Source organism: Papaver somniferum, chromosome 2 (assembly GCF_003573695.1).
Source record: "Papaver somniferum cultivar HN1 chromosome 2, ASM357369v1, whole genome shotgun sequence".
Lineage (NCBI taxonomy): Eukaryota > Viridiplantae > Streptophyta > Magnoliopsida > Ranunculales > Papaveraceae > Papaver > Papaver somniferum.
The window spans coordinates 101111422-101183510 of record NC_039359.1 but is presented as its reverse complement, the minus strand read 5'-3'; the positions used below and the strand labels follow the sequence as shown (position 1 = coordinate 101183510).

Here is a 72089-nt window from a genome sequence, read left to right as displayed (position 1 = left end):
CATTACTAAACCCATGAATTTGGAAGTTTGGTTGAAACTTCTTCTCTTACCCGCCTGCACTCTGAACCTCTACATTCCTAAGTCCTCCGCGGAAGCTCGGTCTGGCACTCGCAAAAAGCTACAGACTGCAGCTATTAATCAAGTCCTTGTCAGATGGAATGATCCACAGGGCTGTCACCATTTAGTTCAATGTTTGCTTGATATTCCCAGACCATCAACAAGACGGCAAGGTACTACCAAGCAGTGGGAGAACGACGCAAACATAGAGGCTTGCAGGCGAAAAATAAGCCAGGGTCATTTCTCTGCAGCAAATCGTATTCTGCAATCCAATGGAGTTGCCCCTGATACCCCTGCCACATTACAGGATCTGCAGCTCAAACACCCATCTGCAAAACCCCCTGTGATCCCTACAGAAAGCATCTCTGCAGAAGCGCTAGCGGTGGATAACATAGCTGTTAAGTCAGCCATCAGAAGCTTCCCCAAGGGTACCTCTTGTGGAAGAGATGGCCTCAGGGCGCAACACCTTCTCGACGCTTTGAGTGGTCCTGCGGCAGCCATTGCTGATGACCTGCTACATTCTGTCGCTAATGTCATTAACCTTTGGATGGATGGCAAGTGTCCGACACCTCTTGGAGCGTATGTTGCGAATGCTCCTCTAACTCCACTGATTAAACCAGGGGGTGGCTTACGGCCTATAGCCGTAGGAAAAATCTGGCGTAGGCTTTGTTCAAAACTCGCAGCTGCTTCCGTTTGCAAGGATATGACCGCATATTTAGGCACTTTTCAGTTTGGTGTTGGCATTCCAAGCGGCAACGAAGGAATACTTCATGCAGCAAACAGATTACTGGAGTTGAAAGGACATGATACTAGCATGACGATGATGTTAATAGACTTCTCAAACGCCTTTAACTTGGTCGACAGATCTACATTGATTAGGGAAGTACGAGCTCACTGCCCCAGTATTTCGAAATGGGTCGAATTTTGTTGCTCACCACCGGAAAAACTATACTACAATGAAAATGTCCTTTCGTTGGCGCAGGGTGTTCAACAGGGTGATCCCCTTGGCCCCTTATTGTTTGCTCTAGCCCTACAACCTATAGCTGAGTTGATTGCTTCCGAATGTACTCTAGCTTTTCACGCCTGGTATTTAGATGACGGAACTATTGCAGGGGACACCCTGGAGGTTGGTAAAGCCCTGAAAATACTGCAGGAAGAGGGACCACGAAGAGGTTTACACTTGAATTTCTCCAAAACGAAATTGTACTGGCCAACGTATGACCCTCGGAGGGATGACGTTGAGGTCTTCCCAAAAGAGATCAGCAAGCAAACGTTAAGGGTAAACTGCTAGGGGGGCCTGTCATCCTTGACCTCCAGTTTTGTCGAAACATGGTCCAAGGAAGAGTTGATAAAACAGTGGATTTAATGCACAAAATCCAGCAATTGCAGGATCCGCAATCGGAGTTGCTACTTCTACGCAATTGTTGTGGTGTCTCGAAACTATACTTCACCTTACTCACCACATGTACTCCGGTCATTCATCCGACAACCTCCAACTTTGACATGCATCACTTACGCAGGTTGATTGTCGGCGACGGTTCAGGTTTTGGAGTTGTGCAACAGCGTATTGCAACCCTACCCATCAAACTTGGTGGCCTGGGCATTCTAACGATGAATGATGCTGGTGCTTATTGTTACCTCTCGTCAAGCCTCCAAACCCGGCATCTTCAGAACACCATCTTGTCATGCCCTGATGCCCTGGAACCGTGTACCAACTATCAGATTGCTTTGCAAGACTACGCAGAAGCTTGTAGGTTACCTTCTTCTGAATGAAACATCGACGACGCTGCCCCTAAGTTCATGAAAAAACTGGCAGCAAAGTACTTCGGAGTTGTGTCGGAAAACCTACCTACAGAATTTTCATTATCCGAGCGTGACTTGTTCTTATGGCACAGTAACCGGCTTCCTTATGCCATGGACTTCCTCAAAGCTATTCCTATTAGTGGGCTTGGCCAAGCCGTTGGGCCTCAGCAATTTCGAGTTTTCCTCCAATATCGCCTCGGGATACCGTTCTTCAATGACGATAGTCTCTGTTCCAGCTGCAACAAACCCATGGATGCTTTCGGCGATCACGCTCTACACTATGCCAAGGATATATGGATTAAATATCGACATGATATTGCGAGAGATGTCGTGTTTGATATATGCCACAAAGCCAATGTACCTGCCAGAAAAGAAGCCTCCTTAGGACTTCGATCTGACTCCGGCAAAGACTTAAAGCCAGCGGATATCCTTGTGCTCAATTGGGAAGGAGGGAAGGACGTTTGATTCGATATCACAGTAGTTTCTCCCTTTACCAGTGTTGGAACTCGACGCTTCACTCCTGGACACGCTATTTTCATGGCCATCAACCGCAAATGCAACAAATACCTCGAGAAGTGCTCCACACATGGTTACGGCTTCGGTGTGCTCGCATTTACTACTCTAGGGGAATTAGGTGAAGATACAATTGCCTTTCTGAAAAGATTAGGGAACTGACTCACCAGTCACAATGCGAATTAAAAAATAGGCGGTGCCTTTTTCCATAGATTAGGAATTATAATTCAAAAGGGGGTTGGCGCTCAGCTTGTGGCCAGGCTTCCTTCCACCGACTTGTAACTGTTTGTTATATGATATGATCAATATTAATGCACTAAAAAAAAGAACTTATTATCATTATTTTAAAAAAAAAATATATAGAATATTGGTAGCAAAACCAACATAAAATATTGGTGACGTGACTAATTAAAAAGTTGGTAGCAGGACCAATTGAGAAGAAATTAGGTAGCACGACCTAATTATCGTATCTTGATTCCTAGTCTACTAAGACAATTCTTGGATTAGGTTAGTATTTGGTAGTTGAGTATCAGATATCACCTTCGAAGACTGAAGACAGACGAAGACATTTGAAGAACTTCTGTATCAAGTACGTGAAGACTGAACCATTCCAGTCACTATTTCACCATTATATCTGTTGAGACTATGTCGTATAACTTCTAGTAGATTTATAAAGAAGAAGATTTGAGTCAAGCTTGTCTTGTTAAAAATCTCGAAATATGATTTTAGCAAAGATATTCGACGGTCCTTAACAATATTAGTTCAAAGTAATTTATTGTTTGAGAATTAATTTGTGGATCAACTGAAAATTGCTCATGAAAATGATTTTATCACTTGGGAATGTTTCAAACATCAAAAGAGAAAAATTCAGAATTTCTGATATTTCTACTCAGGGTAGGTTGGCGAATCAGTTCACAAACCATAGATATATGAGTTTCAGAAATACAGGGAAGGTTGGCGAACGAGTTCGCGAAATCGTAAGTTCAGTTGGGAACAATTCACGAACTGTGATGAACTGAATTTTGAAGTTGGTATAATAGGCTAGAAGTTGGCGAACCCGGTTCACGAACCGTAGTCAACTGAGTTCGATAGTCTAGTAAGGTTGGAGAAACTGGATCACGAACCATAGCACCCTGACTCGTGAACAATCCTTACGATTCACGAACCGTATTGCTAAATGCCCTAGCATATTTTAGCACACTTCTAAGACTTTACTGATCACTTAAACACTTGTGCATCTGTATAATTACTTTTTAAATAATTTTAGGTCTTAAGCCTTACGGTTCACTTAAGACTTTATATAATTATTTTTTTAAATATGTTTAGCATGTGTATCATGATTAAATCCTTAGGTGTTTAAATTAATATCAAATTGATTTTAGTTCTTTTGGCATACTTGCCAAACCGAACAATCATTATACACAGTTTTGTAACCGGACCATAGTGTATATTCTTTTACTGTATTTTCAAGAGCTAAAAGTGTTTCCTAGCTTCTCAAGTTATCTTAGCTTGAATTCTAAGAAATATATGGTCTTGGAAAACTATAAATAGAGATGCTCTTTCAACTAGGAAAATTAATCCCTGATACTTTGTGTCCTAGTTGATTCTAGAGTCGTCCTCTACAGACCTAGGTTTCCTCTGAGAAACATAATTAGATTTACGACTGAAAAACTTTGCTTTAGAGATTCGTGAAGCCAGGTCCGACTATCTTTACCGTGATAGTTCGTGTATTCTGATCTTGCTTTTATGCAAAGTTCTCTTCGTTTCATATTTCGTGATTCTCGAGATATATATCTGAAAACTGATCTTAATTGATCTTTTGAAGATTGTTCTTGAAAGGTGGTAAAATATCCAAGCTTCTCATATAAGTGAATGTAAGGGATTGTGAGGTTTGCTAGCTTTGTGTATTGCAAATATATTTACAAGCCTTGATCTTTGATCTAAATGGAAATCAAATATGCTTATATGTTAGAGGCAGATTGGTATCAAAAGTATTCACTTCAGCTAAAGAAACTCTTAGGATGTAAAGGATATCATCCAAGGGAATTGGTTGCGTAGAGCCTTGTGAGGTTCAAGAGACGTAAGGAGCACGAATATAACTGAATATGTTGGAGGGTGGATTCGATCTCAACTACATTGCAGTCTGATAGTATGCTAGTTTCTGTAGCGGCTTAACACAATTTCGTTTTCAAATCTGTACGAGATCCAAGTTTTTTTTGCTGTTGCGGTTTCTTCGTTAACAAAACTTCTGGTGTCTTGTTTTTTTCCTTTTCGCATTATATTGTTTATCTTTAAAATTGGATTTATGCAAGTTGTATGTCTTCGATCTTAGTAGATACGTCCGTCTAATTGTAATCGATTCCGAGACTCGTTTCTTGTATAATTCGGATCTTGAAAGATAGATATCAAGTTTAATTACTTTGAAGAATTCTGATTGAATTATTTGGATACGAATATATTGATCTGGATATTGATTTTTGAGATCGTCCAAGTACTCTTCTTAACAATCAGGTTCATGGACTCCCTGTCTATACACATATTGATTGAGAAGAGGTAGAGATATAAACTCTATATACATATTTTCAAGGATCATTCAGTTGGTCTACTTGCAATTGTATTAGGTTTTGTCTATAAAGTTTGCCAAACGAAAAAGTTGGTGGTGTACTTGGTACCCCTGCATTTTCATGAATCATCTTCTTCAAAAGAGGTATCTATCAATATAATCCAATCTAAACTAATAAACGACCAAGAAGGTTGAGAAATTTTCCTTAAACAATAATGAAGGGATTCAGATGTGGAATCATAGATAGGATAGAGTTCACAAATTCCTAATTTGTTCAACCAGAATGGTTGGGGTTGGAATGATTTTTTCAAAGATTACTGAGCATCTATACTTCCAAATAAACCAGAGTATAGTCGTAATTTTATTTGATTATATGAATAGAAGAGATTCAATCCTTTACCTAGTTGCTAACAGAGTCTGAAGAATATTGTATACTAACTGAGACAAGTGAACAGACAATCCATATAGTTCTTGCAAATGTGCATTGACATAAAAGATGTTGCTTTGTCTCTTGGGTTTGTAAATTTTACATTGGACAGTCCAGGGAGATTTCTGAGATATGAACAGCTAATCCACTGGATGTAAGGAGTGCTTTTTGAACTAGTTTCTATAAGAAAAGTCTTATCCTACGAATAACTGGAAGATTCCAAATTTTTTCCACAAAAACTCTGTTATGTTCTTATTCTATTGACAATTTACCAAGCAATTATATACCTCTTTGACCAAAAATATTCCCGTCGGATGGTGTTTCCATCTAATTTTACCTCGGAATTCCTCGTACATGATTTAACCAATTTTTCTCTTTAGTTTCCAAGGGGAAGAAGAGATCATCCGATTTTGTGGTATCACATTTTCCTTCTGGATCCATCAAATCTTTAAATATATATATATATATATATATATTACATGTGGCTTCCCCGTCGATTAAATTAAAATAAAATAGGCTTTACGCTCACTGCACAAGCCCAACCAAGTTGTTGACATATGCCAAGCCCCTTGGCCCTCTCCACAAATTCCAGTTCCTTATGAACCCTGATTTTGGGCATACTGAAATCTTTCTAGGCGTATTGAATAAAGACAAAAAAGGTTGTGAAATAGCAAATTCAGATAACCCCTTTGTTGTAGTATTTTTCGTGCGAGGTAAATAAGGATTCGTTGCTCGGACTTGTAAAGATTTAAAAATAAAGATATATACAGAAAATATGTCACAAGATCAAGAGGAACCAGGACTCAAGATTCCAATGTGTTTCATATTCAAGTGGCTCAGAAATTAATCCTAGGCGATTATAGCTCAAAATAAAACAAATATTAACTCTATCTTTGCCAAATTAGATTCCATAAAATATTACTTGTATATTATAAGCATGGCACATCAAGAATCCCTAGGACTAAGCATGTTCCATCAAACAAAATCACAAGTAATTAATTGAAATCATAAATCAATTAAAATCGGTGCAAAAAGTGAATTAAGAATTATTTAAATAACCACATGGCTGAAAAACAGCTTCCTCCATCATCCCAGTATTGGGGTTTAGCTACTCATAATAATCATGTTCTTAAAATACATACTTGATGCTCAAAATATGATTAAAAGAGTGATAAATATAAAATAGTGAAACTACGACCCACAAAAGGCGTCCAGAAATCAACGATAGAAGACGACTGTTGTAAAACAACGATACTTAGATGCTGCTGTTAACGCTGCGGAAAATAAGACTGCTCTGTGCATTCTGTTCTTCGTGTTCTTCAAGGTCCTCTAATGGCAGCAGCAGCAGCAGGTGGGAATTGTTGTTAATCCTTCTTCATCGCTCCTCTGCGTCCCAAACCTTCCCCAAACTCTTGATAAAGCTTCTCTGAACTCCCACAGGACTTTTTATACTCGACAGGCCCAAAAATCTCTTGGTTTAATTCCGAATATCTTCTATTATTCTTCACGGCCTCGTCCGTTATTTCTTTCCCTGTGGACTTTGATTTCTCGTTAATAGCAGATATTTGGTTTTTAATAACTTTCCAAACTTTGTTAAGATAGGATAGAAGCAAATCTTATGATATCTTCTGTTGATTAATCACCATATCTTCGAAATATGTTCACGCTCCTGCTGTTGACGCTGTCTTCCTCCAACAGATTATCCAGCCCATTTTGATTAGTTAAACTGCCCAAACTAACTTTGTTTGATCAATACAAGTCCATCCCAATCATTTCCAGCGATTGAATCTCGTTAAAACACGTCCAATAATCCAACCCTAAATCTGCCAGGCGTGAAAGCTAGTTTTCCCGCCAATTTTCTTCTTTTGAATTTGGGAAGGAAAGTGACCTCCCCTTTATCCAGTCCCGGTCTCCCTTTAGCACATGCCCGAAATGGGTTACCCCGTATCCAAAGTGAGGGTCCGTATAGTAATTTTCTCCCACGAGCGCAAAAACCACTTTTTTAGCCAATTTCGCCGCAAAAGCTTATTTCTCCAAAAATACCTACATGGACATAAAAAGCCATAATAAATATAAAATCTAGCACTAATAATATATACAGTTGAGATTGTATAAGACATATAAATGCGTCTATCAAATACCCCCAAACTTATTATTTGCTAGTCCTCGAGCAAATCAAATAAAAAATAAAATCCCAACTCACTGTCGCGGGCATCGTCGATTGCATTTAGCGTATGCAATAAGCCTTTAAACCCCTAGGTGTCCCTAGTGGCCGAGTTATAGTCTCGGGAGGGCTTACTAGAGATATACCCACAAAACCTTTATACTCCAGACCCTAGCTATCTACAACGAACCTTGGAAGGCACTAAAGAATCTCCTTGGTTGGCATACTTATTGACTACAAGAGGAAGTACCCTGATGCGAAATTCCAATTGATGTACACGAGTTTGCACTCAAGCATACTAAAATTCATATATAAGTGACAGAGCTCTACTCAGATAGTTGCACTATGGACATCATATTCGGAGTCAAACTAATCATATGGATAGATCAAGAAGATGGATATAGAAAAACATAGATGGTTTTGATGTTTACTAAGTGAACGGCGTTTCCCATATCTGTCTAAAGGCCTCCGCCAAAATGAACCTATCCTAATGGATCGAGATATTAGTCTGACTAATATCAACACACTGGCATATACAAGGGAACCAGTGATCGATAACCTAACTCTAGGTCAACACAACTGGCATATACAAGGGTACCAGTGATCGACTTTATTGAATTTATTCCTTTTGGTCAAATGGTCTGGTCTCATTTTTTTTTTTTTTCAACTTTTTGGTAACTACCATTTTTTTTTCATCTCTTTTTTTTTTTTCTTTTTCTTTTTCAACTTTTTTTTTTATGGTATCTCAATCACTCTAATTCACCCTAGCATAGGTAACAACTTGAATCGTGAGCCCCACCTAATCACTTAGAGAAACATAGTTTAAAAACAAAACAAAATAAAAATAGAAGTGAAAAGGACTCAACGAGGTATGGTGAAACTATCATGTTATTTCTAACACCTGAGCTCTGTGCTTTTATGAATAGACTCTTCTAGATGTTGTCATCTAATCAGATTGGTTCCTCAACTCCTACGATCAAAATGCTTCCATCCACTTAGATTAGTTAGTGCAATCCTCAATAGGCATAAATTTCTAGGTTCTGGAGTTTATTTATTCATACTGCAACTAAAAAGTTTCTCCCATACCCCCAAACTTAAATCTAACATTGTCCTCAATGTTCTAAAGATGAAATTAAAAGCATGAACAAGGAGAAACTGTTACCATTTGAAGCAAAAGAGATAAGGAAAGATATTACCGTGTTGCATGAGATTGGGATACCTCCCAAGAAGTGCTAAGTTTAAAGTCTTCATCCAGACATAGAAAAGGTTTAGTCAACTCGAACCGTATAACAGTATCCGGAATAACTATGGGTCTTTAAAACCAAAAAGAGCTGACAAAAGGAAACTGCAGTGAACCAAGAAAATGTACAAGACTAGCATGCCCTTACCTAGTTTCTGGATAACTATCGCTAATTTCGGTTCAGGTTCTATGAAGGGGTCTAAATAAACTATTTTCCTCGGATGCATTTCCTCATAGGTAGGATCCAAATTATTAGGTCCTAGAGTCTGGAAAAACTCAGATAAGAACCTGGAATCACAAAATAACCTAAATAATTTAGGATCCTCTAAGTCAATTAGGTATGACTTACATAGTTGACCACAGTCAGAGTAGTGGTCATTCTGAAGCAAATGTGTCGATTCTAATTTCCTAAAGTACTTAGGATTAGTCTCAGAACTTAATAAGTGACACATTTGAAATTTATATGTTCCCACAATTGGAAGAAAACTATTTGGTGGGAAAACAAAGTAAATCTGGGTATCATAGCCTGGGAAAACCACATCAACCAGAGGATGGGTTTCTAATAACTGAACTTCGTTATGGACATATCTAGGTTCAGGAAAACGTGTATGAAGATAATCTTGTAAAATGGTTGAGGCAGATATGTCAAGACCCAAGTGAGGGACCTTTCTAAGAGTTAAATCACATGGAGAATGATAATCACCCCCAAACTTGGAGTTTTGGGTGTCTCTAGATAGACTAGCTACAATTTCCCTAATTTCTAGATCATGAGAATCATGAAAATGGTCAATTGCTTATTTTAGGTTATACTCAGGTGATGCCTCCTCACACATGTTTAAATGCTCTACGAGTTCATCTTCTTCGTCTAAGACTATTGTTTCTAAATCGCTAAACTTTACAATATTTTTCTCAGAATAAACTCGTTCCTCTAAACCATTATCGGCTTCGTAATCAAAAGGAAATACTACATCGTCTAAAACAGGGGTATCTCTAGTCAAATCCTTGTCCTTTTGAATAGGTGAATAATTGTTAAAATTATTAGGATCTGAACCAGAAATAATATAATCATTATAAGGCTCAATTGGATTACTAGATTCCTGATCACTATTCCTACATATTTCATGTTCTTCATCAATACTATCCTCATCATAATCATCATTATAACATGAAAAAGATCGAACCTCATCAAAACAAGTAGTGCTACCAATTCTAACCTTGTTATCTTGATTATGTAAATAACTATCTTCATTCTCAAGGGTATTATTGGATACACTATATCGGAAATTCAAGTAATTTCGAGCAATTCTTTCGTTCGTCTCAGCTATCCGCTTGAGGTGGTATTCTAAAGAAGGTTCACTCATTATTGTAGTTCTTTCGTCTATAATTATACTATTCATATCAGCTAACTTACGCGTCGACTCAGCTAACTTACGTGTTGACTCTAGTAAAGAGGAATTATCAGAAAGATCATAAAACGGACTACTTTTCAATAGTTTGATTGTATCCTCTAGAGACGAAGAACTAGTACTATAATCTTCTTACTCGTAAGACTGATGCATGTGTGGATAGTAATTGGGATCACCAGGGTATGACTCATATCCTTCCAAAGGATGGCGTTCCCAACCACTATTCCCAACATGGTCATAAAAAGGATGATGTCCATATTCAAATTCAGGTCGATAATCATTGTATTGGCTTCTATCATACCAGTTCGACATTCTTAATTACAAGGGAATTCTACACAATCACAAACAAGGCTGACTCGACCAAATCAAACCTATAGAATCTAGCAAACAAAAAGCATGATGGCTCCACTTAGATTGTTTTCTAGACCAGCTTCTATTCCTTCGAAAAGGAATTCGTTACAATTTGAGCACACCCCTCTGGAATCAATCCGAGCTAATGTAAGTTGAATTGAGGCAAGGGAAGCTCAGTGGAGCTTTGATACCCAAGGCCTCACCGCTATCACAAGGCGGCGCAGTCACGCATTCAACTCACAGAAACCATCATGAACTTTGAAGTGTGCTTAAAGAGCAACCAATATTTTTCGAACGAGTTTCCTATTAAGCTCGTTACCCTATTGGTCTCGTTTTATTCAAAATTTTAGGCTTAGGTTCGCGTTTGGTTTCGTTTTCCTAAGGCGGGCAAGAAGGAAACGGTGATGAAATCCGAGTCCTTATCTTGATTTGACCAGGCCTTTCCCTTTACTAGGAAATTAAAAACAGTCCAAATTCGTCCTCAATCAATGAATCACCTTAAGGAATACAGTAACTCGCTTACAGGAGATTCGCGAGTGTTTCAATGGACTTACCTCCCGTACCAGACGGAGGATGAACCGTTGAAGTCGACTCGGGCCACGACTCCTATGTCATGTACGAACCCGAGGGGCCGAGACGATATAGTAATCGTCGTCCTTCCCTGCACACAGTTTATATAAAAAAAAAATTGTTTAATAATACCCTTCCGTAGGGTTAAAAAAAAAGAAATAAAGTCCAATTGTTTAAAGTCCAAAATAAATAAAAAAATTATAGTTTTCCTCACACACTCTAAAAAAAATTAAAAATTAAATCCTAAAATTGTCCTTTTTTCTTCTCTTTTCGCTTTAAGTTTTTTCCTCTCCAAGTCCTTAGTGCTCCACTTCAAACCTTTAAATCAAAGAAAAAAAGACAAAGTAAAAAGGAACAAATAATTAAAAAAATATAAACCTAAAAAAATAAATAAAAATAAATCTATAAACAAGTCCGCGTCGGCGGCGCCATTTTTGTTGTAGTATTTTTCGTGCGAGGTAAATAAGGATTCGTTGCTCGGACTTGTAAAGATTTAAAAATAAAGATATATACAGAAAATATGTCACAAGATCAAGAGGAACCAGGACTCAAGATTCCAATGTGTTTCATATTCAAGTGGCTCAGAAATTAATCCTAGGCGATTATAGCTCAAAATAAAAAAAATATTAACTTTATCTTTGCCAAATTAGATTCCATAAAATATTACTTGTATATTATAAGCATGGCACATCAAGAATCCCTAGGACTAAGCATGTTCCATCAAACAAAATCACAAGTAATTAATTGAAATCATAAATCAATTAAACTCGGTGCAAAAAGTGAATTAAGAATTATTTAAATAACCACATGGCTGAAAAACAACTTCCTCCATCATCCCAGTATGGGGTTTAGCTACTCATAATAATCATGTTCTCAAAATACATACTTGATGCTCAAAATATGATTAAAAGAGTGATAAATATAAAACAATAAAACTACGACTCACAAAAGGCGTCCAGAAATCAACGATAGAAGACGACTGCTGTAAAACAACGATACTTAGCTGCTGTTGTTAACGTTGCGGAAAATAAGACTGCTCTGTGCAGTCTGTTCTTCGTGTTCTTCAAGGTCCTCTAATGGCAGCAGCAGCAGCAGCAGGTGGGAATTGCTTTTAATCCTTCTTCATCGCTCCTCTGCGTCCCAAACCTTCCCCAAACTCTTGATAAAGCTTCTCTGAACTCCCACAGGACTTTTTATACTCGACAGGCCCAAAAATCTCTTGGTTTAATTCCGAATATCTTCTATTATTCTTCACGGCCTCGTCCGTTATTTCTTTCCCTGTGGACTCTGATTTCTCGTTAATAGCAGATATTTGGTTCTTTGTTAAGATAGGATAGAAGCAAATCTTATGATATTTTCTGCTGATTAATCACCATATCTTCGAAATATGTTCACGCTCCTGCTGTTGACGCTGTCTTCCTCTAACAGATTATCCAGCCCATTTTGATTAGTTAAACTGCCCAAACTAACTTTGTTTGATCAATACAAGTCCAGCCCAATCATTTACAACGATTGAATCTCGTTAAAACACGTCCAATAATCCAACCCTAAATCTGCCAGGCGTGAAAGCTAGTTTTCCCGCCAATTTCTTCTTTTGATTTTGGGAAGGAAAGTGACCTCCCCTTTATCCAGTCCCGGTCTCCCTTTAGCACATGCCCGAAATGGGTTACCCCTTATCCAAAGTGAGGGTCCGTATAGTAATTTTCTCCCACGAGCGCAAAAACCAATGTTTTGGCCAATTTCGCCGCAAAAGCTTATTTCTCCAAAAATACCTACAGGGACATAAAAAGCCATAATAAATATAAAATCGAGCACTAATAATATATACAATTGAGATTATATAAGACACACAAATGCGTCTATCACCCTTAACCCAAATTTTTTTAATGGCAAATTTGCCCTTTACGTATTAGTGTTAGTAATATTGATTAGTGATTAAATATTTTGTTTAGTGATTAAGATAATTTTCAGAATTATAAAGGTTGTTTAGATGAAAAATTTTGGGGAAAAAAATCAAAGTTTTTATTGAGAAGGAGAGAAAGAGAAGGAGAAAGTGAGAAAATTTTAATTCTTGATTCAATGGAGTATGAGGAGGGTCATAATTCATCTAAAAAACCTAGGAAAATACACATCAACTACACCAATGATTCCCAAATGGCTGATTTCTTAAATTATGAGAATGATTTTACACCCACTCAAACTCAAGATGATGATTTTTATGAGCCAAATCCTGATGATGAAGACATTGATGAGGAATCCAATGCTTTTGATACACATGCACACTTCTATCCTATGTTTAATCTCACTTCTATAGCTCTCAATTATCAAAAGTTAGGTTTTTTGGATCATGGTTCGGCAAAACAGGTTGAGGTTCGGCTCACATCTATGAGCCGAATCTACCAACTGATGAACGGTTCGGCTCACTGAATCTGTTTGCAGCATGCGCCGAACCTATAATTTTTAATTCCAACCCTTTTGCTAGACACTAGTTCGGCTTATATGAAAGTTTCATACTAAGTCGAACAACATCCTGAATAGGCCGGAAAAAAAATAATTACTGGTTCGGCTTATATTTCGAAAATAGTATGAGCCGAACATCAATTTGTTATTTTTTGGGTTAAAATATTGTTATTGGTTCGGCACATATTGAGAATATCGTATAAGCCGAAACCTCTAAATGTTCATGGTTCGGCATATAATATGATTATCGTATGAGCCGAACATAATTTTTTAATTTTTGGGTTGAAATTTTTTTTATTGGTTCGGCACATATTGAGAACATCGTATAACCCGAAACCTTTAAATGTCCAGGGTTCGACACATAATATGATTATCGTATGAGCCGAATATTTCTATTATTTTTCCTTTCAAGTATTTGAACCTTGTAATATTCTTTGTAGATCGTACCCATGGAAGATCAACCTGATCCAGTAGAAATAATTCACGAGGATACCAAGGATCGCTTCCAAAATGATTTGGTATATAAGAACATTTTGTTTACCTTAAAGTTGTCGGAATGTTGTCGAAATATTCCAAAGTTTTGGAATGAACCTTTCTAATTACTTGTTTTGGAATGAACGCAGAGATGGAAAACTAAACCCGAAGTTCTGGATTGGCTTGAGGAACACGCGATGAAGATAAATTGTGTACTAGTTAAAGGACAACAAAGCCGATGGGATCGGTTTGAAATGATTTGTGACCGTAGTGGAACCGGCGCTAGCAAGGTTAAAAAGGGTATTGTATACGTTGGGAAGACCGGGAGAAAGAATAGGACGAAGACGAAGAAAAGAAATTGCCCTTTCAAGATCGTTTTCAACCTCAAGAATAAGTCCTTGAACAAAGAAGATCAATATTGGATAATGAATAAAGATATGGATTGTCGTCATAACCATCCACGTCCCAAAGACCTGCATGGACATGCGAAAGTAGCGCGACTCAAACCCGATGAGATGCTAGAAGTGGATAAAATGACACGAGCACGTTTGCCACCGTCTAGGATTCTTAGAAAATTGAAGGCGGACAACAAGAATAACAAGTCGACTATGCAAACTATCTACAATGCAATACAAAAGATTAGAAGACTCAATTTGCAAGGTAGGATGGTGATGCAACAAGTAATGTGGTTAGGGGTGAAGAATAACTACGCTTGCCAAAAGAAGTTGGATGAGTTCGGTCAAGTCACAGCCTTTTCCTTGCCCACCCGGAATGCGTCCAATTGGCTCTATGCTTCCCACAAGTTATTATATTGGATTGCACGTACAAGACTAATAAATATGAAATGCCATTGATGAACATTGTGGGGCATACTTCAACAAAGGCACCGTTCACCGTGGCTTTTTGTTTCTTGAAAAACAAGAAGAAAGAGAGTTATGTTTGGGCGTTAGAACAATTGAAGTTAATCTTCCAGGAGGGTGCTCTTCCTAAAGTGTTCATTTCCGATCAAGATTCATCGTTGATGTATGGTATTAAGAAGGTATTTCCGGATGCATTCAATTTTCTTTGGACGTTTCACATATGGTGCAATGTGAGGAAAAAATGCCAATCGAAAATTCAACCACTTGAGTTGAAGGAATTAGAGAATATTGATAAAATCCAACTGGAGGAGACACGAGTAAAGAAAAAGAAGGAATTCTTGAAAGAATATGAACACAATGAGATGTTGTGGGCTTCTTTCCAAGGCGAATGGGAAGCTTTGGTGTGGTCAATCACCGAGGATGTCTACGAAGAAAATTTTAAAATGCTTATTAAGCATTGGAAGACCGGCTACCCCGATGTTATTACTTACTTGGTCAAAGATGTGTTGGAACCTAATAAAGAAAGGTTCGTGTTTTGTTTCACAAATCGGCACAAAAACTTCGACAACCAAGCCACAAGTATGGTAGAGTCGGCTCATTATCGGTTAAAGAAGAACCTTTTTGGATGTGTTGACACTTTTGTCACGGTTTTTGATGCAATTGATGAATATTTCAAAAGTGATGTTGTGAGAATTAAAGCCGCCTTCGAGCATAACCTTATGTTCAGACACAAGAATTATGGTAGTAAATGGCTACGGGAATTAACTTATAGAGTCTCACATCTATGCATCGACTTGTTGATGGAAGAAGTGGATTTGATTAAGACATTAGGCGCCAACTTGGAGGAAGAGTGTGTTTGTAAAATGAAGACATCTATGGGACTTCCATGCCGCCACGACCTACTTCGGTACAAGGATGGTATCATACCATTTGAGGATATTGATCATTTTTGGAAACAATTAAGCTTCGATCCTCTCCCAACCGAAGACGACGAAGATGATCTAGAGATATGGGACACGACAAATGGAAAAAAGTTGGCGGAGATGTATAGGAATATGGGCCGAGGTCAAAAGAAATTCCTATGGGACAACATGATGACGTCATGTATCCTTTCACCCAAGAAAATATTTTGGAGCCGGAGAAGAGTGAACCGAAAGGTAGGAAGAGTAAGAAAATGAATAATTTTCAAACCAGACACGCCAACAAGGAACTATTGGGTAATAAGAGGGATCCATCCGGCGTTGAATACCATGATGCAAGGATTGAAAAGGCAAAAAAGGAAATTGAGAAGTTGATGAAGGAGGAAGAAGTCAAAGTTCCAAAAAAAACAGGTCGTCCAAGTATTCAAAAAGCCGAAACAAGTAACAAAGAGGTGAATAATAATGATTGTTCGGCACAAGCGAAGTATAGTAAAGAGGATGTCAAGTGGAAAGCTAAGATGTATCCTTCACAAACTAAGATAAAGGAGAAAAGGACCGTACATGAAACTGGTAGGATGAGAGTACCTAGAAGAGATAAGTCTGGTAGGTATTTGAGGCCTATCAATTTTATATACGGTAACTACTTAGAAGATCTATCGCCAATAATTCATGAGCATATTGTAGCAATGGACGACGTGCAAGGTGATGGAAATTGTGGATATCGCGTCAAGGCGGAACAACTTGGTCCTTTTAAGGAAGAGAACAATCATGTGCCCCCTGAAAATGAAGTTAACTTTATTCGGCAACGAATGTTACAAACCCTACGTAAAAACAAAGATTTCTATAAGACAATGATGAGAACAGGTGCAAGAGGAGATACAAGGGTGGTAGCGGAGTACATTGCATTCGAACGTCGTTTGCATGGGGATTTTAGCATTACCGAAGAACATTGGATGTCAATGCCCATTTGTGGGTTTTTAATAGCGGAGACATTCGATTGCGTCATACATTGTTTCTCATGGACAGGTAGTAGCTTTACTTACGCGCCTCCAACAAAACCTTGCAATGAAGGTGTAAAGGATAAAAGACTTGTTCTTGGATTTGTTCAAAATTGTCATTTTATCGACCTCAAACTTAGACCCGCTTGCCCATTACCACCCTTGATGAGTGCAGCCTTTTGGCCTAGATTTGAAAATAATTTTGCGATGGATTGGTGTGCAAATTATGCGACGGAAATGATCTTTGGATATCTTTGAATGTGTATCCCACTTTTTTAGTGGTTGGCTTTTGTGCGGGTTCCTCGGGTCCTTCTCCTTTGTTGATAATTGCATCCCACTTTTTGTAGAGGTATTTTTGTTCTTCCACGGTCATTGGTGTTTTGCAACCAAGTTTGACATTCATTTTTTTTCAACATCTCCCTACCCGCGGCAACCTATTTTTTCATTTGTCAACAACTTATAACCGTGAGGTTGAAGACATTTTTACCATAACTAATATATGAAAATAGTATAAAGTGAAGTCATTCTTACCATTATCTTGAAAGCGTTGATTACATCTTCGGAAGTAGACTTGTTTGTGATATTGATTGCCTTATCAGCTACCTTTTGACTTTTCTTATTGATAATGAAGGGATGAGAAATTTGGTTATACCAATCCATATAGCCCGGATCCTCTTCACATGGATCATAAAGTAAAGGTGCTAACTTGGACACATCTAATGTGTGATCTTCTAAGTTATTTCAAAATTCAAGGGTGGGATCAGGATCATACTTTGGTTCCCAAGATGAAGTGGTGCTTTTAGTTCCAGTACCACTCTTTGGTAACAACCTGAATTTCTCATCAAACAAAGGAACCTTTTGCACGCATCCTAATTGACGGAGTACTCGTCGAGGATCGTATATAACATAACCACCGGGATACCACAATGGCCCATGATACATACCTACCGGAATATCCTCATCTTCAACAACCTCACTTCTTCATCTTCCTTCTCATATGGTTGAAAAGTGACATCATCAACACCCAGTAGGTTTAACGTCTCTCTCAAACTTGCCACCAAGTGTTTTTTGTTCCTTTTCCTCGAGTCCTCGTACTCGTACCGTGCTGCAGTTGGCTCTGTATCAACATAATCGACATCCTTCTCAAATACTTTGGCCAAGTTCAAAATTGGGAAATGGTCATATATCCACACCTACATCCAAAGAACCACATTCAAAAATCAAAGGAATTGAAGTGATGGAAACAATTTTTACTTGGAAACATCAAAGTAAGAACAAAGTTTGCAAACTCAGAGAACTGTTCGGCTTATATGAATCAAGTATTACAAGCCGAACCAAATAAATAACAAGTTCGGCTTATAAGATTTTATGGTTATAAGCTGAACCATACTCTGAACTCCCAAAAGTTACCTAGAGAAAAGTGAAATTCCCTCCGATATTTTTACTTGTCAACCTAGACGCGGTGGCAAGTTGTTCCATCAGGTAAGCGAGCGTATCCGTTCCCCAAGCATACTTGTTACAAGTTTCAAGATTCTTTACCAATTGGAGATAATTAACATTTACCTTGTTTCCGGTTGTGTCGGGAAAGATGTCTCTACCAAGAGTATAAAGAAAATAGGCAGTTCCGGCTTGCTTCACTTTGACGGGATCCATTACTCTCTGCTTTGTGTTCTCAAACTCCCTTTTCAAGTTAGTCAGCTTGATCTTCTTATTCTTCTTATTTCTGCCATAGGGAGTGCATACGGAATTGACATCTTTAACGGATCGAAAAAACTCCAACTCAGTTTTGTTTGAATCCCAACCAAGACTTTCCTCGAACAAATTGTAGAGATCATCCCAATTCATCTCATAAAAATCAGCATCCACACTTCTACCCCTTGCTTTAAGGCCTGTAATCTTTCTAGCCTCATCAGGAGTGATTTTCATCTCTCCAAAAGGTAATTGAAATGTGTAAGTTTCTGTACCAAAGCGCTCGGTAAAGGCAGAGGTAGACACACTATCATATTCCTTATGTCCATAATTGATAGCAGGCCATAAAGCACTGGCTTGTACGTAAGCAATCACCTCAGGAACCTCTTCAGAAAGTTTCCATTTTGCTGCCCTCTGGTGTCTCAATACTCGGACTGCACGGTTGTGTTCAGGAGTCCCATAAATTCTCTTCGCCCAAGATTCGGCATAACCAATCAACACATTTCCTCCATCTTCCGGAATACCATGAGGCAAACCATCTGATCGAGGTTTAATTACGTCATCTTCATCAGGAATGTGTAAACCAGTGATCCGTCGATCAGCATCGTCCTTCTCTTTCTCGGGTTCTGCCACCTTCTTACCTTTCTTGTCTTTCTTGGGTTTTCCTTGGGGTTGTGTTTCTTGATGAACTTATTGATTATCATCTCCAGTTATTCCTTCTAGTTTTGCATCTTCAGCTATTCCTTCTTCTTGTCTTTCAACTCTTACTTGTTCAGCTTCTTCTTCTAAAATGCCTCCTCTACCTCCCGCTCCCAATTTTTTTTCTTACCTCCTCCTCGAGAATCAGGAGTTTTAGAAGTAGAAGGTGTTACCTCCATCTTCTTCCTCTTTTTAGCTGCATCGGTCCTGACACAAGTATGAAAGTTATAAGACTACTTCAAACAAGAAAGGGATACAAACTATAAGAAATATGGATTTCAAATGCCAAAAACTTGTCAACAAATAAGAAGGCTCGGCTTACCCGAAATAACACATATGATCCGAACCATGTCTTAGAATTTTCAATATCTTACACAGAGAGTGGTTCGGCTCATACCACAAACTATTTATAAGCCGATCTCATTTGTTCGGCTCACAACCAAATACTATCGAATAAGCCGAACCTAAAATTATGAATTCAAACATTTATTCGGCGCAAAACTAGTACTATCATATGAGCCGATCCTATATACATGCAAAACTTATGAAATTGAAACAACATTTATTCGGCGCAAAATTAGTACTACCATATGAGCCGATCCTGTACACATGCAAAACTTATGAAATTGAAACAACATTTATTCGGTGCAAAACTAGTACTACCATACAAGCCGATCCTATACACATGCAAAATTTATGAAATTTCCACAACACAAATTCGGCGCAAATCTAATGCCATCGAATAAGCCGATCCTTAATACAAGGCTCTATGTCACTAGGTTCGGCGCAAAACTGATATGCATTTTAAGCCGAATCGTTCATATGCAGTTTCAGGGTTGAGTTTGAACAACAGTTCGGCGCAGATCTAAACTTGATTTTACGCCGAACCCAACCCTGTAACCACTGCACAAACCATGTTTTTGACGAATTAAACCAATCATACCAACCAAAAACATCAAATACGAGATAGGTTTGTAGAACTACCTTCTTATTCTCATTTCAGGAGTTGGTTCGTTCTTCTTCAATCTCTTCCTCCGGTTGGATTTGTGGTTGATTTTCAGTTTCTTCTTCACTCTCTAAATCTTCTTCTTCAACAGGTTGTTCAATTGATCGATTAGAACGAGATACTTGCTTACGACGACCCATTATATAGATGAGTTTAATCGTCGATTAACTTTTCACGAATCGACTATGATGCGATGATTTTTTTTTGGAGAAGATGAACGGGTTCGGCTGCTGTGGAGAGGAAGAAGAAGGTGAATGAAACTGATTTTGGGTTTATTGATTATAGGTTTTTGTATTAGGATTGGGGATAGATTAGTAATTTAAAAGATTTAAGGACATATAGGTAATTGAACTATCCATAGGTACCCCTTATAATGTCACCCAAGTTAGGACTATTGCTTTGTATGCCTAAAAAGATTTAGGTATGCCCAATTCTTCCTTATTATCAGCATGTCCTAGTCCGATAAATATTACTGTCATCGTTCAATCAATTTAGTGTTTGGGTTTCAGTTTTTTTATCTATCGCAATAGATTTGCTGTGTTGTTTTTGCTCTAGAAGAACTATTTGAGTAATAAAATCAGAAGAATATGTACAACGGGATTGGGTTGCAGACACCAAGAGGTTCAGGATCAAATGGTTATGTACAAACAAACAAATTCTGTGTAAGACCAAAGACTGGGAAAGTAGAAACAAAAGCATTCGAAGGTGATCAAGGAACTGGTGGTGTTAAAAGGGCAAACAAAGATATTCTTGAACATGATAGAAAACGTCAGATTCAACTCAAATTGGTTGAATTGGAAGATAAATTGATTGAACAAGGTTATACTGATGATGAGATTTCTCAGAAGCTTGATGAAGCAAGGAAATCATTGGAAGAGCAATCTCAAAGTACAAGCATCTCTGGAAGTGACAAAACAACAACCAGGTATTCATCTCTCCCTCTTTCCTTCTATCTGTGCTTGTTATTTAGGGTTTTACTTAGGTTTTATTGACTCGATTAATCCCATTAGGAAGTGCAGATAGTTTTGGTGGATAGCTTTTTGTGTGTTTGAAATAGTTCCAAAGCATATTGTAGATGAATTTTAAACTGAAATTTGTGTCACTTGTTTTAGGTTTTCCTTTGATATTGATGAAGTAGATTTAGAGAAAGTTCTAATAGATGCAGTAAACCTTTTATGTTTATGTCTCTTTTATGAGATCTATCCCTCTTATGGCCTAACCTTTTAATTGAAGTTCACTCTAGTAAAAGAACTGGTTACAGAAAGTTTTCAAGTTGGCTGGTTAAACACAACTATTGACAACTTAGTAGCGACTTGTTATGTAGGGTTGTGTTTCAGCAATTAACTTAGCAGTTGAATTTTATGGGGTTGGTTAATGTTGAGTTGCCTTGCATCCATTTCAAAATAGGTAAGACCGGGATAGAGAGCCCACACTTGAAATTGCTGAGCATACTTATACCTATAGTAGAAGGAGCGCCTAATAAGTTAGTGGCGTGACTTGTTGTTTAGGATTGTGTTTCTGCGATTAACTTGGTAATTGACTTTATGGGGTTAGTATTCAGTTGTCCTGCATCCATTTCAAAGTCATATGGTTAGAGACCTAGAGTGGTTGACTAGGTGCCATTACCGAGCTTGAAAGTCTTGCATAAGTACCACAATTTGGCCCTCTTGGGAACACTTGGATATCTCACTTATAGGTTGGGTTATCGTGGATTTCATGGAAATTTAGTCAAAAGGAGCTTACGTAGAAAAAAACATGTAGGTTTCACTTAAGCTTATAGGTTAGGTTATAGCTTATAAGAATACCTCATACCAGGTTGAGTCATTTAATGGAGCAGCCTTAATGCGAATGCAGATGATTTAGAGGATTTTGGCCTAGTTTTTTTTGTGTTGCGGTTGATATCAACGGCTATTCATCAGTTTTAGTTACAGGTTTTACTTTCTCTTGTTATTAAGTGTGTTTTTATTTCTTGGTGGTTTCTTTGTTCTCCGAGGATTCTTGTAATATAGACTGTTTATGGACACAATTGTGATAAGTAAGGGTGCTGAACTGTTTCGATCGTATGTTCTGAATTCATTTTTGTTTACGGTTTTACGCATTTCTACTGTATATGATAAGAGAAATAACTATTCTCTCTTGTTGATTGATTTCTGTCATCTTATTGCTGATTTTTATGCACTTACTTGTGTTTGATTCAGGGTTTCGGATACTCAGACCCATCAAATTGCTGCTAGAAAGGAGAGACAGATGGAGACATTAAGGGCTGCCCTTGGCATAACTAACGTTGATGGGATGTAGCCATGTAGGACACACATCCAGTTGACCAAGTCTGTGCATGAAGATATTAGCCGTGATGTATATGTTTCTGAATGAATCTCTTGGATCAGAATGAATCTTTTGGATCAGAATGAGATTTTGTTATTTGCTTGAACTCTTCAGAAATTTGTATTATTTTGTGTGTAAATAGAGATAGTGAGTGAACTGATGGCTTTTTTGTGTGATTACGGTATGGGTTTCAGTCTCTTTGACTGAGGAAGTTGGGTTTCAGTCTCTTCCGAAAGTTCCAAATTCTACATATTTGTTTACTGCCAATGGTTTTTGTTCTTTTAAGTGGTTTCTACAATTTAGAACATTCTCCTGTATTACTAATTTTGGGTTTAGGTAGGAAGCCTTCCAGAAACAAGTTTGAAAAGCTATGTTGAATTAGAATTACAAACCAATTTTGTAGATGTTTTGATTCAATTTTTCTGTTCTATGGTTATTACTTGAAAAAAACAAACACTGATGGATTTCTTTGCTGTGTAATAATGAAAACAAAAATCTTTCACAAAATAGTCTAGCACATTTTCATCACATTAACATCAACAGGTTGAAGTTACATTTTGTAAATATATCCCCATCTGTTAAAATAAATGAATAAACCAATAAGTACAGATATGGGAAGAATCACCAAGAGAAGAATGGATTTTCTAAGGTTTACATTCGTCTTTCTCGCTGTTTTATCTGTTCTCATTTATACTCCTGAAAGTTGACATGCCCAGTTGCTTGTGCATGTTCCACAGCCTCCTGCAATTTTTTTGATGATAATTAGAAAAGAATCAATTAGCCAGAGACAGACGGTGAGAGAGTGCGAGAGAGATTCCTGTGTGACTGAGTACCTTCTGGCCCATGACACCAATTTGACAGACTCCACAACGTAATGTGAAGTTTGCAGTATCTGTATAGCTCCTCTTCCTAGTGTTCCCAACAAAAATGGTTGAAACAAAAAACTAGTGACTTCAAGGTTTGTGGTTACATGAATAAGGAGTGAAGCAGAGATAAACTACTAGCATCAAGGATTTAATGACCTAAATGTACAAAAAAATGAACCGAACTAGCACAAATAATTAGGCCAACATAAACTAGAATATTGTAAAGATCCAGGAGACCCTATTGAACCTGTCTCCACAAATCATCCACAAGCTGGAATACCTTGAATCTAAGAAGCTACAACCTGACTTAGATTTTAAAAGTGGGCGCGACTGTTATCCTTCTTCCTTTGATTTAATATGAAAACGTAACAATGTTTCTGAAAACTAATGTCATAGATCCTATACTTCAAAAAAAATGCAAGGTCAAAGCAATTGACTTCATAGAGACGATATCTTCCTGTTATACATACTAGTAACAGGATATCTGCTTATTCAGTTTATTATGAAGTCCAGGATTATATGTGAAATTGTTTATAAGATAGCATGTTCATTGAGAATGTTTTCTATTTTTCGTGCAAATTGTTTGCACTAAAGACGTGATTGTACCAAAAGTCAAGTATTAGCACAAGAACAAAAAGAAAAACGTACTAGGAAAATGTTTCGAAGAACAGTGAAGACTCACCTTTGAGCATCCCTAGCAAGATTTAAAGCAAGCTCCTCAACTGGCCCAATGGTCCTATCTTTGTGTACAGGAAATACAGTCATGTCAAACTCCTCTGGGGCTCCCTCAAATGGAGATAACTGTTGATACAGGATATAACAAGGTCAAGCAAGAGGCTACAAAAGACAAAGTATGCTTGGAAAAATATTTATCCATTAGGAAAAAATATAGAAGACAGAACAGTCGAGCAAGACAACAAATTGCGAAGAACCACCAATATGACCTTATACTTTCAAGGTATCCAATACAATAGACTAGTAGTCTTAACTAGCTGTTTCTCAAAATTTTCTTCTAGTCAATCGTCCATTATCAGAAGATTCAACAGCTATTAATTGGTCAAATCAATTGGTTATAAATGCAATTCGTGTTCCGACATCCAACTTAAGCATGTTCAAAAGACAGAAGTGTAGACAAATAAGTTTAACCAACAGTAAACATACCGCTAAGGCATCGTAATGCAGACCGTCATATATAAGCATGACTCTTTCTGAGTAATTCATAGCCTGTAGCAAGTATCAATAGGTAACAAAGAAAATAATTATTGTTTATACTACCAAATATTATCATATACATGAGCTGAAAAGGCTTGGAAAAAGGTTGACCTGGCCATACAAATCACATCTTAGGGTTTGGATATCGTATGCTGCAATTTCACGTCCATAGTAATCTGCTAATATCGAAAGCTCGATGGCACCTTCATTTCACAGAAAAATACACTTATCAATATATTTTTAAAGAACAACAATTCAAACACACTTCTTCAGAAATTTTCCATCCTAGTGTTCATAATAATTTTCTGCAGCTGATTTTAACAGCTAGTATCCGAGTCATAAATATATCTAACTGAAAACAGAAAGTTCTTTTTGCTCCCAGTGAAGTCATTTTCTAAACTTCAGTTAAAAAATGTAAGTTATGAAAACAATAAGAGAAGAGACAATTGAACTGACCAACTGCCTTGTCTCAGTTTCATCTTATCTGACACATAAATTATCATAATTGTAACTTGGACAGCACATATTTCGAGAAACACAAGAAAAATCATGGTGGATCATGCTTAATAGCCTTCATGGAATTGATCAATTTTTCCACATATATTATCCTACACATGATTAATGATAACAACTACATGCATACGAGATCCAGTCCACCAAACAAGTAAATGAAAGACATTACGAAATCTTGAATCCTAATTTTAAAATGTAAATGAGAATCACCTCCCCACTTCTCGGAATCCATGATCCAGGTACAGTACTCTGCATTTGATTTTCCAAGAAACGGCTCTGAGTATTTTGCAGGATCACTCGATACCGTCGCAGCTATAACCTTTAGAAAATAACATTTTACTGATATCCATGTAATCAATGAAAGCGAAAGAGATGAACAGTATAATATCCTATGAAGCTTTCTATATGTTTTCGGCTATCCATAATGCTGAAGAGATCATCATAAAAGACGCACAAAATGACTAACTGTGAGCAACTCCCTCTTTCTTCTCTTTCCTTTTCTGATCCCTATCACTGTCTAGTCGATGAGCTATACAGTTGTTTAGTTCTTTCAGGTAAAATGCGGAAAATGGACTATTTGAGAGGGAAAATTCCATAAACGGGGAAGCTTAACTTTGAATGCTCTACATGTTCACATTCAAAAGGACTGAAATGCTGAAACTTTGAAAGTTGCCTTAAACACTATATTGGTGAACTTTTATAATCCATCTATATTTAGCTTTAAGAATTAAAAGAGACGAAATCCAAACGACAAGAACACAATTCATACAAAATGCATTAATACAGGAGGAAATGTATATATCTTATGAATGGTGGTAAATTTATCACCAGAACCCGATTATGCAAATTATTATTCAATAACAGTTGATATAGATATGTGAGCAAAGCTCATGAAGTCATGGTTTAATTTCAACTATATTTCCTACTTTAAAAATTCAACCCCCAGGGTCAAATTCAATAACTTTGAAAGTAGCTATGCAAAATAAACAAAAATGAAGAATAACTTTTAATTTGCTTGTACACAATGTAAAGAATGAAAGCCATAAATTGCAGAGTATCACCTGTCTTAACTCCGGAGCTCTATGCTTGTTGTGCTCCATAATATATCTGCAAATAGGGAAATGTATTGAGCTTAAAACCGGCTTTACAAAATCTAACGTAATTCATGAGTATACGACTTGATACTCACCCGACTGCATTGAAGAGGCAACTATTGTCTGAGGGAATAACCCTTCTGACAACAATACCTTCCATGTTTTATGTTAAATAGCCTGTAAGTTGTAACAATAACGAAACCATTAGCCCTTATAACTTTTACATCATTTCAGGTGAATTGAGAAGTCCATTTCTCAAGCTAAATCCATAAAACTCGACAACCTAAACAGTTGAAGTTCTATTGCTTCGTTGACCGACGAAACAAAAAGAAGAACAAACTGAACAATAATCCCACCTCAAGAAAACTGCATCACATAATATCAAATGGAAATGAAACTCTAACCCTAAGTAATAGTATAAGCCCAAAAGTACTTATTTACACGAAAAGAGAAGCTCAATGCTCATAACAGAACACACTGATCAAGTTCAGTGAAGCAAATTGTGAAAATTCAAATTAGTAATTTAGCAACACCAACTATTATTAATTACACAATTATAAACCGCAATCCTCTATCATTCTAGAAGCAGAAAACCGGGACAAAAATTCTTCAGCAAATCAAATCAACAGAAGAAAAAAATTACATCTTGAGGGGGAAAATAAATACCCTTGATAAGAACGAAAAAGAGTGATGAAAACCTAAAAATTTCCCCAAGAAAAACAAAATGAAACCAAAAATCACGAGTTATAACATCCAGATCTAAACATACAAAACATATATGAAAAAAAAAAAAGAGAGAAGATGATTCAGCAACAATAATAAACAAAGACTAGAAACAAATAAAAATATATTGAAGGAAACGTGTTTGAGAATTTGTGTTTACCAGAAACTAGATGCAGTTTGAATCTTGATACCGTGACGATCTTGAGAGTCTCAGGGAGAGAGAGAGAGGCGAAACAGCGTGTGAAGTTGGTGCTTCTCTTCTCTTGTATATACAGTAAATATATTCATTTCTTTCTCTAAAAGTTCGTTGCCATCTTTTCTATATTCTCTGAGTAAAACGCTGCGTCTTTCTACTTTACCCAGAAAGTATCAACAGACCTTGCCATAAAAAGTGTTTCTTTTACCATTAAAATTTAGGGTAAAATTTATCCCTTGATTCAATGATTGATTATGGCGCCTAGATTACAACTTGTTTGCATAAGAACTGGGATCTCCTAGTGCCCTGGATAAGCCATTTGTCACTGCCCATAATTTTAGAGGTATGAGACGTGAGACAGTGGATTCCTATCGTCTCCCATTCGGGGATGGTTGAGAGTGGACATCATATCACCAAAATGATATGATATCGAGATGGGAATAGATCACTGCAGAGTAGTCCAATGATCTTAAACATCGCGTATAGTCAAAAACGATCACTCTCCGAGATTATTGCTCATTAATACAATAATCTTCATTTGTATCGTCAAAATTTTAGAAGTTTTTGTTTTCCTTGTTTTCTTTTCTTTTCTTCAATCTACATGGGGATAGATTTTGCAAGCAAGGGCATCCAATCCCTTGTTGGCGGATCAGCTTGTCCCCTATAATGAAAACGACTAGCCGACAACTGATGTTGACCGGTCCGACTCGAAGAGCCGCCTGCTGGCTATGCCCGGACCCGCTGTTCCGGATTGGACATCATCGGTTAGGGTGGAGGCACTTGGTAGGGACGTCATCGGGGAAGTGGAATAGACTTAACAATTGCATACGGTCTAAAAATCGAGACGGATCATTGCTTAAACACGAGACGGATTAACACTACGAGACGGGAAAGCCGACCTAATCAATCGGCAGGTTGAGCCGAAGAGTGTTCTCCTTGGTTCCAACAAGGACGCTGAGGCGGTCAGACCACGCCGGCGGGTTATGATGGCCGCAACACTCATGGTCGTCTGAGGTAGCATGCTCACTACCAGGGCGGGAGTAAAACCCCGTCCGAACATACCTTAAACCCTATGGCAATAGGGGATCAAAGAGGTCATATTATTATGATAGGGTGAAGGCAAGACCATCTCTGGGCTCCAAGCCAAGAGGGGATCAAAATCATATCACCAAAATGATAGACATACAGTGGAAAGAATGGTAGGTGCTCCAAGCTCCATAGAGCATCATAACATATGAAGAAGGTATAAACCAAAGAGACCTTTGTGGGACTTTCCATACCAAAAAGAGCTTAATCAGCTAAAGAGAAAGAGTTTAACATGACTATTAATAAAATTCTGCCCCAGAGACAGTACAAACACAAACCAAAAGACCAAGCTCTGTCGAAGGTTGAGTTCAGTCCAATAAACAAAACAAAAAACTCGATGATGCCTTGGATACACTTTGATTATAAGATCACTACTCATTGAAGCCTATTCTTCATAGTTGCTCTACCTTAGCATCCAAAGGTAGAGCTGCAACCTGGTATGTTGAACGAGCAGGTGCTGGCACAGAAATCTGTAACATACAACAGAATGTGTCACTCTTTACAGACGAATAAGTAATGCCATGGTGTTCAGGTGGAACATGAATAGCTGGTTCTTGGCAATTTCTATTATGTTATTATCAGCACAAGCAACTCTTAGGAGAGAATCAATTCTATTTCAGCTATTGTTCCTAACAATTCCATTTTAAGGTACTAAAGCATGCAGATTCTCAATTGCAACTTTGAAAAAGTAAGGTCAGTGTGGCCTCCTGACTCTTAGTTGCAGGTCCTGTTATGCAGGATAATACCTAGGCAGTACAGTTTGTTTCTTTAGTTAACTGAGACTTACTCATATAATGTGAATCACTGGAACCAGTCTGCTCCTCAACCTGCAGATGTGAAAAAGAATCTTGTGGAATCGGAAGTGAAAATTTCACAGGTAGTGGACACTCCATTGGGCGAAGGCCTAACTGCTGCTTCGCGTATCTTTCAAAAATATAAGAAGATGTGGTCATTCAAACATTCCCTGGATGGAGAAGAGGCTTCTGGTTCTCTTCTGGTTCCATCTTAGCTTCTCATTCAAAGTGGGTTAATCTGAACTCATAAAGAATGCCATAATTTATTTAAAAGATCGTCTCCATTCATCTGCATGTTTTTATCGTCGTTACAAGAAATGGTTATCTGTATACTTAGAATCAGGAATTGGGTCACATCTATCTTCATTTAAGAAACAATATATTCAAAAGCTCATCAATGTCAATACGGAAGCTGCATATGGACCACAAGACTGGGTTTCCAAAGAGAGAGTTAAGATAAAGTACAAGTTTGTATTGGAGGAAGAGGTACTGGTGATGTATGTTTATGAAATTGCAGCTTAAACAGCCTGTGGAAGGAAAGGATTTAGGGAAATTTCTAATGCAGTTGGTTGGGTGCATTGCATATCAGAACCGTATTAGTGTTGTTAGGTTAAATGTTAAAAAGTTGAATCCATTTGCTGTGGATATTATGAAGGAAAGGAAAGGATTTAAGGTACTTAATCTCATCTAACTCACCTTCACAGACGGGGTTTGAAGGAAAGGATTTAAGGTACTTAATCTCATCTAACTCACCTTCTCAGCAAAGTTGAATCCATTTGCTGTGGAAGGAAAGGATTTAAGGTACTTAATCTCATCTAACTCACCTTCACAGACGGGGTTTGAAGCAATGAATTTCTGTGTAAAGCAATTGATCATGAAGCGAAATAGAGGTTAATGCAGTAGTTTCACAAGCACGTATTGTAATTCAAGATGCGTGCACACAACTGCAATGCATATATGTGATCATGTAGGTGCTGAATATAGTATGGAAAACATAAACAACCCTGCGAAATACTTTTGAAGAAACAAAAACTAAAGCAAGCTTGAGTATTGAAAGCGCAATACACTACGAGGGTTGTACGGCAACAAACATAGTCAAAGTAACTTATCATTATGGAAAATGCTAAACAACAAGAACTAAGAGCAATGTTCAAGCACCACAGAGGACCAACCTCTACTCCAACAGGTTAATAATAAACAGAATATATATATATATCTACTAGCCAAAAGCAACAAACTAGACCTCCAAAGCATCAAGCGGCACGATGAACTTGGAACGCCGCCCTGATCTCACGAGCCAGGGCAGCACGCCTTAATTTGACCTCAATTCGTGACGCCAGTAAGTTTTCCGCCTCCTTGGTAAGTTCTGAGAATCTTAATTTGAGCTCATTTTCTGCCTCCAGTATGTTTTCCAATTCCTTCAAAAGTTCTGAGGATCTCTCACCACACATTTTCCTCCTTAGAAGCTCCTTGTCAAAGTCATCCTCAGAAAGTTCAGCCAAAAGTCTTTGATGATACCACTTTCTCAATTTTCCCATCTTCTTATACAATTGAGATTGCTTGGGTAACAGAAGAATCACGCAGGGCCTTCTTCATATGCTCACAGAATCCATTTACATCACCAACTTCTCCCTTTTCGCCCTTTATACCGAATCTTTTCATAGCTTTCAGAAGCTTAATCTCTTCACGGTGAGTCCAAACTCTCTAAGTGGTCTTGTTAGCAGGATCATTTCGAGGAACGAATCTTCTGTTTCGAGCCAGACGAGAATGATATGAATGAAAGACACGAAGAAATCTTCTGTTTGGAGCCATTTGAGAGTGAGTGAGTGAGTGAGTGACAGAAATGAAAGAAAGAGATGAAGAAGAGAACACAGACAGTCTATTTATAATGAAACCCTAACCTAACCAAACCAACCTCCCTGGTTGAGTTAAGTAGTGTCTGTTTTTACTCTTAATTATTCTCATTGACCGGCGAAGTGACAAGATAACTGATCCCAGTGGAACAGACATTCAGTAGTAAGAGATGCAAGGGTCTCTTGGGCTGAGAGATGGTAAAGAACCTCAAAGAGAGCTAGTCTAGGAGGGATGACTGCAGTTTCACCAGTGTCTTATACTTAGACTTCCGATACTGATTTACTTGATCTGTAGTGGAGTAATAGTATGTGATGAATACAGCAGAATCAGCTCGAGGGGCGCCATTCTGCTGATCCAGCTCTTTATAAAATCACAATGTACTACTTGGTAATTTCAAATTTTCACGAGGCAATGTCATCGTTACATACTACTTGGCCCATCATGCTATCCGAGAGACAGCGCAAACAAATACAAACCGAAAGATAGACATGTCATACAGTGAAAGGAATGGTAGGTGTTCCAAGTTTCATGTTGGTAGAACAGCATAACATATGAAAAGGGTATAAGACCAACAAGACTTAATAGGAGTTTCATACCAAAAAAGAGCTTAATCAGCTAAGAATAAAGAGTTTAATTTGATTCCATTAATCTCATCAGTAAATTTCTGTCCCGGAGACAGTACAAACACAAACCAAAAGACCAAGCTCATGATACTCTGTCGAAGGTTGAGGTCAGTCGAAACAAAAAAAAACTCAATGGTCTTGGATACACTTGATTATAAGATCGTGACTGACTGCTCATTGAAGCCTTATTTTGATGGTTGATGTGGTAGAACAAAACCAAAATCAGAGTGCAGCAATGCACTCGATCTCCACCTTAGCATCCAAAGGTAGAGCTGCAACCTGGTATGTTGAACGAGCAGGTGCTGGTGCAGGAAAATCTGTCACATACAATAGAATGAGACATTCATTTAGGTCAAATAAGTAATGATATGGTGTTCGTGTGGAACATGAATAGTTGGTTCTTGGGTTTCTATCTCCAATTTCTAGTACTTTAATGCTTTTACAAGCATACACATTAAGAATCAGAACAAACAACTCTTAGAAGAGGACCAATTTATTTCAGTTATTGTTCCTATCAATTCTATTCAAGGGATACTAAAGCGTGCAGAATCTCAATTGCAACTTTGAAAAAAATAAGGTCAGTGTGGTCTCCTGATTCTTAATTGCAGGACCTGGTATGCGCGATTATGTGACCTAGGCAGTACATTTTATTTCTTTAGTACATATAATGTGAATCAGAGGAACTGGTCTGCCGCAAAAACCTGCAGATGTACTCTCTCCAATACCTCTCGGGATTTTCACCTTTATATATATATATGTTAAAAGAAGATGAGAAATAGACATCAGTAGAACTCACATTTTGCATACACATCGTTCACTTTCTTGAAGTCCTTCAAGTCAGCCAACCTGAAAAAGAAACATGCATCACAATTAGTCCATCAGTTTTTCTTTCATGCCTTGAAAGGCTTATACAAGCAGCAGAATAGACCAAACTTACATGATTGTGGTCTTAACAACTGATGAATAGCTTGCACCACTAGCTTTTAATATTTCTCCCATATTCTTGAGCACCTGTTAGAAATACATGAATCTGTCAATTGATCTGCTTGTATCTGGAAATTATCAGAACAAGAGCTGCTGAGCTCCATTAACTCCATTCACCTCTATTATACTAGCAGACATATTTGAATAACATCAATCTTTTTTTTACTTGTTAGGGATAAAATATACGATTTTTCTTTTTTCAAAACTCGAAGTGTAAACACCAAGCAGTAGTTTGTGAAAGTGTATTAGAGAAGATATTTCAAGAGGAAGGATTAAAGTTTATGACGACCTAAAATTTGGTTAACTAATTAAGAGATGAAGTCAGAGAAGTCATTTAGTTGCAGAGGATGAACGAGGGACCAAGTTTTGAAGCCAACTTTTTATAAGGGTATCCAATTTTCCACGTTTAAGATTCAACAGAACAGTATTCTACTCTAACAAATAAGATTTTTTTTCTTTCATTTGGATGTATTAGGTAAATATAGACACAGAATCTGCCACACAAACTTAACCTCGGACACCCGGGGGGGAAGAACACCTCGTGGAAACAGCCAGTGAAAACTGATAAACCAACACAGTAATTGCCGAGAAGTAAACAATAGTGCAATCCAACTATTAGTTAACAATAGTTTAACAAATCAATGATTTAATCAACATCTCTACCAACAGTTCTTTCTATTCTGAATTTCTGACCATGTAAACAACTAAGTGAATTGTTGCTTAGTATCATGTACCCTTCTTTCTTTTACAAGTGAAACTCGCTAATTATCTACTGAAATTTATAATAAAACTATTAGGGTTGAGTTGGTTGACACATATACCTGTTCTGTTTGCTCCTCTACCCCATCTGAAATGAATTTTACAGTCTACAATAAAAGTGTACAAATAAAATCAATAGGTAAAAGTGTACACTTATCAGAGTAAACAACCAAACAAAAAAATTTTAGGTTTTCAAGATGCAAAGACAAACAAAAGCAAGGATGCCATAACAAACCTCGGGAACAAGCCCCAAACAGCCAGATACAAAAAGAAGATTATTATCTTTGATAGCTTGAGAATATGGTCCTAATGCCGCTGGTGCCTTCTCTGTTTGAACTGCTTCCTTCTTACCTAAAAGAAAAAAAAAGACAAATACCCAATTTGAATAGTAATCCTTATGGTATTAACAGACGAATAGTAATCCTCTCAATTTCCGGTATTAACAGACGAATAGTAATCCTTATGGTGGTAGGTAAGACCCAATTTGAACATACCCATTAAGTTTCAGTGTTTAAGATAAGAAGTATAACACAAACAATTCAGTAGATTTGAGAAAAGAATGAGTTTTTCTATAACAGGAAATTCTTGTTTCCTCTGCTAACAAAAGGGCTGAACAAAAGAAACACAATTTGTTTTTTGAAAGATCGGAGATGAAATTGTTAATGTCACAAACCAACGGGAGGAATATCTTGATTTAAGTGTGGCAGCCCTCTATCATCACCAACTCTTGACATATGGAAACTCTCATACTAGGGTTAATGACTTTCCTAAAAATGGAAACGGGCCTATCTTTTAGCTGGTTACCTAAAATATCTTGAATTTGTTTAGAACATAACACAAACACTTTGTGTGCAAGTAATTAAGTTCAGTAAAGATTGGGAAAATTAATACCCGCATGCACATGTCAAGTTAATACTCTAAATAGCAATTAACCTAACCCGACATCTTGAATCTTAATCTGAGTTCAGACCACTTACTGGTATCAGTTAAAGAAGCACTTAACGAAGCAAAGGTTTTTGACCTAGTTTTTGACGAACAACTCCATAAGTTTGAGCTTGCAAATGATGCACAACCAAAACTAGCAGCAAGAGGAGCCTTAGATCGTATTGCTCTAAAGTCAATTGCTGGTGCAGAGAAGGATTTTGCAACAGACCAGGCCATTTCTGACTGTGTTTTTACTGTTCTTCTTAGTTGAACCTGCTCTCTGAAATGCTCTTCAGTCTCGATATCTCCTCCCTTCACTTTTTAAGTTTTAAACACTGGCTCCGGATACTCTTCCCATTTAGCCCACTATCATCTGTCCCTGCCCGTAATGTATAAACACGTGTTAGATTTACCAACCGAAATAAAATTTTAAGATTTATTAGACTAGTTTTTCACCAGTGCACGGATCTATTTTTTACTTACGAAATATCGGGCAATCTTTGATAATTGATTTCACTGAAAAAACAAATGAATAAAAAAACTCTATAACCTTAAAACCCAATAAAATCTTTAATCTGCAACAAAAAAAAAAAAAAAAAGCCATGGGAATACCCTACAATATTTGGAAAACCTATTGTACTTATTGAAACATTATAAACGGAATAAAAGTAAACGATGTATTTTTTTCCTAAGTTTTGATATATTTTAAATTTTTGGAGTTAATGTTTGTTTTTCTTCTTCTATATATATACAGTAAAAATCCCATATATTGATACCTCATATATTGATACTCCATATATTAATAAACTCTATATATTAATAAAAATTTATAGTCCCAACTTGGGCCAGTTATAAATAGTAATAACTTCTACATTTTAATATTAATAGATTTTTATAGTCCCGTCATAAGGAATTTACCTCCATATATTAATATAATCATCATTATTGGAAATTTATAGATCTTGTTGCATCAAAATTTAAGATAAAATAAAATATTTATCTGTAATTGTTTGATAAAAGGATCTAACTTTTTGGATTGTTGTCTCGTCTTTTGATTTGTAGATGCATAATACCTCATTACTATGGGCACCTTCTTGTTGAAACCAGGACATTTTCAACTTGTCAAGCATTTTTAAAGCTTTTTGGCATGAAATTTTTGGTATCTCCATATTGTCATCATCAGAAACATCTCTCTCTGTTTCTTGTCTAATTCCATCGATGATTTCTTCTTTGGTTAAAGCATATATGACTTGTTTCTCATTTGGAATATGATTAATGAAGACATCCATATCCATTATCATTTATATACTTTGAATTAGCAAAAAAGATCATTTTCCTAATATACCTCCGGGGTAATTTGCATTATCTCCCCCGACGAAGATCATAATTTGAGTTACCTCCCCTATAGAGATCAACTTAGCAAAACCTCCTTTCGTTACATATTCCGTCAAAAGCCAGTTAGCTGAGTCACCATATTTGTACAGATGGACCAAAATATACAGGTGGACCTTGAGTTTCCAAAAATACCCTTTTATATTCTGGTTCTATCGAACTAGTGGACTGCCACCGTAGAGACCATCGTTTATCAAACAATCATCACAGATCCGGATTAATCAGATTTGCAACATGTTAGTACTTCAACGACAAACTTAATTAATCGAATTTAAATCGAAAATCACATGATATCACAGAAACCCTAAATTCAAAATTAGCAGATCTTAGAATTTCCGTGATGAAGAACAATTCTGGAGTAGCAGGGTAAACATCTAATCCTTGTTTTCAACTTTCAATGCACACCTTAGAAATCTACTACCAATTTTCTGCTGCTGACATTGACGTTCTCTTCTTCCTCATATTCTTCTCATGAAACATATTGAATTGATTTATCAAAATAAATGAATAAATAAACAATCAATCTCCATATACCGAAATCAGAAAGAAAAACCTCAAATAAGTGATCTTTTAGCTGCCTCAAAATTGACAAAGTACCCATTTTGAACCAACTATATAAGAAGTAACAGTGCAAATTTGAAGATTGAATCATCAATTAAAGATGTTATTTCTCATCACATAATCAATAGTGGGTACCCATTATGGAACAGAGAAATAAGAGTGACGAATTTCAGTACTTTAATGGTGTTTTGAGTAACACTTAAGGTTTTTCTTCTCTTTAAAAATTACAATTCACAATTGATTCAAGTTGTATATAAGCACACACCATTAATTGATTATGTACTTCCTTTGTTACCGATGCTGATGCTGCACAAGTATTTATGAATACACCTTCTCCAGTTTTCAATTTGGGTCCATTCAAGAGGACGTATTAGAAGATAAGATTATGATCTATTGGTGATTCATTTTGGTTTGATTCTTTCCCTGATGATTAATTGAAGAAACTTTAACTTGAGTTGGTTTTGTCGGAGTTTAGATCTTGAAATACCCAAATTTCGATCGGCAGTGCCAGTGAAGAAGGTTTAATAAATCAGAGATGGTGAGGATATTTTGGGTAATTCACTAAAAAAATATATTCTCTCTGCCACCTGTTCACAGCTGGTGACTCATCTAACTGGATCTGGACGGAACTGTTAACGAAAGGAGGTATTGCTAATTTAACTTTTATAGGGGAGGTAACTCAAATTACAATCTTCATCAGGGGAGGTATCACAAATTACCCCTATACCTCCCTATATTAACAAACTCCATATATTAATAATTTTATGAAGTCCCGAGACTATTAATATATGGAGTTTTTACTGTACTTGCCTTTATTGATCAACCATAGACCATATTTTCTTTAAAAATCTCCTTTAGTTGTTTAATTGGTTATCAATTGCTCCATTTATGTGTTACTGGTTTTTAGTGCTTAGCCACTTTAAAGTATAAGATGTTTCTTCACTTTCACTGGTTTTCTTCTTCTTTACTAACAGCGGCGGCATCATTTTGCTCCTGTTATGTCACTACTGATGTTCCTTCTCCTTCTTTTATAGATTTTTTATAGATTAATAGAGTAACTAAAAGCAATTATCTCCATTTTTGTTTCGCTCACCCTATAAACTTCTTTTTATTTCTACTTGTATTTTATTTTTAGAAAACGCAAGGTAACTTAGGGAACTTATCCATTTAGTTGACCTAGTAAGTAAAGCATCACGAATTCTTATTGATCTTTCCTTGCCGTACATGAAGTAGTCGATTATTCATTCTAACTTCGAATCCAATTTTGTGATATTTTCTTATGACTGAGATATACTTTTCTTATGCATATTATTGGTGATACACTTTTCATGTCTCTTATAATTTATATACTTTTCTTTTTTGCTTAAGGTGGTGTTGTATTTCGGTCATCTTGTCCCAGTCCGTGGATTCGTTGAAAGTACCATGGCTTCGTCACTCATATGCATTCCATATTTTATATGTATGTTACCAGCATATGAGATGCTGGAATGACTTTTGAACCTAATTATGCTTCCACCAAATGAGCTGCCACTACCCTTATCCCTTACCTTACGCATGCATTGAGATACTGACCATAGTATCCATGACCCGTATTATACCTAATAATTATTATTATAATTCACAATCCGAAAAAAGGAAAAATAGAATAAATTACAATTACAGTTAAGTAGAAAATTATTATTACAATGAAGCCAAAGGAAGATACTATGATCAGTATGTTTGTTTAATAAGAAACCAAACATACTATCAAAAGCTTATATAATATTAGCTCCACATCTTCTCTGATATAACCATACCTTGAAAATAAAGAACAAAGGACCAAAAAAGAACGAGAAATATTTTTTTTCCAACCACGACAAGATGCAACATAATCCAACTGTTGACGGAGTTCCAGTGCAAGTCCGATTAGATGACAAATTCTATATTTGTACCAAAAAAAAGAAAACCAGTCAACATCAGCGTAAGGATTACAAAAAAAAACAGTTGCTTGAGGATACAAAACAACCATAAATGTGTTCTCTAAAGAGCGTGAAATGAAGGTGTTTTTGAAGAACAATTTTATTTGGATCGAAGAAATAGTCAAAACCATCCGTACCACCAACACAACAGCTTGGTTGAAGAACATCCCCTTAAGTAGCCCGAGGCATCTTGGTAGTAAACATACCATATGTGATTGCACCTGCTTCAGCCGCATGATGTGCGTGGTAGTAAACAAACATGTTGTGCATTTTTGTTTCCTTAAGAAATATGGATTTGCACAACTATGACTTTTATTGATGAAATAGAAAGGCATTAGAACAAACCTATGGTTGTAGTTTGAATATTCAAACAACATCTTTAAAATAATATTAAAATAAAAATAAATCTAAAAAGTTTGATAGATTATATAACCATCAAAATGTAATGTCGGTGCACTGTATTTGACGCCTTCTACGTGTATATACTACCAAATCAGCATCGCGCAAGTTTATAACCATCCGAGAAGTTGTCTGCGGCATTTTAGTAGCACTTATGGTGTTCAATTTGAACTGGCATTTTGATGTCACATCTTCAAAATAACAAAACCAACAAAATTAGAGTTAAAATTCGAACAACAGGTTAACGATGATTGATCAAAAAAAGAAAAAATGGTGATTAATGCAAGCTTACCATAAATTTTCTCCAAATCCACATGTTCTTTATTCTTTGTCTTCCGACTTTGTTAAGTAATGGTGTTGTTTATGAGAGACATCAAAGACGTTAATGAATAAGAAAACTATTGAAAATAAATAAAGATTCGGATTAAACCCTAAATATGCGTGAACACGTACAATTTTGAAAGAGACTTATAGACTTATATAAGTTATTGCATGTTACATGTATATTAAGAAAGAAAATCTTCTAGTTTTGTTAGCCTATATTGATCAAAATTCTTATAAAATCGATATTTATAGTTAATAATGTTGACACAAATATCGTGAGTGTTTCAAAATCGATAGCAAATTATATAAACTAAAAGAATTTAATATCCCTATAAATTTGAAAGAAGAAAAATCAATGAAAGAAAAGGAAATTTAAAATTTTGAATACCTTTACTTGATCGCAATAGCCAAGGGGAAAAATAGAATAAACCGATATGATCATTCTTATTGATGCAGTAGCTGTCGGACACAATAAAAGAAACTCGATATTTTCTACAATTCAATCTCAGATAATGCTTTCAATAGGGAGATATTTTCTTCTTTAAGCGTATAGATTCCATATTCCGCTGCAAACACTTAACATAAATATATCTCTGGCTTCTAGGATAATTTTTTGACTTCTGCTTGCAGGAAGAAATTCTCCATCTTCTTAAGTTCTCTAATAGCTGGATGCAGAATGAAAAACGATGGGCTCGAGGTACTCTTGTATACCCATCGTTTAATAAAAATCAACATGAAACCCGAACGATCTTTTCTCTAAATGAAGAACTAAAAAAAAAATAGAAAAGATTACCCGAGATGTTAAGTATAGGAGGAGAGAAGCAGCGTCATCGATCGTGTGCATTTATTTTGATGGTGATGATCTACAAAGAAAACACTCCCGCGGATCAGGAAAAAAAATGATAAAAATCATGCGGAGAACAAAAACATAAAGTAGAAATGCGCCCAAACAATGAGATTTGGGTTTTGCTTGGACGTTTTATAGAGAAAAAAGGAGACCCAAGCCGACAAAAATGAATGTCTTTTGTACTAAGGTAGGAAATAAGTTTATACTTTTACCAGAAAAAACTCTAGAAAAATATTTTTCATTATTTTTATCCAATATTATGATTCATAGAATGTTATTATTTTCGGTTAGTTTTATCAGAATTTTCCTATTTATGGGATGACTTTTTCTCCAATAAATGAATATAGGTATTTACCAAAAACATCGCACAAAGATAATTTTGTCTGTTTTTTACCTGTGAATTTCACAAAATCTTTAGAATTTTATCATTTTGGTTAGTTATGATAGCCATATTTTATCCTTTGAAAGACTTTTTGGAATTTTATTTTTTATTTTTTTATGTACTGAATGTTTAGTAACAACTATTATTTTCCTTATTAAAAAAATATTATTTCATGGTTAATAATAATTTTGCTTTTATTTTATTTTAAATATCAAAAAAATCATACAGAACTTTAGCTGGTATCCTAGCAACAAGCTGTGCACCAACCGCCTTCTGAATAGCGACAACTACTGTTTTTATTTTTATTTATGGAATGAGATGTTAAGAAAATGATATCGAAACTCATGTCAATTATGCTTTTTGTTAATGATCTTTTTTTTTCTCAACTTTTTTGCTTAATATCATGCTTTAATACCTCCACACGATTTTTACTAAAGATTTTGTATATCGATTATTGAACATGGTTATTTTTAATGTGGAAGATGAAGTACGTTTCAATCCACAATTAAGTATCAATATCTACATGGACTTTGATTTTGAATTTTAAGTGCCAGTTGAAATTGTAATTGGAATCATAAATTGTAATCACTATTAGTTAATAATTAATTTATTAGAATTATAATTAGATTATTTCTAATTAAGAAAAGTGTAATTGGACATTGGACATTGGGTTTTAGTTATGTGGTCGATTTAATTTTATGATGATGAGATCATGATGCATATTTCAATTTCAATCATGATGAGTAGTATAATTGTGATTTTATTTTAATTATTTATTTGTGTAATTTAATGTTACGATTTATTTATGGTAAGAAATATTTAATAATGATTTTTCATAATATTTTATAAGATTTTGTGGGGCAAAAAGGTATTTTCTTAAATTATTTTTATACGATAAAATTACCAAAAAAAATCAAAATGGTGGGATCAGAATCAACCAGAAGCTAGAAGTTAGAATCAACGTGGAGCTCCGGTGAATGAGAACGCTTTAAAAAACTCTGTTATTATTTGTTAGATATTGGAGCATTTTCAGGGGATCCCTATCTCCTCCGGTGGGCATTAAGGGTGGCCAATGGATATCCGAAATACTACCTAAATCCATATCCAATTTTTTTTTGAAGCATATGTTCATTTATTAATTTCGCGTGGTATGTGATACCCATAGAGTCATGAAAAACAGTTTACCTGGTCTCAAATTTTGGTTGATAAATCTCCTGTTTAGCTTCCATCTATATACGAAATGTCGTAAATTATCCTAAAATTAGTTGGATATGGATATATGTCCCATAGTATAAGGTTTTGGACATGATTACGGATATAAAGGTATCCGCATCCGGAAATATTTGTTCCAAAAACTTGATATAAAAATGTTTAGAATTATGATTCTTCATAAAATTACAACATATTTTACCTTTTTCCTATGTATAACATACAATAAGCACCAAAATGATGTAACCAATTATTTTGTTATACTTACGGATGGAACACAGATACCTTAAGAAAAAATCGGATACGAATAATATCCATATTCAGGCATCCCAGACATTCATTCACATCCTTACCAGGCACCCATGTTATTGAATATTATGTAGCAAAACTAATATTATGATATTTTGTGAAATTTTAGATATAAAGTTCAGATAATGAATAAGGTGATGTCAACATTCTTTAAAATATTTATTCGATATTTGATATGTGATAACATGTATGTTTGATCTTTTTGGAAATATCGACGCTTTTGTAATTTGATGGCTTCTTTTAATGCCCAGATCTCTTATTCTCTCACACTCGCTCATGTTTATCCACGACCGTGTACTACCTCGTTACATTCTTCCACCTTCTCCTTACCTTACAACATCCACCCACGTGCATCTCATTCCTTACATCCCTCAACAGACTAACTCATCAACCTTGACATTTATTTTAAAGAAGAGGATAATTCCACGTGATATGTTGTTTCTCTTTACTCTCTAGACGAATAAGCTTTCATAGATTTACTAATATGCTTACGTTGGGCTTCGTGTTGAGGTATAGTCTCTACAGTTTGCACTAAACTGGATACATCACAATTGTATGTCTCGTGTAATCGTGTTAGCATTCACACTTAATACAAGTAATGGCTGACATATTATCATATTTCACAAGTATGAATACTGACATATTGAAATAACGATAAAACAATATAGAAAATCAGAGCTCTTCTTACAACACTACCTAAAATTCCATACACTTACGTACCCACATTTGACATCAGCAACAAGAGGAGCATTAGATTGTAAAGTCGATTGCTAGTGCAAAGAAATTTCCAACATACTAGGACATTATTGTGTTTTACTATTTACTTTTAACATTCTCTCTATAAACGCTCTTTCAGTTTCTTAGTTTTGTATCTTTTCCATTTCGCCTCTCTAAACCATAAACACGGGGTCATATCTTATTTCTCAGTTAACCCAGTACCATCTGTCTCTACCTGTAAATTAGTTTTTTGAAACAAAGGAGATATTCATTCACTAGATAACAACAGTACATACCATCCCCTACAATGTAAGCAAATTCATCTAGGATGTTGTCCAGAAAATCGAAAAAAGCTCTTTCGATTCCGCCTTTGTTATGAGCTAAATTGTTGCCTGATCTTTTTTAGATGACAGACAGTACCATATAACAAACCAGAAAGAAGTGTCTTTATTTCCCTTATAATTCCTTGATTCATCCAATGTACATAAGTGGTGGCATCTTTGATAGAGTTAACCATATTCAAACTGTCAAATTCAAAGATAATGTTATCAACATTCAGACTCTTGGCCCATAATATATCTTCTTTGATGGCCAAGCACTTTGTATGATCTATATCTAGTCCTCGGTAGAAGCATATGCCTCTGATGTCGCAGCAGGAACCTATATGATCTCGAATAATTAGGATAATACCAAAAACGTTATCAATATAATCAATGGAAGAATCAATGTTAATCTTGAATTGGCCAGCATCTGAAGGAATCCATTCTCCAACTTATAAGAAGCAATAGAAGCATCTTGAAATTATATGTCATTACAACATAATTTATCAGGTTGTTAATATTCTTGAGGTCGGAAAATTATTTGAGTTTTTATTTTGAAACACCTTTATGCGTCTGTTTTTCCAAACATACCAAGTGGTTATCATCATAGTGAGAATCTATCGATTTCACGACTCTTCAGTAGTGTTAGAAATATTGGGGGACCAACTAACAATATATGAAGTGATTGTAGTATGTTGAAGTTGTATATTATAGACATTGATATTCATGGATAACCAAATGGATCTGGAGTAATCATAGTTGATAATAAGATGCTATAGTGTTTCCTCTTCAGATTTACAAGGAAGACAGTATGTCTATATATTTTGCTTATAAAAACTGAATTTAACCATGGATGGAATTATTTAATTAAGATATTTCCATATAAACAAATTAACTCCATGTAGAAATTTAATTCTCTAGAGTTTCTTCCAGATTTCGTTAAGGATGATCTGTTATTGTTGATGTCTTTTGTGGAATCTGAAGTTAAAGCTTGATAAGTTGATTTTACCGAAAAGATTCTAGTTTTACTATGTTCCCAAATGATTATATCTTCATATTGGACTAAGTGCATTCTGAAAATTAAATTAGCTATGTGTTTTTCAAATGGGATAATTGGAATTTAGTACTCAGGTTTGTCCAACACTGGGCTTTGGTCTAACATTTGTCAAACGTTAGGCCTTGTTACCTGGACTTCACGTTGACCCATCTAAGTGGTGACGTGTATTATTTCCTATCAAATAAATTATTAATAATTAAAATACATATGAAACTACTAACAATAACGGGCATGTCCCTAACTTTAAAGTATATCTCCTCTTTAGAAAAGATGATAATCCATCTTTTCATCTTCACCACTTTTTCATTCTTAGAATTCATCATTACCAGATTTTTATTTCGCTATTTTTTTTTCTAAAATGGCAGCTTAGGAGAAGGTTATCTTTCAAGTATTGGTTTGGAGATTGAATTAGGGATTTAATCAAATAGCTAAATGATAAGATTGAGATTATTAGTTTGAAGATTGAATCAATTAGTCGGGCGTTGAGGTTATTGGTTTCTAACTAATTTCAAGATTGAAATGATGAAACCCTAAATTGAAAGTATAAGTACTAAACATGTATTTGTTAGTACCTAAAAATTACTTCCAGGCAAAATAAATGCACCGCTCTGGTACTTTATCTTTTGGTTCGAAAATCAAAATCGAACAGGACAAGCCTAAACCACGAAAGTATCCGTTCCGTTCCGCTTCGGTCACGAGGAGAGAAGATGGGCTGATCTTAGGGGAGGGAAGAAGAAAAGTTAAATAAATTGCAGTGGTATTGAATTGTGTGTTTGGGTATTGAACTATAGAGAATAACAGAGTTATGGATTCGGTAAACTTGTTATGTTTTCTGAATAGGCTAAGTAGCGTATTTATAATTGTTTGAAATACACATTGTTTTTCTTGTAAGTAGTGGAGATCGTTAGATTGTGGAGAGATGAAGAATATGAAGATAGTATAGGTAAGGTGCGATGGTTAGGGAAATTTTTGGAGAACCACTTGTATCATTATCCCACCATCTCTCCCACTGTTGTAACCGTCACCACTACTTGTAATTTCTCACCATGGGGTGTAGAGACGCCGCATGTTGCTGTAAACCACCAGACCGATACCCCATAAACAATTCCACCATGTGACGTATTTTGATGTTTCGTAGGAATTCGATGGAATCATGGACTACATGTTGTTTAGGATAAATCATACCTATTGATATGCCACATGTCTTATAAATATGTTGGCTCGGTTTTTTTTTTGAGTTGTTGTGAAAACAACTTGCCCACGACCAACTAAGGTGCTAAGAAGATGTCGTGGCATATTAAGTTTGCTAAAAAATAGCATGGCATGTTAGTTGCGTAAAAGTAACATAACAAGTCCACTCTTTTCCACTGGAGCTAAGATGAACTAGATATGCCATGTCTTAACCATAATCCAATCGTGATATATTGGAGTGATATAGTCGCATGACATGTAGTACGATACACTCATGGCTTAATTGTGGTGATAAAATAACGAGTGGCGTTGTGGCATAAGAATAGCGTTAGAGTTTGGCACTATACTATAGTGGCGTTGAAATTAGCCTAGTAAGATGAGATCCAAGAGATGGCCTAATATATTTTTCCTTAGATGCAATAGCGAGATTAGGTCTTGATGGCATGGCGTGGCCTAATATGACGATATGGTTTAGTATGACACGACCTACAACGGAGCTAGTGCCATCTTAGAAAGTTGTGTCCTTAAAGTGGCTTAATACGCTTTGCATTAGCTAAAGTAGCTGGGACGGGAATGGTAGGTCATACCTTGGCCACGGGTATAACAAGTCAATCCAGGATTTATTGGAGATGCTGCAGCATATTCTGGACCTAAGGTTCCACTATAATTAGCTTATTAGATGCAACCTTAAAAGCGACATGATATGTTCAGGGCCACCCAGGATGATTGAGACCGAAATAATTTGATCTCTTCTTGGCCATAAACATATAGAGCGTAGGTATACCATTATGGCGTATTAGTGGTCAACCACGATGGTTGGGCCCACATGTATTTGGCTGTGATTTGATGTTGGCCGACTATGGCATGAAAGCGGCGCGTCTTGGCCATAGATCAAAAGCGAGGATTAGTTTTTGGCATTAATTCTGTTATGGCCGTTGGGATGGTCGTGGAGTTTTACCTTCACATAGGTGGTTTAATTAGTTATAATCTAATTGTCATAACTACCTAGGTTAGGATTAGTCCCAACTTTTAGGATCCAATAGACTTGGTCGGCTACAGCCAATTATTAGGTTAAAGGATATTGACCATGACTTTATTCCAACTTAGCTTAGCTAGGGCGGGGTCGAGATCAACTGGATCTAAGCTGAGATCAAGTCTTCTAAGTCGTTGATTGGCCATGACCTTTTGATAGAATATTAGGGTTTGTTTTTGATAGGTCGATTGGCCATAACCATTAGTAACGTATTTAGGGTTTAGCAACTTGGCCATGACGTGTTTATGACCCGTGGGGGCAATTAGGCCATGTTATGGACTTGGTCATATGGCCAAGGTCCCATGGGCCGGTAATAGTTATGCCATGGACTTTCTCGTAGCTGGACAAGGTCTCATGAGCTGTGACAACCATGTCATTGACTTGGTCGTGGCTGTCCAAGGTCCCATGAGCCATGATAGTTATGCCTTGGTCGTGGCTAGCCAAGGTCCCACTAACCGTGATAGTAATACCATGGACCTTTCCATGGATGGCCAAGGGTCCATGGAGCAATAATGAGGTTGGCCAAGATCCTATAGGATGTAGGAGGTTTTCCATGAGAGTTGGTCTCAGCCGAAGGTGATTTGAGAGTGGCAAGCTAGGTGAAAGACTTGGACAAGTTTTACGAGACATGGCAGCTACGCCACATACTTGGCCAAGGTATGGACAAGTTTTATGAGTTGTGGCAGCTATGCCACGGACTTGTCCAAGGTTTGGCCAAGTTGTAAAATCTATGATGATTAGGAATATACTTGACTATGACTTGGCCAAGGTCCCATGAGCTATGGTAGTTGTGCCACGGACTTGTCCATGACTTAGGGTTTTGAATTTCGGCAATATGCCATGACCAAATTTGGATAATGCCACTCGGATAATAATTTGAGCATGAAAGTGCCAATATGACATGTTCAAGGAACTCGGTTGTGGGAGTTTGCGACTTGAGATGATGTTCGATACAACTTGTATTAAATATGATACTTTCAGTATCATGTTTATTTTGTACAGGCAGAGACTATCTGAAGGGTAGTCATCACCAGCATCAGTGGCAACCCGGGTACAATATTGCTCTATACTAGCGGTCGCTCCGTCTAGTAGTTGTCCAATCGGTATGGTAGAGTACTAGTACTAAATACTCCATACACACACACACACACACATATATATAGAATACCGATAGTTAAATTGGTTAAGCCCTAGCACATATATATACTTATAGACATGTCTCTGATACTGGGTCAGTGTTTCCCTTGTCAAAAAATCACCATCAAAACTATTATAAGTAAGGTACATGTGGTATACGGTCTGTTGGAGTTGAGGTGGAGCGCTTAAGCAATAAATCAGTCAAAAAGTGGTGGTGGTTGTCGGTGGTTTTTTTTAGGAATGTGTAAGATGTTAAGAGTGTTGAATCCTTTTTTAACTCGAGTTTTTAATATATATATGAGATTCGATTTGGAGCCTGGGAGAGAAATCAAGGTCAATTGTGATGATGCGTCAATTTAATAAGGGGATCGAACTGTTGTTGATATGATAGAAATAAGATAGAAATTTGTTCAATTTTATTATTTTTATAAATTGATTGAAATCAGATTGGTAATTTCTGAAATTAGTTAGGGTTCTTCCATTTGGGGAAGAACACTGGATTAACGGAAATCTAAGCGGTCTTAAGTAATTAATGTTAGACCAAAGCCTAGTGTTGGAGAAAACCTTAGTACCAAAGTCCAATTATCCATTTTAAAATAAAGATTGAATAAGAGGAGAGATCCATCTTCTAGGATTTGAACTTTGATGCATGAAATCTGACACATAAACTATTCTGACCGGTTAATCATAGTTGGCATTTGGTACTTGTGGTTCATCTAAATATTTCACCCATTTTCGTACCAAACTAAAATTTTACTTCCATATATGGCTCTCATATATGAAATTTCCTAACATTCTTTGGACGTTGTTCTATACTTTTCCATATCCATAGGGAGTTGTTATATTCACCCTAAAGATGAATAAAACAACAATGTTTAGGTTTAAGAATTTTGACCCATGACTGATTAGACTCAATCCACCTTTTCCTGGATATAATTTAGTAATCAATGCATTATTATATGGCTCTAAATTTCTAAAAGCAGGGACTCTATGATTTTCAGAGGAACATAGTGAACTTCACGCAATAAGATTTGCTCCTCTATTACTTTTGTGCCCCGCCAAAATCTTCTTTGTATTGCATCTAACTGTTTTAGGATATGTTTAGGTAATCTGAAATTGCTCATATAGTGAGCTTGGATATAATTTAAAACTGTCTTGACCATAGTTGTTCTAGTTGCTTGATTTAGAATTTTAGAGTTCCATCACTGAAGTCTGTTTTCAAAAGCATGTTTGATGGAGTTGAAAGAACTAGTTTTAGAATTTCCAAGAAGGATTATTAAACCAAGAAATTTATTAGAAGAACTTAGTTGCTTCACTCCCAGTTTTCCCGCTATAGATAATTTATCACAAGTCGACATCTCGCTTGTGATGAAAGTTGTCGACTTAAAAAAAATTGTCCCTTGACCAGAAAGATCACAAAAGTCTTTTAGGAATTTGAGAATATGATTAACATTCTTATGATCGACTTAGAAGAAAATCAAATAGTCATCGGCGAAAAATACGTGATTGATGGAAGGATAATGTAACACCCCGTGTTTTTAGCATGGCACATGCGCAATGATGCGTCGTGGCTTGAGATGAAGCTTCATCCAAAGCTTCCGTTGCGTAGTAAGAGGCATATTGGTCTAAGGATAATATTGCGCAAAATTGGTGCATTATGTTCGGCATATTGGCCAGCGTCCAATATTACGTTGCTAGCTATATTGGCCAAAGGCCAAATCTCGCATCAAATGATGCATTATGCTAGTTAAGTAGATGGCCTTGAGCGTTGCAGCGTAACCTTTGCGCATTATGCAGGCTATTGGCCTAGAGCCAAGATCATACAATAGTTGTGCAATATGCCAGAGTGGGATGGCCGAGAGAATATTGCAGTCGGCCTATGGTACAGAACAAAAACTCGGAAATCGTTGCCATTTTTTCAGAAGTACATGGCAACGTCCATGAACAGTGAAGCAAGCACCTCAAAAATGGTACTTGGTGAATGTAAAAAGGGTCCCCTGGTTTGAGTTATAAAAATGTCATTAAGCATATATAAGGAAGGGTAATTGGTTGGAGGTGCATATGCGGACTATGCACCAAGTAAGCTTCATAGCTTAGCCAGAAGAGCATAAATGATGCTTAGACCTCATTTACAGCCGTGTAGCCTTGCCAATGGAGCATATTAAGCATGGGCATTACTATGCCATGTCGCGGACTAAGTAATGCGCAACCTTGGTGCATTTTGACAGAACGACCTACACGGACTAGGCCATTACCATTATTACTTGGCCAAGGCCTTGCAAACGAGTCAGCTTAAGTTGTTGTGCCTTCGAGGATGAACTGCGCTCTGTGCTTGATCCCTTTAGAGTAGGGAAGGGTGCGTAGGCATCCGCAATGAGTTGCAGTATTTCCGGTCCAGTATTGTGTCGCTCATATCATCTAATTGCGAGATGGTTGCGGCATATTGGCCTCTCATATCATATGGCTCGGTATTGTGATGCGAGAGATGATTGTGGCCAAACTTGACGAGGAAAGTTTCATTTCATTCCTTGGATGCTCATACTTCCTGTCAAGGCGTTTGATGTAGGCATGCACCAATGACACATTAGGCATGGCCAGGAAAGTACGCTACATCAATATGCAAGTTAGCGGAGCATGCATAAGCCTAAGGAAAGTACGACATGAGCATGATTGATGCAACCTTGGCACGGAAAATATAAGTGCTTTCATTAGTGCCTAAGCTAAGTAAAGAGTTGGAAACAGGCCTGCAATGGCCTATCCGCAAGTTCAAGGCATGTTTTATGCCTAAGAAAGCATTCGAGAGTCAGTGATGCATGAAATAATGCATCGACATTAGCCTCTATAGCTTTAAACCCTTTTATGAAATAAGGGTAAGTTGGAACGGTGTGAAAGCTAAGTTAGCTGCAGCATGCACCACGAGCATGCTTGCAAGTTCAAATGGATGTGTATTTGCCTAGTTTTAAGGCCCCATAAGTAGCATCATAATGGTACATCGGGGAAGTTATGGCATGCGCGTCATGGCACACTAGGCGTAATTTTCCGGTCTGTCACATATAATGTTTACTACTTGAATTCCTTTAATGAGATTGTTCTCATCATCAATATTTAAAGTTCTAGTGGGATACTCCATGGTCGTCACATTTACATTCACTAGTGAGATACTCCATGGTCCTATATATATAAAAAAAAAAAACCTCCATGGTCGTAATGAAAATATAGGGGATAAAGGGTCCCCCTATCTTAATCCTCTAGTGGGAGTGTAGGAATCACAAAAACTATCATTTAACTTGATGGATACGGAGGTAGAGGTAATATGATGTTGAATAAGTGCCCTCCAATCATCATATAGACCCAAAGATTAAAGCATTTTATCCAAGAAAGTACATTTGATTCGATCGAAAGCCTTCGAGATATCAAGCTTTAGAGCAATCTGGCGTGTTTCCTTTTTAGATCTTATTGAGTGCATGAATTCATCAGCAATGATGATATTGTCATTTATGAATCTTTTTGGGACATAAGAAACTTGGGTTGGGAATATAAATTTTTCCATGAAAGGTTTCATTCTACTAACCAACAACATAGAAACCATTTTATGAGTATTTATTACACATACCTATTGGTCTACAATCACTTGGAGAAGCAGGATGTTCGGTTCAAATGATGTGGTAGCTTTTTTGTGGAGAAGAAATTTTGCACCATGGTAATGATATCTTCTTCATCTGTATCCCATTGTGTTAGGAAGAAGCCTGCAAAATATCCATCTGGCCCTAAATAATTCCAACTAGCTAGACACTTTACTATCTAATGGATTTCATTTCTAGTTGGCATTTTCATGAGTACTTCAATATCTTCTAGAGTGATAACTTGCTTAATATAATTGAAGAATCTTTTAAAGTTGGATTGGTAGTATATGCTATTGTAAAGAAAATGATTTGTAAGAAACTTAGCCATATTCTCTCTTGTATGATACCACTTACCATTAGGGTCTCTTAGAGCTGTAATATTGTTCCTTTCTCTTCTTATATTAGTTAAAGCATGAAATCAAAAAAAAAAAAAAAAATATTATTATCAGCATCTTTGATTCACTGATCACCTGACTTTTGCTGTCAAAATTCAGCTTTTATTCTTTTCTAGTGTTATAAACTATATATTGGGATCTAGTGTAAGGAAGACCGTAGATTAGTTAATTGGTTCTTAAGCTGGGTAATATGTTGATTTGCTACTAAACTTATCTAAACTTATCTTAGTAGAGATGAGTTTCGGGTTTATATTTTGAGTTGGTTCTAAGGGATTATTACTAGAAAATTCCCAAGAAATTGATATGAGTTGAGAATATGTTGGATCCCTTAACAACTATAAAACTTCCAATAATTTTTAGGCTTGACATAATCTTCTTCAGTCACTAATATGATACACTAATATGATAGGGAAGTGATCTGAACCTTAAATGGGTAAGTGCAATGACTTGGAGTCAGGATAATCCATTTTGCCGACAAGCATTATGAAGACCTATATAAATTCTAACTCTTTTATATCCTTTATCATTGGTTCTATTAGTCCAAGTGAAACTGTTACCGACAAATTCCATGTTCATGAGATCAACATCATCAATTCTGTTACCTACCCAATTGTTAATGGGAAAATGATTACATGTTTGACCCTTATTATTAAGATGAACATTAAGTTCACCCATAACTATCCATGGATGAAAAACGTTGTCATTGAGATCTTTTATGAAATCCCATTACACTTTTTTCATGTCATTATGAGTGGAACCATAGAAACAGTATAAGAGCCATTATTGCTTTGAAGGATTAAAGTAACCAGCATGTGGATCATATTATCCTTACTGCAAGCTATATCACATGGAAAACTTCGTTCCCGTAAAATAATAAGACCTTCTGAGAGTCCTACTAAATTTATGAATAAAAAATTAGGATAACACAATCTTTGAGTCTCAACTTTTGCCTGAATATCACTAACTTTTGTTCTATCAAGAAAAATTATGTCAGGATTATAACTTTTAATTACATCACCTAAATGATCTCTAGTATCTTTGCCTGCAGATCCTTGCACGTTTCAAGTTAAGATTTCCATTACTAAGAAATTAGGGTTTCTAAACTGATTGAGAAAAGTATTAAGGTAGATTCACCGACTGAATTGAAGATATAATTGTAAATACTAGCGTTGATGGTGGTTTTTAGTTCAGGGTTAAAATTGTAAAACCATGTATTTAATGTGTCGTCGTTCTGCAAAGAAGCTTAGCTATTTAATAGTGATGAGTGCCCAGGCCTCCTTACTTACATATGTATTGAGAAATTCAATATATTTATATATAAAATTTACCCAGAACGGTTCGTGTAGCAACAACCCCGAATGTTCTATAAATTTTATCTCCTACCTGTATTATTCATCAATGTATGGCTTATTGAATATTTTCCTATGCTATGTTCCCCGGGTGAACCCTTAATATTGGTATGACATGACAATTAATGTACAATCGCAGCTGAATAACATGAATTTCCCGAAGTATCAAGATTAAGGTTTGTATGAAAATACTCAACCAGAAGACACACTAACTTCTCTCCGAGAATAAAAGAATTTTGTGTTAACACACATAATCTATCAAACTTGATCAATTTTGTGATAGCTCACAAGATTCGAATTTTGGCCTAATTAATTTGCAAAATTAGATTTTTGCGCCCTGCGCAATATCTCGAAACCTATTGGTCGAGACCGGACCTAGGTAAGCTAGGAAATTAATCCGCCATGGACTAATAGGAGCAAAATCCTATCAAAGGAAGAAAACGAGAAGTAAAAGAGAAGTTGCGGCAGACAAAAGAAACAACAAGAGGAGGCGCGGCCATGCCACTTGGCCGGCCAATTCGCCCTAACAGGCGCCACCCATGGCTGGCCGGCCGGCCACGCCCCATAAGATTGCTTCCTGGTCATTATTTCCCATAGACCAATCAGATTGCTTTAAATTCGCCACACATACTTTTAAATAAAGTTGGAAGTTGGTTGGTCGACGCGCCTAATTTCTTAAGGAATCTAACACATGCTTCCCATGTTAGTCTTAAAACGATCACGACCACACGTTTTGTCCAGTAGATTTATCAAACTTAGTCGCCTCCTAACATGGTCGGACAAGCGCCATCGTGTACACCGGCGGGCCCACTAATGCCTAGGACGATCGACATCTCTCCAACACGCAAGCGGAGCCACTAAACGTTTACCAAAATAGTTGGCCACACGAGTTACAAATTGCTAATTTCTATTAAGCGGCATTACATTACTGCCGCAAAACGATCTTGGCCGCTCAATTTTGCCCGCCGGATTGACCGGCCTAGATTCGACCTTAATCAACGTACAAGGAGCGAATACGTTCACCAGCGGCCCATCTATTATACTGGCCGATCGAACAACTCCCAGCGCGCGCCAACACCAGAAAACGCCGGCCCAAAATAGGTTGGCCACACGGCTTTTTAAAACCTAAATTAAATCAACGACATTCATTAACTGTCGCAAATCATCTCGGTCGCCCAACTTTTCCAAATGAATTGGCCGGCCTAACTCCTATTTTAGGTATCCAACAAGATGTGTCCATGATCAACGGACGCTCCCCTTCCATAAGCCGCGATCGGCCAAGCCACGACCTCCCCATATGGCTCCCAACGATCGTTCAAAAGGGGCTGGTCGAGCCGCTTACATGAATTTTAAGGCAGCCTGTCGCAAATCATCTCGTCCATCCAGCTTCGCCAGCCGAATTGACCGGCCTAGATTAAATCTTAGGCGACCAATAGATGTCACCATAGTCGCCAGGCATCACTCTCCTATAAAGACCGACCGATCTGCCTTTGGAGCATGTGAATGGCTCCTGGAAGCTTCCTGAAAATGGATGGTCATGCTCCTTTTAAGACATTAAGCTCCGCGACGATTTAAGAGAGATTTATACAATGATGCTTTACATGCATCGATTATTTTTGATCTGCTTGCTTAAAAGCGATGCTTTACATCCATAAAATACATATGATATTTTACGAATATCGGCTTCACAAATAACTCAGTTATTTAACCTAATAGCGTCACATGCTATTCTTTGCGGAAAGTCTCATGACTTGACTCGCCACACATGATTAACCGCCGCCTAGCTTGCGCGTGATTGGTCAGAATAACTTGGTCTTGCACACAAGACCCACTCAGTAACCTGCTGCATATTTTTCCGTAAAAATACTCGAGACATCAAACATGTCATAAACTGAGGGATGTTCATTAGGGTATTGGTCTGGCGGTTTATAGCGTGCGGCGTGCAACACGCCCATTATAAGAAAGTGTCAGGAAAAGCTGACAGTTAGTGGTAGCAGAGAAGTAGTGGGTGTAAACTAATCGTCTTCTCTCATAGTAAGACGTGGTTTTCAGCATGTTTACATGATCCCCACTTCTCCATCACTCAACTACTTCCACTTCCTATGAGATCAGGGTGCATTCAACTATGACTTGTATAAATAGGTTTCAATCTATTTCAACCAACAACAGAGTTTGGGGGTTAACGACAAAAGTATCCAGAAAAACACCAAGAACCGATAGCTTATATTCCGCAAGCCAGTTCCATATTCTGATACAAGTCATAAAATAGCCATACCTTTAGAGTTAATCATTATGATCTCAACACTTTCTTTGCTTCCCTCCCTAAGATCAACCTTTCTCCTTCATTTTGTGACCGAAGCAAGACTAGAATGACCATTTCTTGGTTTAGGACAGGATTGTATAGATTGATCTCTTGAATCTAAAGTACTCCCGTGCAGTACATTCTTTAAGGGTTTGAATTCGTTTCTCATCAACACACCCAAATTTACCAAAACCAGCAGAATCAATTTTTACCCCAAAACAACTGGCGTCCACAGTAGGAGATTAATCTCTCGGTTGCAAGATGAATTTTTAATTTCATTTCAATTTTCTCAAATTCAAGATGGTAGTTCTTAGGTCTGGGTCAGTTACCAATCCTGATGCTATTGGCGCTGATAACACTCCTGGTGCTAATATCCCCGCTGTTAACACCAATGTACCGCCTGCCAGCACAGTCAACACATCAGATGGTGTTACTTCCTCTAGCACCAACACCAGCAGCGCCGGAAACATCCCCTCTGACGTGACGCCTCCTATTACCAGAGCTAGAGCCGCTGCTACTCCTAATATTTCTTCGAGCATTACACTTCCAATCGTCACCAGGGCTGCTACCATTCCTTTATCGGGACGATAGACTGGAGGAGCCAGAGGAAACCCACCTCCTATTACCATTTTCGATTTAATGGAGAGACAAGAAGTTCTTGCCAAGGCTCAGACGGACATGGATACAACTCAGAAGGAGGTACTCACTTTTCTCAAGACACTAACGGAAAGATTACCACCAGACACGTGTCGACCCCAAATGGTGCAGACAAGGAACACTTTCATGACACCTGACGTGAGTACTTCAGCAGGGCGTATCTTTATGGATGAAGAAGTTCGTGTAGATCCTGAACGACCATCATAAAGGAATCAACAGTCCAAATTTATCACACGAGAGGACCTGGAACGACCTCTCCAGAATCGAGGCAGGGAAAACCCAGTCGCCATTCATCAGCATGAACTTCCTTATCCTTCTGACGTGCAAAGAATTCCCCTTCCAAGAAGATATTCTTCTCCTCGGTTCTCCCTTTACGACGGTACTGATAACGCTCGTGAACACATCTCTCATTTCTTGGAATCAGTAGGGGAGCATGAATACAACCACATCCTCCGCCTGAAAAAATTCTCAATATCACTCACTGGAAGGGCGTGCACCTGGTACAACAATATCACACCAAACAGCATAGCCAATTGGTGTGAAATGGTTACCGCTTTCTACAAGAAATATTTCTTTGTGTCTGAGCGAATCACTTTATCAGACTTGGGAAGGATGTTTCAGCGAAACAATGAACATCGAAATGATTATGTCAAGAGATTCAGGATTCAAGCGTTAGATTGTCATGATCCAAATATAATTGAGCATCAATTAGTGGAGTTGTGCATTAATGGCATGGTACCATTCTATCGCGCTTTACTGGAGAACCTGCGCTTCCAAACATTCTCCGAACTTCATGAAGCTTCTAAGCGGTCGGCCACAACAGTACCAGCCTTGCTAGAAAGAACCCGACCCGCCAGGAATGAAGATGCACGTGAGACTCGAGGGAACAGACGCCTCATCAACAAATAATACAACACTCAACCCTCTGTAAGCGTGGTAAGTGAGGGAGGAAAAAGAAAAGCTCAAGCTGCAGAACAACAACCCAAACGTGTGGCACCAGCACAACAGACAACTCAAACCCGAAAAACTGCGGGTAAGATGCATGCACAACAACAATAAACTGGAGAGGCTGCTCTAACCTTCCCGTTTTCGATTGAGGAATTAATGGAACTATTAAAAGCATGGACTCAAGATGACGCCATCAAGCTACCTCCTCTCAGACGTCCACCAACCGAAGAAGAGATGGCAAATCCCAAATACTGCCGTTACCATAGGTTTGTCAATCACCCAACCAGTGACTGCAACAAATTGAAGCACATTTTCAAAGAGAAGGTGGATGCAGGAGAACTTAAATTAGGCACTGAAGGAGTTCACAGGGATCCCCTTCATGTCAGGAGCTGCATGATTTCTGGGGACTCTGTCCATAAAACTGTACAATCTATGATGAAGTATTTATGTGAAATTCTGTATTTCTCCAAGGCGCAGCGTCAAGATATATTTGGAGCCCTCAACCATGTTGTATCTGGAAAGCGTCTATTTCCAGTCAGGGAAGCCGCTCCCAAATCCTAATCTTTCCTGGAAAGCGCGACTAATAGATGCAACCGGGGACTCCTAACCACCGCTCACTTGAAGGATGTCGAGTTTGACAGCATATTGATTGATGCGGCCTCTGATTTCAACATTGTCACTGTCAAGACTCTGAGAGATGCAAATATTTCAAAGCATAAAGCTGTTCACTACCCAATTACAATCAAAAACTCAGAAGGAGAATCCAGAGACGCTTACGGGTACATCAATATCGAAATCAAGGTGGGAGATGCTCTAACACACGCCAAATTTCTTGTGGTTAAAGAGTACCCAAATTATGATATGGTCCTGGGGCGCTCATGGATACACAATAACAAGGCATAGCTAGGAATATGTTCTTTACCACTGTCTATACCTGAAAGGGTCTCCAACAAGCCATCCAGTCCTGAAGACTATTTGTTGTCGTATCAGCATCTCGCGAATGTGACACAATTTCCTGAAGAGAGTGTATCAGCATTTGTTCGCAGATCCCGGACACAAGTAAGTCTTATTTACCAACCTTTTTTGCAACCACTCACTCCTCCTCCTGCCAAGGCTTGGGGACTCGATCCGATTATTAACCCGGACGTCACTAGGAGATGTGAATGGGATGCTGGTCCTTTCAAGTATTTTATCAAGAGTTTAGAAGTTGTCACAGTTAAATATGAGGAATCTAGGAAAATAATGGCGCAATGCCCAAACCCATTCCAAGAGTTGTTGCTTAGCCTGTTTCGTCCAATCCCGCGGAAGGGAAAGACGAGCAGTACCTAATGGCGAAAATTATTTTGGAAGGTTACTACAAGCTCATCAATACTGACAAGATAGAATGCGTAGTAATACACTTTCGGTAGCTCAAACCCTTCAATACCTAATGAAAAAGCGGGGGTCTAACAACTACACCCAATATTTCTTTTAGCAATCTGTATGGACAAACTCCAATATACTTTCTAGAGAATCAACTAAACAGTCAGACTCAATCTAGACAAAAAGGATATCAAAGAGTTTTTATCTCTATCTCTCGATTTAAATCTTACTCAACCAAACTGCGAGTCTCAATTTAAATACAAGAGAGATAAACTTGGATGGCACCAAAGACCAATATCCAAGTGTCAATCAATTTAAATCAACAACCAAAAGGTCGGATATTCTAATTGATTGAACAACGCACAACCTGTATTATTTCAATTATATAAACAAATATAATGCGGAAAAAGAAATAACACAGACACCAAAAATTTTGTTAACGAGGAAACCGCAAATGCATAAAAACCCCGGGACCTAGTCCAGATTGAACACACATTGTATTAAGCCGCTACAGACACAAGCCTACTCCAAACTAACTTCGATATGGACTGTAGTTGAACCCCAACCAATCTCACACTGATCCAAGGTACAGTTATGCTCCCACGTCTCTGATCCCAGCAGGATACTACGTACTTGATTCCCTTAGCTGATCTCACCCACAACTAAGAGTTGCTACGACCCAAAGTCGAAGATTTTAATAAACAAATCTGTATCACACAGAAAAGTCTACGATAATAGATAAATCCGTCTCCCACGAATATACCTACGAGTTTTGTTCCGTCTTTTGATAAATCAAGGTGAATAAGAACTAATTGATAAACCAGTCTTATATTCCCGAAGAACAGCCTAGTATTATCAATCACCTCAAAATAGTCTTAATCGACGCAGCGAAAAAAGATATTGTGGAATCACAAACGATGAGACGAATATGTTTGTGATTACTTTTTATCTTGCCTATCGGAGATAAAAATCTCAAGCCAATATTACAATTGTACTCGTACAATAGAAACAACAAGATCAGATCACACAACTACAAGAAAAGTAGTATCGGCCTGGATTCACAATCCCAATGAAGTCTTTAAATCGTTAACCTGGTTTAGAAGAAGAAACCAATGGTTAAAGGAGAATCGACTCTAGCTTATCACAACTAGTATCACACAGAATGTGTGGAGATTAGTTTTCCCAGTTGCTAGAGTTCTCCCTTATATAGTCTTTCAAACCAGGGTTTGCAATCAATGTTAGCTTACTAACAAAGCATTCAATATTCACCGTTAGATGAAAACCTGATTAGATTCAAGCTAATATTTATCAAATCGAAAACATAGCTTGTTATACATACATGAAATGCACGTTCCTGGGATTGTGTAACCGTACCCATACTTGTACATTAGTTGGTTCAACAATAGTTAACCAAATGGTTAGCCATATGATCACTTTCATATCGACCATATTCTTCTTCACCATAACAAGTTCAAATGACTCAAATGAACTAGTTAGAGAGTTTTTCAATTGCAAGGAAATCTCATGTACTACACAAGACACAATTGAAGCAAAAATGATTTAATTCACATGAACCGGTTCATGAACTCTGTAGCCACGGTTTGCAATTGAATTCCTTAGCTTATAAAGATAAGTTCACTAAAAATCGTTTTTAGACATAACCTACTCAAGTTCGCGGACTTAAGTTCCCGGATGGAGTTCACAAACTCCAGAATTCTCGGGTTCGAGAACTTTGCCAGTTCGCGGACTGGGTTCGCGGACTGAGTTTGCGGACTTAGCTCACGCATTTCTCCGGTTCACGCAAACTTCGGTTGAAGTAATAAGGACCTATACATATATGTGTTTCCACAATAATGCTTATATCCTCCAAATAGTTATATAGTCTAAACTCTCATTTCAGTCATTGAAACATTCTCAGGGGACGTTATATAGTTGTTATTCACAAACCATTTTTCGTCAGAGCAATTTTCAAAGTGATTGAAACATAACATGACTTTCGTCACTAGGTAAAGATGAACTTGGCTAAAGCGAAAGCTTTACCAACACATATTTCGAGAAATAGATAGGCGAGGTAAACTCGGCTCGAAATACCAAATGTGTATAATCTAAGTCTATATAGCAAAACAACTTTTGTCTCAAGATAGGAGATAAATAGACTTTTGAGTGATAGATAAGTTCAAGTCTCCACATACCTTTTAGTCGATGAAGATCCACCAGTTCCTTGAGTAGTCCTTCGTCTTGTATGATGATTGCCATGGAGTTCTTGACCTCAACTACACTTTCTATCCTAGTCCGAGACCTTATCTATAGTAGACTAGAAATCAAGACTTATAGTTTTGATCATTAACATTGACAAACATGCTTGAGATAGCAACGCATGCGAGTTCGACCGAGCAATGCTCTAACAATCTCCCTCCTGTCAATTTTACTGATAAAACTATCAACACATATGGAATACAAAAAATATATAAATAAAGTTTTGTAGCTCCTATTCCACATGCCTAATCTTCAACATTACTTGAAATCTTTGTCACTTCCAAGTACTCCAATGATCCCAAAGGTTGTAAGTTTGGCATCACCGTTGTTGAAAATCCGTAGATATAACAACGAGAAAACAAGAGTTCTCAATTATTATTATACAGTGTCATAGTATCATTACACAACGTCAAAGTTAAATTGTATCACAACTTTAACAACAATACTATGGTGATATGTCACTCACCCTTAGTCAATACATCACACATGGAAACCACTCCTCCTTACATAATGATCCGAAAACCATATATATTTGTAGTGTGAACTATGATAGGATCCGGAGATACCTATATGTGATAACCGTAATCGCGCGGTGTCTAACTAGTAGACAGCGGCAAGTATGGGTCGAACCCACAGGGAGCGGTGGAAATACCGTAATCAATAATCCTGATTAACAAACCGGAGATGATGTTTTTGGGATTTTTAGTATTAAGGAATTGAAAAGAACGAAAACAAAACAAAACAAAATTAATTAAATACAATGAGAAGACGGTAACCAGGGAGTCTTCACCAATCTAATCATGCAAAACTTATATTCGATTTCTAAAACATATACTCCATAAATTGTTTCACCGTTGTAATGTCCTCCGCTTCTAAGTTGATAATTCTAGAGATTTATTTATCAATCGCAAAGCATGTCCCATCAAAAATTACTAAGCATGGCACATCAATATAAAAGTATAAATAAACAATGGAGCTATCTAACCAATATAAAGTTGCAAAGTATCGAATATCAATCCAGAAGCATACTTCGTCAAAGAACCTAATCCAAGCACGAGGCATCAAACAAAAAGCATATTAGATCAATTCAAATTTGTATGCAATTATTAACCAAACATATTGAAGAAAAATTACTAGATATTTAAATCATTATTATGAGTATTAATAAATGAGTCTGCATAATCAAATTAGTTTTCACCAAAAACCCTAGCTAAGATTTAGCAAAACATGAAGATACGGTTCTCAAAACCCATTAAAATAAATTACAAGAAAAAAAGAATAAATCAAGAATCAATCGCGCGTCACCACAATATGATTGGTCGTCTTCTTCCCGTTTCTCCCCTGAAACCTCCACAGCAGTCCAAACTCTCCTACTCTTCTCTGGTTTCGGCTCAGTCGCTGCAACTCCCAAAACTGGCCTCCAGTTTCTGTTTCTCTGGCCAGTATCTATAGGTGCTGCGCAAATCCAATTTTAGACCTAGCAAAGTTGACTAGGCCCAGTCCAATACCCACATGCTACCAAAGTCCGTCTAGCCACCGGCTGCAGTCCCAGCTAACTACTGTTTCCGTCCACCAAAACCTTGGTCACAGCATCAGCTCTTTTCTGTCCGTCCAAACCCATTCACTCTGTCACTTCTCTGAAGTGCAAGCCAAGTACGATGTTATTCAATTCGTTCCACTAGCCCTTTCCTCCACTGCCGTCTCAAGGTTCACCCCAACTGACTGCGTCCATCGACCTTGTTCCAGTCCAGCTGAGAACAAACTTCTACTTTCCTGTCTAACTCAATTCCGGCCAACAACCACCACTGCCAGAAGACACCATCCACTGTCCGTCGAATGCACAGCTCACCAGTGCAAATATCAGCAGCACCTTCATCATCTCTGCCAACACCAGCAGCCACCAACTTCACAGCTCTCCATCTAGGCCAAACGACACAATACAAACCAAACGAGTTCAGTTAAACTAACTCTCATTACTGCCATTACATCTGTCGCCGCTCCGACCATCAAAACCCCATGATTTTGCAGTCTACCCATCACCACTCATCTTCATTTCCATCTCGACCCAGTCCAACACCACCAGAAACGCAAGTAACTTGTGTTCATTCTCCACCCCGGATACAACCACTATTCTCTGTCCATCTCCACGACAGCACACAGCATACTATGACCAACTCCGGCCAAAAGAACTCCATCTGCTCGCATTCAACTCAATTCTACATACAGTTAGACTTTGAATCCAGCAAACACCTTATCGATCTCGTCATTTGTAATTCCATTCAACCACTTCAACATTTGCAAACAAACCCATTTGTTCAATTCTTCAATCGACCACCGAGAACCAACTGCCTGAACTTCAATCCCCCGTTTACAACTGCAGCTGGCTTACGGACCATTCACCACTGCCATATATTACTCCGGCCAATTTCAGTTCAACATGAGCGTCTTGCTATCTTTGTAGCCTGAAGTTCCATCAACTCCACTCTCGATCCGTTTCATTCAAAGCTCTCAGCCACCACACGAAGTCCATCTCAGAAACGAGCTCAAACACAAAGTTCATACACAACAAAACCCCAAATTCCATACACTTCTTAATTATCAACTGCAATCGATCCATCCAGTCCCTGAAATTCCTTAATCGAGACAACAGTTCACAAATACAAACCCATTCATAGTAGCTTGGTGATGCTGCTGTTATGAACCCAAGATAATCACCACCAGCAACTTAACTTCTTTGGTCCCTTGATTGCACAACGAACTCATGTATTTATTGATCGATAATTTCAATATAACTCCAACTTCAGGCCGCATTTCATCCATTAGCTCAACCAAATACCCACTTAAGTACTCGAGAATATACACCACCGCTGACTATTATTTCATCCATCATGAACCCTTCTCAGACCCCTCTCCTTGCGATGAGAACAGCCAACATTTATTGGGCCAGTCACCTACTCGAGAAAGCAAAGAAATTCTTTGTACCATCAGCTCAAATGTTCTCTAACCGTGAAGTGACTTCCAAGCTGCTGATATATGGAAATGACACGCCAGCTATATTGTGTCATTTTCGTCGCAAACGCCGTTTTATTTTCGTTTAGCCATTTATTTTCTCGATGATTGGAATTGCTTGTACTTTCTATAAAAGCATTAAAATAGTGTCGTTAGTCAAAATATCGAGTCCTAACTAATATAAAAATGGGTATAAAATGTAGCACTTATGTGCTTATCAAACTACATATTAATTCTCCCCCTTTTTGTCAATAAAATTGTCAAAGGTACAAGAACGAGATCCTAATGAAATTTCCAAAAGAGAAATTTCATGACCAAAAGAAAGCATATATCATCTTATTTAGATGCAATCATAAAGCCGAACCTAAATGCATTCACCAAGGAGTTTAAAAATACAAGATAACCCTTATAATATTCCACAGCCGCACTCCCTACAAAGATTTGGCAATTAAGCACAAGTTCAAAAGAACTCTCCCCCATAATATGTCATTCCCGAAAGAACAACAAGAGCGACCTTAATTTCAAAAAGAAAAGAAGGATTTCTTTGGACATAACAAATCACATACAAGTATGAATTTGAATCCAAAATATTAAATTAATCATAAGAGAACCCATGATTAACTTAATCGGAAATGCTCAACACAAGTAAACTTATGGAGACTTAAAAAACTCAATTAGATTAATTACCAGATAACCCATAATTAATCTAATCGAAATACACAACCAAACTAATCACAAAAGTAATCAATTTAATTGGTCATGCTCGACACAAAGTATCTCATGGAACAACAACTATGCCAAAACAATGACTCGGTCGATAGAGCTCAACATAAGACAACTTATGGAACAACACAGTATGTACACAAATTGTAGATCGGAGATCGACCTAATACCGTGGAATAATCAAGGACTCATTCTATTTTCCATCACCATTTGCACAATGACATCCAATAGACATAATCCTTGAACACAAAAGATTTTAACCTATCTTCCATCAAAAATTGACATAATAGGCTTAACTTTTGTATTTGTCAAAAGTCAATTCATTCTTTCATTAATACATACATATCAACTCACGAACGACTTTACTTTTGACAAAGTATGGGACAATCAAGTTAACGGACGTAAACACACATATCCCATAACAATATTGCAATATATAAAACCATAAAGATTAATACTGCAAAAATCATCTTCCAAACAAATTTAGAATTTAAACCAATAAATCTAAAAACATGAAGATGAAAACGTTGGACATAGCTATGTGTAATCACAATAATGACTATTCCAAACTGGAGTTATTCTTCTAAATAAACCAGAGTCAAGTGTTTGAGACAGATTGAATATGGGATGTTGTTGAATGTGGAAGTAATTACACGGAAGGATAAACAATGTTGATCCAGCTATGGACTGAATTGGCTTGTCAGTTCCCAGAAACTGACAAGCATATCAAGTTAATGGGCTATGTTGAGGCAGACAGGAAGTAACTTAACGGGGTTTGGCCCAGATTTGGAAGTGAGGTTTTATTAAGAAGCTGGACACTATTCCTAGTGGATCTGAACTGACGAGCAAGCTATAAAAGGGTTTGAGAATACCACACCAAAGAGGATTTTTTCATCTTGACTTCTACTTTTGTTCTAGGGTTTTAAAAACATGACAGGTTCTATCTTCCTTCTTGTTATGAATTCCTATGCTATGAATACCTAGTTTTATTATTGGTTTAAGGAATAAATTGGATTTCCAAATATGAATTTTATGCAATGAATTAGTTTTGTCTCCATATTATCAATTATGATTCACTATTTATATTGTTAAATGATTTGAATGCTAGTTTGATCGAGTCGCGAATCGGTTGAGTTTGTTTTCATCTCTATTGCTAGATTAGGATTTGTTATACGCAAAAGTGATAAATTCCTGATTACAAGTAGCATAAATATGGTTATAGCTTGTAGTGACGCATCCTTGTAATCATATGTGAACCATAACCTTTGTTAAATCGGATTAGTTCTTTTACACGTTCGATTGCTTTGATTGGCCTGATTTCATAGAACTTAATGCATCTAGTGAATTAAACTTGATTAGTGCTTTTACACGTTAGGTTGTTCTTTTAGATAGAATTCATATTCGCATCTCTTAATGTGTTTGTTGATGACAAGAGGAGATTTGCGGGATTTACTTGCGATCAAGGTATCCTAGGGCCTTTGATAAAAGTTGAGATTAAAATATCAATTCCAGTTATTGTGTTGAAAACATATTTGTGATTGAAGACGAAATCCTTAACTAATATCTTCACATATTTGCGTGCTTTGTTTGCTTTTAGTTTAAATTCCTTTACATAAAATCAGAAGATAAGTGGTACTACTGTTGTCGTTGCCATAAGCTAACACGGAACTGAGTATGTTACTGCAAAGGATTTGAAGCCAAGAACAAGAGTCAAGTGCTTGAGACAGATTGAATATGGGATGTTGTTGAATGTGGAAGTAATTACACGGAAGGATAAACAATGTTGATCCAGCTATGAACTGAATTGGCTTGTCAGTTCCCAGAAACTGACAAGCATATCAAGTTAATGGGCTATGTTGAGGCAGACAGGAAGTAACTTAACGGGGTTTGGCCCAGATTTGGAAGTGGGGTTTTATTAAGAAGCTGGACACTATTCCTAGTGGATCTGAACTGACGAGCAAGCTATAAAAGGGTTTGAGAATACCACACCAAAGATGATTTTTTCATCTTGACTTCTACTTTTGTTCTAGGGTTTTAAAAACATGATAGGTTCTATCTTCCTTCTTGTTATGAACTCCTATGCTATGAATACCTAGTTTTATTATTGGTTTAAGGAATAAGTTGGATTTCCAAATATGAGTTTTATGCAATGAATTAGTTTTGTCTCCATATTATCGATTATGATTCACTATTTATATTGTTAAATGATTTGAACGCTAGTTTGATCGAGTCGCGAATCGGTTGAGTTTGTTTTCATCTCTATTGCTAGATTATGATTTGTTATACGCAAAAGTGATAAATTCCTGATTACAAGTAGCATAAATATGGTTATAGCTTGTAGTGATGCATCCTTGTAATCATATGTGAACCATAACCTTTGTTAAATCGGATTAGTGCTTTTACACGTTCGATTGCTTTGATTGTCCTGATTTCATAGAACTTAATGCATCTTAGTGAATTAAACTTGATTAGTGCTTTTACACGTTAGGTTGTTCTTTTAGATATAATTCATATTCGCATCTCTTAATGTGTTTGTTGATGACAAGAGGAGATTTGCGGGATATACTTGCGATCAAGGTATCCTAGGGCCTTTGATAAAAGTTGATATAAAAATATCAATTCCAGTTATTGTGTTGAAAACATATTTGTGATTAAAGACGAAATCCTTAACTAATATCTTCAAATATTTGCGTGCTTTGTTTGCTTTTAGTTTAATTTCCATTACATAAAATCAGAAGATAAGTGGTGCTACTGTTGTCGTTGCCATAAGCTAACACAGAACTGAGTATGTTACTGCAATGGATTTGAAGCCAAGAACCAGAGTCAAGTGCTTGAGATAGATTGAATATGGGATGTTGTTTAATGTGGAAGTAATTACACGGAAGGATAAACAATGTTGATCCAGCTATGGACTGAATTGGCTTGTCAGTTCCCAGAAACTGACAAGCATATCAAGTTAATGGGCTATGTTGAGGCAGATAGGAAGTAACTTAACGGGGTTTGGCCCAGATTTGGAAGTGGGGTTTTATTAAGAAGCTGGACACTATTCCTAGTGGATCTGAACTGAAGAGCAAGCTATAATAGGGTTTGAGAATACCACACCAAAGAGGATTTTTTCATCTTGACTTCTACTTTTGTTCTAGGGTTTTAAAAACAAGATAGGTTCTATCTTCCTTCTTGTTATGAACTCCTATGCTATGAATACCTAATTTTATTATTGGTTTAAGGAATAAGTTGGATTTCCAAATATGAGTTTTATGCAATGAATTAGTTTTGTCTCCATATTATCGATTATGATTCACTATTTATATTGTTAAATGATTTGAATGCTAGTTTTATTGAGTCGCGAATCGGTTGAGTTTGTTTTCATCTCTATTGCTAGATTAGGATTTGTTAAACGCAAAAGTGATAAATTCCTGATTACAAGTAGCATAAATATGGTTATAGCTTGTAGTGATGCATCCTTGTAATCATATGTGAACCATAACCTTTGTTAAATCGGATTAGTGCTTTTACACGTTCGATTGCTTTGATTGGCCTGATTTCATAGAACTTAATGCATCTAGTGAACTTAATGCTTTTACACGTTAGGTTGTTCTTTTAGATAGAATTCATATTCGCATCTCTTAATGTGTTTGTTGATGACAAGAGGAGATTTGTGGGATATACTTGCGATCAAGGTATCCTAGGGTCTTTGATAAAATTGAGATTAAAATATCAATTCCAGTTATTGTGTTGAAAACATGTTTGTGATTGAAGACGAAATCCTTAACTAATATCTTCACATATTTACGTGCTTTGTTTGCTTTTAGTTTAATTTCCTTTACATAAAATCAGAAGATAAGTGGTGCTACTGTTGTCGTTGCCATAAGCTAACACGGAACTAAGTATGTTACTGCAAAGGATTTGAAGACAAGAACCAGAGTCAAGTGCTTGAGACAGATTAAATATGGGATGTTGTTGAATGTGGAAGTAATTACAGGGAAGGATAAACAATGTTGATCCAGCTATGAACTGAATTGGATTATCAGTTCCCAGAAACTGACAAGCATATCAAGTTAATGGGCTATGTTGAGGCAGACAGGAAGTAACTTAACGGGGTTTGGCCCAGATTTGGAAGTGGGGTTTCATTAAGAAGCTGGACACTATTCCTAGTGGATCTGAACTGACGAGCAAGCTATAAAAGGGTTTGAGAATACCACACCAAAGAGGATTTTTTCATCTTGACTTCTAATTTTGTTCTAGGGTTTTAAAAACATGATAGGTTCTATCTTCCTTCTTGTTATGAACTCCTATGCTATGAATACCTAGTTTTATTATTGGTTTAAGGAATAAGTTGGATTTCCAAATATGAGTTTTGTGCAATGAATTAGTTTTGTCTCCATATTATCGATTATGATTCACTATTTATATTGTTAAATGATTTGAATGCTGGTTTGATCGAGTCGCGAATCGGTTGAGTTTGTTTTCATCTCTATTGCTAGATTAGGATTTGTTATACGCAAAAGTGATAAATTCCTGATTACAAGTAGCATAAATATGGTTATAGATTGTAGTGATGCATCCTTGTAATCATATGTGAACCATAACCTTTGTTAAATCGGATTAGTGCTTTTACACGTTCGATTGCTTTAATTGGCCTGATTTCATAGAACTTAATGCATCTAGTGAATTAAACTTGATTAGAGCTTTTACACGTTAGGTTGTTCTTTTAGATAGAATTCATATTCACATCTCTTAATGTGTTTGTTGATGACAAGAGGAGATTTGCGGGATATACTTGCGATCAAGGTATCCTAGGGCCTTTGATAAAAGTTGAGATTAAAATATCAATTCCAGTTATTGTGTTGAAAACATGTTTGTGATTTAAGACGAAATCCTTAACTAATATCTTCACATATTTACGTGTTTTGTTTGCTTTTAGTTTAATTTCCTTTACATAAAATCAGAAGATAAGTGGTGCTACTGTTGTCGTTGCCATAAGCTAACACGGAACTGAGTATGTTACTGCAAAGGATTTGAAGCCAAGAACCAGAGTCAAGTGCTTGAGACAGATTGAATATGGGATGTTGTTGAATGTGGAAGTAATTACACGGAAGGATAAACAATGTTGATCCAGCTATGAACTGAATTGGCTTGTCAGTTCCCAGAAACTGACAAGCATATCAAGTTAATGGGCTATGTTGAGGCAGACAGGAAGTAACTTAACGGGGTTTGGCCCAGATTTGGAAGTGGGGTTTTATTAAGAAGCTGGACACTATTCCTAGTGGATCTGAACTGACGAGCAAGCTATAAAAGGGTTTGAGAATACCACACCAAAGAGGATTTTTTCATCTTGACTTCTACTTTTGTTCTAGGGTTATAAAAAAATGATAGGTTCTATCTTCCTTCTTGTTATGAACTCCTATGCTACGAATACCTAGTTTTATTATTGGTTTAAGGAATAAGTTGGATTTCCAAATATGAGTTTTATGCAATGGATTAGTTTTGTCTCCATATTATCGATTATGATTCACTATTTATATTGTTAAATGATTTGAATGCTAGTTTGATCGAGTCGCGAATCGGTTGAGTTTGTTTTCATCTCTATTGCTAGATTATGATTTGTTATACGCAAAAGTGATAAATTCCTGATTACAAGTAGCATAAATATGGTTATAGCTTGTAGTGATGCATCCTTGTAATCATATGTGAACCATAACCTTTGTTAAATCGGATTAGTGCTTTTACACGTTCGATTGCTTTGATTGTCCTGATTTCATAGAACTTAATGCATCTTAGTGAATTAAACTTGATTAGTGCTTTTACACGTTAGGTTGTTCTTTTAGATATAATTCATATTCGCATCTCTTAATGTGTTTGTTGATGACAAGAGGATATTTGTGGGAAATACTTGCGATCAAGGTATCCTAGGGCCTTTGATAAAAGTTGAGATTAAAATACCAATTCCAGTTATTGTGTTGAAAACATGTTTGTGATTGAAGACGAAATCCTTAACTAATATCTTCACATGTTTGCGTGCTTTGTTTGCTTTTAGGTTAATTTCCTTTAAATAAAATCAGAAGATAAGTGGTGCTATTGTTGTCGTTGCCATAAGCTAATACGGAACTGAGTATGTTACTGCAAAGGATTTGAAGCCAAGAACCAGAGTCAAGTGCTTGAGACAGATTGAATATGGGATGTTGTTGAATGTGGACGTAATTACACAGAAGGATAAACAATGTTGATCCAGCTATGGACTGAATTGGCTTGTCAGTTCCCAGAAACTGACAAGCATATCAAGTTAATGAGCTATGTTGAGGAAGACAGGAAGTAACTTAACGGGGTTTGGCCCAGATTTGGAAGTGGGGTTTTATTAAGAAGCTGGACACTATTCCTATTGGATCTGAACTGACGAGCAAGCTATAAAAGGGTATAAGAATACCACACCAAAGAGGATTTTTTCATCTTGTCTTCTACTTTTGTTCTAGGGTTTTAAAAATATGATAGGTTCTATCTTCCTTCTTGTTATGAACTCCTATGCTATGAATACCTAGTTCTATTATTGGTTTAAGGAATAAGTTGGATTTCCAAATATGAGTTTTATGCAATGAATTAGTTTTGTCTCCATATTATCGATTATGATTCACTATTTATATTGTTAAATGATTTGAATGCTAGTTTGATCGAGTTGCGAATCGGTTGAGTTTGTTTTCATCTCTATTGCTAGATTAGGATTTGTTATACGCAAAAGTGATAAATTCCTGATTACAAGTAGCATAAATATGGTTATAGATTGTAGTGATGCATCCTTGTAATCATATGTGAACCATAACCTTTGTTTAATCGGATTAGTGCTTTTACACGTTCGATTGCTTTAATTGGCCTGATTTCATAAAATTTAATGCATCTAGTGAATTAAACTTGATTAGAGCTTTTACACGTTAGGTTGTTCTTTTATATAGAATTCATATTCACATCTCTTAATTTGTTTGTTGATGACAAGAGGAGATTTGCGGGATATACTTGCGATCAAGGTATCCTAGGGCCTTTGATAAAAGTTGACATTAAAATATCAATTCCAGTTATTGTGTTGAAAACATGTTTGTGATTGAAGACGAAATCCTTAACTAATATCTTCACATATTTACGTGCTTTGTTTGCTTTTAGTTTAATTTCCTTTACATAAAATCAGAAGATAAGTGGTGCTACTGTTGTCGTTGCCATATGCTAACACGGAACTGAGTATGTTACTGCAAAGGATTTGAAGCCAAGAACCAGAGTCAAGTGCTTGAGACAGATTGAATATGGGATGTTGTTGAATGTGGAAGTAATTACACGGAAGGATAAACAATGTTGATCCAGCTACGGACTGAATTGGGTTGTCAGTTCCCAGAAACTGACAAGCATATCAAGTTAATGGGCTATGTTGAGGCAGACATGAAGTAACTTAACGGGGTTTGGCCCAGATTTGGAAGTGGGGTTTTATTAAGAAGATGGACACTATTCCTAGTGGATCTGAACTGAAGTGCAAGCTATAAAAGGGTTTGAGAATACCACACCAAAGAGGATTTTTTCATCTTGACTTCTACTTTTGTTCTAGGGTTTTAAAAACATGATAGGTTCTATCTTCCTTCTTGTTATGAACTCATATGCTATGAATACCTAGTTTTATTATTGGTTTAAGGAATAAGTTGGATTTCCAAATATGAGTTTTATGCAATGAATTAGTTTTGTCTCCATATTATCGATTATGATTCACTATTTATATTGTTAAATGATTTGAATGCTAGTTTGATCGAGTCGCGAATCGGTTGAGTTTGTTTTCATCTCTATTGCTAGATTAGGATTTGTTATACGCAAAAGTGATAAATTCCTGATTACAAGTAGCATAAATATGGTTATAGCTTCTAGTTATGCATCCTTGTAATCATATGTGAACCGTAACCTTTGTTAAATCGGATTAGTGCTTTTACACGTTCGATTGCTTTGATTGGCCTGATTTCATAGAACTTAATGCATCTAGTGAATTAAACTTGATTAGTGCTTTTACACGTTAGGTTGTTCTTTTAGATAGAATTCATATTCACATCTGTTAATGTGTTTTTTGATGACAAGAGGAGATTTGCGGATATACTTGCGATCAAGGTATCCTAGGGCCTTTGATAAAAGTTGAGATTAAAATATCAATTCCAGTTATTATGTTGAAAACATGTTTGTGATTGAAGACGAAATCCTTAACTAATATCTTCACATATTTACGTGCTTTGTTTGCTTTTAGCTTAATTTCCTTTACATAAAATCAGAAGATAAGTGGTGCTACTGTTGTCGTTGCCATAAGCTAACACGGAACTGAGTATGTTACTGCAAAGGATTTGAAGCCAAGAACCAGAGTCAAGTGCTTGAGACAGATTGAATATGGGATGTTGTTGAATGTGGAAGTAATTACACGGAAGGATAAACAATGTTGATCCAGCTACGGACTGAATTGGGTTGT

General features: G+C 36.9%; 3 protein-coding genes across 3 annotated transcripts; 1 reads left to right on the top strand and 2 right to left on the bottom strand.

The window, feature by feature from the left end:
- Positions 1-20617: 20617 nt before the first annotated feature.
- On the top strand, positions 20618-22827 carry LOC113348584 (serine/arginine repetitive matrix protein 2-like). The gene is made up of 2 exons (XM_026592417.1): positions 20618-21125; positions 22399-22827. The coding sequence occupies exons 1-2, from the start codon at positions 20788-20790 to the stop codon at positions 22496-22498; spliced, it is 438 nt and encodes a 145-aa protein (XP_026448202.1). The 5' UTR covers positions 20618-20787; the 3' UTR covers positions 22499-22827.
- Positions 22828-23002: 175 nt separating this feature from the next.
- LOC113348583 (ubiquitin thioesterase OTU1-like) lies at positions 23003-27653 on the bottom strand. Its single transcript, XM_026592416.1, has 9 exons — positions 27094-27653; positions 26306-26387; positions 26178-26223; positions 25327-25435; positions 24715-24806; positions 24553-24615; positions 24074-24192; positions 23359-23434; positions 23003-23266 (listed from the first exon to the last, which is right to left on the bottom strand). The coding sequence occupies exons 2-9, from the start codon at positions 26368-26370 to the stop codon at positions 23210-23212; spliced, it is 627 nt and encodes a 208-aa protein (XP_026448201.1). The 5' UTR covers positions 26371-26387; positions 27094-27653; the 3' UTR covers positions 23003-23209.
- Positions 27654-31437: 3784 nt separating this feature from the next.
- LOC113348582 (reactive Intermediate Deaminase A, chloroplastic-like) lies at positions 31438-34480 on the bottom strand. Its single transcript, XM_026592415.1, has 6 exons — positions 34207-34480; positions 33465-33580; positions 33292-33336; positions 32424-32497; positions 32283-32332; positions 31438-31803 (listed from the first exon to the last, which is right to left on the bottom strand). Exons 1-6 carry the CDS (start codon positions 34388-34390, stop codon positions 31709-31711), a joined length of 564 nt encoding a protein of 187 aa, XP_026448200.1. The 5' UTR covers positions 34391-34480; the 3' UTR covers positions 31438-31708.
- Positions 34481-72089: the final 37609 nt, after the last annotated feature.

Coding starts and splice junctions, on each gene's coding strand:
- LOC113348584 (XM_026592417.1), top strand. CDS start 20,788: ATGTACAACGGGATTGGGTTGCAGACACCAAGAGGTTCAGGATCAAAT. Junction 21,126..22,398: donor AGTGACAAAACAACAACCAG/GTATTCATCTCT, acceptor TGTTTGATTCAG/GGTTTCGGATACTCAGACCC.
- LOC113348583 (XM_026592416.1), bottom strand. CDS start 26,370: ATGGAAGGTATTGTTGTCAGAAGGGTTATTCCCTCAGACAATAGTTGC. Junction 24,193..24,552: donor TGCATTACGATGCCTTAGCG/GTATGTTTACTG, acceptor CTGTATCAACAG/TTATCTCCATTTGAGGGAGC. Junction 23,435..24,073: donor CTTGCTAGGGATGCTCAAAG/GTGAGTCTTCAC, acceptor TGGGAACACTAG/GAAGAGGAGCTATACAGATA.
- LOC113348582 (XM_026592415.1), bottom strand. CDS start 34,390: ATGGCCTGGTCTGTTGCAAAATCCTTCTCTGCACCAGCAATTGACTTT. Junction 33,581..34,206: donor TGCTTCTTTAACTGATACCA/GTAAGTGGTCTG, acceptor TTTTTCTTTTAG/GTAAGAAGGAAGCAGTTCAA. Junction 32,333..32,423: donor GTTGTTAAGACCACAATCAT/GTAAGTTTGGTC, acceptor TTTCTTTTTCAG/GTTGGCTGACTTGAAGGACT.